The 71,598-nt window shown below is 40.8% G+C and overlaps 4 protein-coding genes across 4 annotated transcripts in view; 2 read left to right on the plus strand and 2 right to left on the minus strand.

Annotated features, from left to right (window-relative positions):
* Window positions 1-456, minus strand: part of LOC125146746 (putative olfactory receptor 10D4) — a 939-nt gene extending 483 nt beyond the window's left edge. Inside the window, exon 1 of the mRNA XM_047823521.1 lies at window positions 1-456. This exon is cut by the window's left edge and continues 483 nt beyond it. Coding sequence (XP_047679477.1) covers window positions 1-453 — 453 coding nt within the window. The 5' untranslated portion in view covers window positions 454-456.
* A 10,507-nt stretch (window positions 457-10,963) lies between these two features.
* LOC125177285 (olfactory receptor 148-like) lies at window positions 10,964-11,961 on the minus strand. The gene is given in 2 exon segments (XM_047879455.1): window positions 10,964-11,487; window positions 11,490-11,961. Coding segments are annotated over 2 exon segments (996 nt in total).
* A 4,458-nt stretch (window positions 11,962-16,419) lies between these two features.
* Window positions 16,420-53,849, plus strand: VWA5A (von Willebrand factor A domain containing 5A). The gene is made up of 19 exons (XM_047879449.1): window positions 16,420-16,468; window positions 17,434-17,478; window positions 19,648-19,705; window positions 19,825-20,027; window positions 20,331-20,553; window positions 20,676-20,851; window positions 21,131-21,245; window positions 24,929-25,098; window positions 25,350-25,438; window positions 25,643-25,787; window positions 26,250-26,329; window positions 33,168-33,282; window positions 33,975-34,139; window positions 34,418-34,518; window positions 34,784-35,037; window positions 46,345-46,500; window positions 47,791-47,921; window positions 51,656-51,782; window positions 52,331-53,849. The coding sequence occupies exons 3-19, from the start codon at window positions 19,663-19,665 to the stop codon at window positions 52,408-52,410; spliced, it is 2,373 nt and encodes a 790-aa protein (XP_047735405.1). The 5' UTR covers window positions 16,420-16,468; window positions 17,434-17,478; window positions 19,648-19,662; the 3' UTR covers window positions 52,411-53,849.
* A 9,790-nt stretch (window positions 53,850-63,639) lies between these two features.
* Window positions 63,640-64,593, plus strand: LOC125177286 (olfactory receptor 149-like). The gene has a single exon (XM_047879456.1). It carries the CDS (start codon window positions 63,640-63,642, stop codon window positions 64,591-64,593), a length of 954 nt encoding a protein of 317 aa, XP_047735412.1.
* The last annotated feature ends 7,005 nt before the right edge of the window (window positions 64,594-71,598 follow it).

A 71,598-nucleotide genomic window follows, 5' to 3' on the forward strand; every position in this document is an offset into this window, starting at 1 on the left:
ACAGCCACCCGTCCAGGTCCCTGTGGCCAAGATGGAGCAGACCCTGCGGTTCATGATGACCATGTATCTCAAAGGATAACATATGGCAACAAAGCGGTCATAGGCCATCACTGTGTACAGGAAACACTCAGTGCAGCCCAGGAAGTGGTAGAAGAAGACCTGGGACACACAGCCCTGAAAAGAGATACCCCGACTCTGCCCTGAAAGGTATAACAGCATCTTGGGAACAGTGGTTGAAGAGAAGCCCAGGTCAAACATGGAGAGATTTCCCAAGAAAAAATACATAGGAGTGTGAAGCCGAGAGGAGGAGATGATAGCTGTGAGGATGAGCACATTTCCCAAGAGAGTACACAAATATAATGACAAGAACAGGAAAAAAAGGACAGTCTCTAGGCCCTCTGTCTCCGGGATTCCAAGCAGGATGAATTCAGTTACCGTTGTGTGATTTCTCATTTTTATGGAAGAATCAACTCTTGGGTGTCTGTGGAAAGAAATCTGTGGTTAAATTTAATATGTATATAAATGAGCTGTGTGTAAGTCAGTGAACTGGAAAAGGAGCCCAATGGTCTAGAAGAGTAGTGCTAGAATTGTCTTCATCTGCTCGCTTCTCTCCAAACTGGGCATCTCTCTGCAGTGCAGTTTCTATTTAAAAGTGCCCCTTGGGGCGCCAGGGTGGCTCAGTCCGTTAAGCGTCCGACTTCAGCTCAGGTCACGATCTCGCGGTCTGTGAGTTCGAGCCCCGCGTCGGGCTCTGGGCTAATGGCTCAGAGCCTGGAGCCTGTTTCAGATTCTGTGTCTCCCTCTCTCTCTGCGCCTGCCCCGTTCATGCTCTGTCTCTCTGTGTCTCAAAAATAAATAAAACGTTTAAAAAAAAAAAAGGTGCCCCTTATTACAATATCACCAAGAAGCCTTACATGACCGGTCTCCTATCTTCCATTCTTTATGCACACTACTAAATTGCATTGATACTGGTGCTACTTTGCGATTCTTTTTTTTTTTTTTTAATTTTTTTTTCAACGTTTCTTTTTATTTTTGGGACAGAGAGAGACAGAGCATGAACGGGGGAGGGGCAGAGAGAGAGGGAGACACAGAATCGGAAACAGGCTCCAGGCTCTGAGCCATCAGCCCAGAGCCCAACGCGGGGCTTGAACTCACGGACCGCGAGATCGTGACCTGGCTGAAGTCGGACGCCTAACCGACTGCGCCACCCAGGCGCCCCTACTTTGCGATTCTAAAAGGACAAATATGAAGGCTCAATGTCTTTATGACAAACAAGGTCCAATTCAAGGTTCTTACATTGATCTAAGACAATCTGGTTACATTAACTCTCCCCAAAATCATTTATAAGCCATACATACAAAAGATACAGAGTCTTTCTTACATGGTCTCCCTAGGTATAAGGTCAACAATGGGAAACTCTCCAAAAGAAGAGTCTGAGATAGCTCTTAATGAACAAAAAATTATATTTAACAGGGTTCACATCCTCTGGATTTTAGAGCAATCGAGTAACTGGTAGCCTCCATTTCAGTCTCCAAAGTCTATCTCATCTAACCAGACCCAAGCTAAGCAATAGCCTGGTTTCATGGCAGTAGAAGACACAGGGGTAGTAGAGGTTCCTCTCCAACTTCCATGTTTAAAAAAAAAAAAAAAACAACTTATATCTTTTCAACTTGTTTTAACTTTTCCAATACAGTGATATCCTTAAATTATAGATCAATTCATGAATGCTATTCCCTAAGATCTTTATCTATCTATCTATCTATCTATCTATCACTTAAAAAATTTTTTTTGATGATTGTGAAGGGAAGGAGACAGTGAGATCTAAAATAAGAGAAGTGAAGGGCAAACTTTGGGCACTTACATGGCAAACAGGGAACAAAACTGTTCTATTGAATGCTGTTTTCCTTTCCTTCTCCAGCAGAAGGAAAGAGCCCTCCCCTGCTAAATTCCCATCTTTCTGTAGTCTGCAGGTGGTTATCCTGAATTCTTCTCTTTTCAGTCACTTTTTAATAGAATGTCACAAATCTAAATGCACTTTAACTCCCTCACAGAAATTTCCTCTCTGACTCCAGAAACTGCAATCATTCCCAAACGCAGGAGATTTTAAATACCTTTGTCTTCCTTTGGGTATTAGCCCCCCAAGTCAGGGATCCTATTGAGTAAGAGAGCAGTTAATTACTTGGTCTAATTGGACCTTAGAAATGAGAGAGAGGGGGTGGGGAGGGAAGAAAAGTGATTAAAGAGGAAATCTTTTATGATTTCTGTTTATACTTCAGTGGGATAATAATTAAATTCATTTGGTGCCAATATCACGTATTTGGTATGCATATTTATGTATTTACTACTCTTTTATATGTATGTGTTATTTTAATACACAAATTCTGTTATTTTACTGCACTGCCTGATAGGATTGACAGCAACAGGAACTGGGGTAGCCCAGAGAATTAAACAAATGAGTAAAAAATGTAGCTCACGGGAGGTTGGGAACTAGGGCAGCTCCGGGGCCCACGGCAGTAAGAATTTTGGAGCAGTCACGGGGCACCGCCACCAGATGACTCAGCCTCAGCTGCCTTTTGCTTCCACGTGCCTCAGCTCCAGATTCAAGTCTGATTTTCTTGGTTGGGTCACACGCCTAGCTCTGTGGTCACGGTACAGGGTACAGTGGAATTGGGCAGTTCTCCAAAGGGTAGTGGAAAAGCTTATTGCCAGGAAAAAGGGGGGAAGAAGAATGTAAGAGGCCAAGAGAAAGTTCAGCTATTACTGGAAGCATCTGTCTTACATCACTTGGCATCTGTTTAAGCTTCCAAGTTAAATTCCTTGTGTACTTAAGAGTATTTTTTTGGGGGGGGGGCGGGGGATGGCTTATCAAATTCTTTGCTAAATGCGCTCATTCATTTGCTTATTTGTGCATACGTGGATTCATTTGTTCCAACAAATACCAATTATGACAGGAAGGGGCATCCATTATTTGCCAGGAGAGCCAGAAAGGTCAGGGAAGGGGTGGCTAGACATAGCCCCTCTGCTCAAAATACTTAAGAGTCTGAGAGGCAAAGAGTCTTATTTTAACCTCATAAAACTCTGATGAAGTCTTCTATAGATGAAGAAAATGAAGATCCAAGAACAACTCATGGAGCTTACTCTGAAAGGAACTGGGGGGCACCGGGGTGGCTCAGTCAGTTAAGTGTCCGACTCTTGGTTTCAGCTCAAGTCACAATCTCATGGTTCATGAGATTTTTTTTTAAATTAATTAATTAATTTATTGAAATTTATTGTCAAATTGGTTTCCATAAAACACCCAGTGCTCATCCCAAAAGGTGCCCTCCTCAATACCCATCACCCACCCTCCCCTCCCTCCCACCCCCCATCAACCCTCAGTTTGTTCTCAGTTTTTAAGAGTCTCTTATGCTTTGGCTCTCTCCCACTCTAACCTCTTTTTTTATTCCCTTCCCCTCCCCCATGGGTTTCTGTTAAGTTTCTCAGGATCCACCTAAGAGTGAAACCATATGGTATCTGTCTTTCTCTGTATGGCTTATTTCACTTAGCATCACACTCTCCACTTCCATCCACATTGCTACAAAGGGCCATATTTCATTCTTTCTCGTTGCCACGTAGTACTCCATTGTGTATATAAACCACAATTTCTTTATCCATTCATCAGTTGATGGACATTTAGGCTCTTTCCATAATTTGGCTATTGTTGAGAGTGCTGCTATAAACATTGGGGTACAAGTGCCCCTATGCGTCATCACTCCTGTACCCCTTGGGTAAATTCCTAGCAGTGCTATTGCTGGGTCATAGGGTAGGTCTATTTTTAATTTTTTGAGGAACCTCCACACTGTTTTCCAGAATGGCTGTACCAATTTGCATTCCCACCAACAGTGCAAGAGTCTGTTGATGTGCAACAGTGAAGTGTCTGTTCATGTTTTCTGCCCATTTCTTCTGGATTATTTGTTTTTTGGGTGTGGAGTTTGGTGAGCTCTTTATAGATTTTGGATACTAGCCCTTCATGGTTCATGAGATTAAGCCCCACGTCAGGCTCTGTCTGCACTGACAGTGCAGAGCTTGCTTGGAATTCTCTCTCTCTCTCTCTCTCTCTCTCTGCCTCTCCTCTGCTCTCTCTTTCTGTCTCTCAAAATAAATACACAAATTTTGAAAGGAACTGGGATTTGGCCTATTCTCTAGGACTTTTGGCCATAGAAATTTCAGTGTTTAAGGAGTGTTTAGGTAGATCTACTACACCTCTGGAATTTTGATATAAAAAGTAAACTTAATGTTTTTGTTCCACATGATAAAAGGATGTAAAAGTTCATAATTCTACCATTTTATTTGTTCTTGTCTTTAATGTTTTGAAGACAAAATAGTCTGTACAAATAAAAAAGATGATAAATACACTTTTGAGTAGAAAGTGAAATACCGTTACATTTACCTTGGTCTGGTAACAATTTATTCAGGGAAGATACGTGTCATGGACCATCTTTAGTCCATGATTTAGAACTATCCAACCTGATTTACAATTAAGGTGACATGTGCTACATGTAATATCATGGTCACAGTGAAAATACAAATGGTCTACGTTCCCAAAAGGTCAGCCGTTTTCAGATATGATACTTATTACAGGACAGTGATGAGATCTCAGTAGGGTAGACTTTAATAAAATAACTCTGAAAATTTTCTTATTTTTGTTTACACTTTCCTCCAGAAACTGCAAAGATGTTCCAGAATTATCATAAGCAACAAAGGTACAATTGCAAGTTATTTTTATCTGCATTGTTAAGCAAATGGTTTGGTTTTTATAATAATAAATTGTCATTTAAGTCACTAAGTTTAGTGGTTGTATTTTGGGTAGCAATAAATAACGGAAACATTAATTTTTGGCATTGAGACTGAACTTGTAAAGGCAGCTTTCATTCAGTCTTTGTTTTGTTTTTTGTTTTTTAAATTTTTATTTGAATCCAGTTAGTTTCAGGTGTACAGTATAGTAATTCAGCACTTCTGTACATCACCCTGTGTTCATCGCAAGTGTCCTCTTTAATCCCCATTACCAATTTAACCCATCTCCCCACCCACCTCCCCTCTGGTAAACATCAGTGTGTTCTCTATAGTTAAGAGTCTGTTCCTTGATTTGTCTCTCTCTCTTATTTTTTCCCTTTTCTTGTTTATTTTTTTCTTAAATTCCACATATGAGTGAGATCATATGGTACTTGTATTTCTCTGACTGGCTTATTTCACTTAGCATTATATTCTCTAGCTCCATCCATGTCATTGCAAATAGCAAGATTTCACTCTTTTTTATGGCTGAGTAATATTCCATTTGTGTGTGTGTGTGTGTGTGTGTGTGTGTGTGTGTGCGTGTGCGTGCGTGTGTGTGTGTATCTCACATTTTCTTTACCCATTTATTTATTAATGGACACTTGGGTTGCTTCCATATCTTGGTTATTGTAAATAAAGCTGCTATGAACACAAGGGTCAGTCATTTTTTTTTTTAAATCTTCACTGAGCTGCAATCGACAAATAAAAATTGTATATATTTAAGTTGTATGATTGGATGTTTTGATGTACATATACATTGTAAAATGATCACCACAAAGCTAATCAACATATCCATCACCTCTCTCTTTCTTCCTTTCCTCTTTTCTCTCTCTCTTTTCTTTCTTTCTTTCTTTCTTTCTTTCTTTCTTTCTTTCTTTTCTCTTTCTTTCTGTTTGTGGCAAGAACATTTAAAACCTACATCTTAGCAAATTTCAAGTATTCAATACAGGATTGTTAATTATAGTCATTATGCTGTACAATACATTTCTAGAACTTCTTCATCTCATTGGGGCACCTTGGTGGCTCAGTCCAGTAAGCATTCAACTCTTGATTTTGGCTCAGGTCTTGATTTCATGGTTCTCAAGCCTGGTGCCCGCCTCTGCCCCGGCAGTGTGGAGTCTACTTGGGATTCTCTTTCTCTCTCTCTCTCTGCCTCTCCTCCACTTGTATGCTCTCTCTCTCTCAAAACAAACAAACAAACATTAAAATAAGAAAGACTCTCTCTCTCTCTCCCTTTGCCCCTCTCCACCACTTGTGTGCTCTTTCTCTACAATGAAAAAAAAAAGCAAGCAAAAATAATAGTAAAAAAAATCTAAACTAAACAAGAAGCTAAGACAAGAAAGGGTTGACAGAGGAAAGAAAGTCATGTAAAAAAATTAGAAGTTTCAGTGAAGTCATTTATTCACTCCTGAAAAATTAAGAAGCAGCTGCCATGATGTGCTAAAATCGCTATGCTCTGGTGAACAGGAATTGGCCTTGGTCTCTGCCCTCAAAGAGCTTACGGTCTAGTAAAAGAAGAAAGGCATTAATCAAACAATCATACATATAAGTTATAAATACTTAAGGTGGCAAATTCTAGGAAGAAAAGTTCAATGGGTTGAAAAGTTCTAAAGGAGAGTGTTTGTGTTCACCCATGTCCCTCCTTCCTGTCAGTAAATGGGTGTGCACGTCATGATTTGTAGCTAGGTGCTGTTCCCTGAAGGTCCAGATGGATGTCCCTAGGAAAATGTTATCTGATCTTCCACCTGAAGAGCGAGTAAGAGTGCAGGAAGGGGAAGGCACAGCATGGTGGAGGCCGGGATAGAGCATGTGCAAAAGCTTTGGAAGGGGGACACAGCCCATTTGAAGAACTCAAGGAAAGAGGAAAATAATTGTGAGGTAAAGCTTGAGAAGCCAAACAGCAATTACTCAGGGCCCAGCCGGTCACTGTAAAGGTAATGGTCTCTCTATGAGGACTTTAAGAAATGCTAAGATGGGGGCACCTGGGTGGTTCAGTCAGTTGAGAGTCAGACTTCAGCTGAGGTAGTGATCTCACGGTTCATGAGTTCGAGCCCCCAGTGGGGCTTGCTGCTGTCAGCCTGTCAGCATGGAGCCTGCTTCAGATCCTCTGCCCTCCTCTTTCTCTGCCTCCCCCACCTCACATTCTCTCTATCTCAAAAAATAAATAAAACATTAAAAACAAAAACCCAAAGAGGGTCTTCAGCAGCATTACATTTGAGTATATTATGGGAGAGAGGGAATAAGAAGAGATAGTTCTAGCTGTCAGAGGGAGCTAGAATACACCGAGGAAGATAAATAAGGAAGATCCTTGCACTACAGAATTTGAGATACTTGGTCAGAAAAAAAGGAGAAAAGCCAGTCACAAAGTCAGAGAGATGCTACTGAGAACGTATGTGGATTAATGCCCTGCTTTAGCCTAATCTGATGACGTTAGAACAGAACTTCATTTTTTGCCTGTACCTGAATGTACCCTGAGAACCAGACTTTGATTCTGATCATCATCAGGTAAAGCACCCCCCCCCCCCCGCCAGCCATAGGTATCTTCTGGGAACACTCAGAAGATTAGAATCAACAGAGGATAGTAACTAATGAGGATGAGAAAAATAGAACCACACTCTATGGGATTAGAACATTTTATTACAAATTAGTTGGGGCACAATTTATAAACAACATAATACATGTTACACCATTGGTTTTAGACATGAATGTCTAGTTTTTCCTCAAAAGTAATTGTTCTTTTTTTCCCCTTAAAATTTCTGGCTTGAATAATTAACCTCCCTTGATCCCATAATGAGGTCTTTTTTTTTTTTAATCTGTTTTCTCTTGAAAATAGCTCTTTTATTTTTATCATTTTTTTTTCAACGTTTATTTATTTTTGGGACAGAGAGAGACAGAGCATGAACGGGGGAGGGGCAGAGAGAGAGGGAGACACAGAATCGGAAACAAGCTCCAGGCTCTGGGCCATCAGCCCAGAGCCCGACGCGGGGCTCGAACTCACAGACCGTGAGATCCTGACATGGCTGAAGTCGGACGCTTAACCGACTGCGCCACCCAGGCGCCCCGAAAATAGCTCTTTTAAAAAATAAATGTCACAATCTCATTGAAAAATCTATGAGAGTGATGCAGAAGCATAAAGAAGAAAGTGGAAATAACTCAAAATTGGATTACCCATTTTTAATACTTGGGTGAACACTCTGTCATCCATTTACACACAGATAATTTATATGAAGGTAAAAAAATAAGGTGTAAGTATTCACAATCTGTTTGTTGCTTCCATCTGCTATATGGAAGCCTTTTTCATATTCCCCGAGCCTTTGTTTTATAAAACCAGTGTATTGGATAAGGGGAGGGCTAGAGAAGCTAGGAAGGAAAGATTCATGAAAGAAAAAGCACAGCGTGACTTATGGAAAATAAAAGGAAGAGTCACAGGTGGCTAAGAGAAGGGATTTTCGGGGGGCTTGAAGACAGGAATAAGAAATGATGTGGGGTAGCTCTCATACATCAGAAATATTAAAAGGAAAAAAGCAAGAGTAAGATTTTTGGGGGGATGTGTGTGTGTGTGTGTGTGTACAAGGTCAAACATTTATTTTCCCAGTTTCTGCAAAATTGCTAGATTGTGTACAGCTGTGTGAGGATGTGAGCTAGAATCCTAGTTTTATCCACAAGCAAACTGTGTGACTTAGGGAAACTTACTTGACATCCCTAAACCTTGTTTCATCTTCTGTGAAATGGTCTCCGCATTCTTCACGTAGATAAGGCAGAGAATGTATATAAAGCAATTGCATAGTGCTAGGTAAGGGTTAAGGACTCAGGGAATAGTGACTACAGGCACATCCCCTGAAGGACAACTTAGGCTACATGTCTTCTCTGCCCACACCAAACTGAGATGTTAAACAATCAGACTGTGATTTGAGAGGGTTCAGAAGTGTATGTAGTTACAAGACAAGGGAGAGAACTAGCAAACTCAAAAACCACAGGAAATGTGAAAAAAGGATAAGCAGATGAAGTTTTCAATTGTGGTAAACTACACACTGCATAAAATTTGCTATCTTTACCCTTTTTAAAATTTTTAAAATGTTTTATTTATTTTTGAGAGAGAGAGAGAGAGAGAGAGAGAGAGAGAGAGAACGAGTAGGGCAGGGGCAGAGAGAGAGGGAGACACAGAATCCAAAGGAGGCTCCAGGCTGTGAGCTGTCAGCACAGAGCCCAGCGTGGGGCTTGAACTCGTGAACCGTGAGATCATGACCTGAGCTGAAGTCGGACGCTTCACTGACTGAGATTCCCAGGCGCCCCATCTTTACCGTTTTTAAGTGCAGTTCAGTAGTGTTAAGTATTTTTGTACTGGTGCGCCATCAATCTCCAGAACTTTTTGCAAAACTTGTTGTCAACCTGAGACTCTATATCCATTAAACAACTACCCATTTTCCCCTCTCCCAGCCTTTGGAAACCACCATTCTCTTTTCTTTTTCTGTTGATTTGACTACTCTAAATACCTCGTGTAACTGGAATCACATGGTATTTGCCTTTCTGTGACTGGCATATTTCACTTAAAATAATGCTCTCAAAGTTTATCCAGGCTGTAGCACGTGTCAGAATTTCCTTGCTTGTTCAGTCTGAACAATATTCCATGTATGTATATATCACGTTGTGTTTATCCATTCACCATCGGAATCCTTACACTGCACCTTAAGTCATTTATCTACACTTAAATGGGCTTCATTTTGTCCTTTTTGTTTTATGCCTTTTGTAAGGGCAGTAATATATTTTTTTATTTAGGATTTTCACTTTTTTTTGCTTTGTTTTAAATGCTTTCAAGTAGGTTGGGAAGCTTTGTGAATAAGAATGGAATATAAAAACTACAAATCACCAAAATGTCATGAAAACTAAGGGCTGTTGTGTCTGTGAGATCTCCAGCAAATAACACCCTTCTTTCTCCTTAGATTCTGGAAAAAAAAAATTGAAAAATAATGATCAACTCCAGTATTATTGGAGACCAAGCTGGAAAATGGAACTTGGTGGGAGAACCAGATGATCTTGGTGGTTGAACCTCATAATTAGGCCTTCTTCTCCTCAAACAACACAGGACAGGAGGAAGGCTTTCCCCACCTTTTCATACTAAGGAGTAACATTGGCAGGATGGGGTAGAAGGAAAACCAGAACAATAGGAGTTAATAGTTAATAGGAGTTAATAGACCCAAGCCCGGCTTGGGTCTAGGCCTGGCTTTACCACGTAACTAGATGTGTTACAAAGGGCAAGACAACGATTGCGATTTCTCAGCATCACTATCTGCATACGGGAGAATGGATAGTGACAGAATAAAGAGAGATAATAGTAAAGTCAACATGTGAACATGACCTATGCCAGGGAATATTTTCCCAGTTATTTATCGAACATTTTCTATGCATCGTGAGCACTGGAGAGAGGTAATAAGGATGAGCAAATTGCCATGCAGGACTTTTAGGGAGTCATGTAAAAAAGGGATTAAGAGTAGGGGCTTTGAGTTACCCGGATCTGAGTTCGAGGTCTGCTTTACTGCTTATTGTGCAAACTTGAGTCCACTACTTGAGGTCTCTAATCCTCAAAACCTTTTTTTTTTCTTTCTATACAATGGGAAATTCACTGTATGGGGTAATGCGAAGATTAGATAAGATAATACTGTGAAATGCTCATCATGGTGCCTGCAGAGCAGATCATGCTCTATATGTGTCAATACTATTCTTAGCAACATGGAGGAACTGAAAATGTTTATAGGCAGAAAAGAGGAACGTTCCAAATGCAGCAAGAGAAATGAAGTGAAGGGTGATTTAGCCTGGAGATGGACTATTGAGGGGTGCTTCTTGGACCACCACCGATCCTCACTATCCTCAACAAGACAAACTTGGTTGCATTATGAAGATAAGAAGTCTGTCTCCAGCTGCTTGCTATGCCCCATGGATTCCTTACCCAGGAATAAGGCACTGAGGATAGTATCAGGGGGATAATTTTTGGGGCCCCAAGTGTTACAGAGACATGCATAGAAAATCTTATTAGGGAAACAAAATATAACACTTTCAAGGAAGCATTTTCTATTATCTTCTTATTTATTTAAGAGGAGAAAATAAGTAGATGATGTTGAGACAAAAATTTCCAAAATCCATTTAAGAAACCCATAGTTTATGCCAGAGAAATAAATACTACATTGTAGAACACTCTTTTCAGGGATCTTTTCACTTCCCTGTTTCTTAAGGAATAGATTAACGAGTTCAGCATGGGTGAGACAATATTATTTAATATTTGCACCACAGCACCAAGCAAGGGGTTGGGTGAGGGCTGCAGATAGATGATGATTACAGGTCCATAGGCACAGAGGATTGCAGTGAGGTGGGCACTGCAGGTAGAGAAAGCTTTCTGCCTGCCCTCTGCTGATCGGATTCTCAGAATGGCAATCCCAATGCGTGTGTAGGAGATACAGACACTGAACCAAAGCATTAAAGCCAGAAAACCAACATTAGTGGAGCCCACTTTCTGGGCCAGGGAGCTGTCAGTACAAGCCAGGGGTAAGACAGCAGGAATGTCACAGAAGAAGTACTCCACCCGGTTGGAGCCACAGTAGGTTAACCAAAAGGTGAAGGAGGTCAGAATGGTGGCGTGGAGACAACCCGCCAGCCAGGCTGCCATGACTAAGCTGACACAGACCTCAGTGGGTGACAGATGGCCACAAAGCGGTCATAGGCCATCACAGAATAGAGACAACCTTTGCTAGACCCCGGGAAATGGTAGAAGAAGAGCTGTGCAGCACAGCCCTTATAAGAAAGGGCTTTGCTTTGGCCAGAGAGATAAAATAGCATCCTGGGACAGGTTACAGTTGGGAACAACGTGTTGAAAATAGATAGGCATCCCAGAAAGAAATACATGGGGGTGTGAAGGGTAGAGGAAGAAACAATTGCTCTAAGGATGAGTAAATTGCCAAGCAGGGTGAAGAGGTAAGCAAATGAGAAGATGACAAATAGCACAGTCTCCAGTCCCTCTGTCTGAGGTATTCCCAGTAGAATAAACTCATGGAACTCTGTGTGATTCCTCAGGTTCCCGGAGCAGAGGTCTGGATAGAGATAGACGGTGAAAGCATGAATGTGGAGAATGACTCGAGGCAGACACGATACCAGGACATTCATCACCATCAATCTTTGTTTATTTAAAAATTTTTTTAAAGGATTTCATTTTTAAGTAATCTCTACACCTAATATGGGGCTCAAACTTACAACCCTGAGATCAAGACTCACATGCTTTACTGACTGAGCCAGCCAGGTGGCCCAGGCTTTGTTTCAACATAAATATGGTGCTGAAATTAAGAATTAGGCTTCTGCCAAAGACATTTAGAGGACAGTGAAGCAAATAGAGTGCATGCTTTTATGTCACGGGATGTCATCGTCCTTAATGAACATGGATACAATGCGATACGAAACATTACTATGGTGAAATACTGGATGGGCTAAGAGAACAAAGTGCTCAATATTGAACAGATGAACATAATTTAACTAACATCCACAGTCAATTGTACAATAATACATGCCCTAAAATAGACTAACCTGGAAGCCACTTCCTCCTGATTTCTTTTCAGAACATGTCTACAGTTAATCAAAGATACGGTCAAATACCCTAAATATTGGTCAAAGGTTAATGTGGGCACCCACACCTTTGACGACAATAATCGATTGCAATTCAGTACAATGTGCATTAGAATTTGAATTGTATTAGTATTATTCTAATTGAATACATTCCGTAGTTTGAGAATTTTCTTATTTAGCAATGTTCATTTGACTGAAAAGAAACTATCAGTGATAAATCTGGATGTGATCCTGGGGTTTTAAATTGTCTAAAGATTAGTAGCTAAGTTGTATTATGTAGAAGGTAGGTTTTAGTAAAGTTACATCACCCATAAAGATGTAGATACGGATGTTTAATCTTTGCTAACAACTGGAATTTTTGACTCCTTAGTGCAACAAAAGGATTTCAATAATGCAACTGTTTTGTGTTTTCTGCTTTTTAAAATTTTTAATTTTTTTTTCTGGTTAGAAAACTTACAATGGGATCTACTTTCTTAACAGATTTTTAAGTGTACAATACATTATTATTAGCTGTAAGCATGATGTTGTACAGCTAAGAGTTTATTCATTTTGCCTTACTGAAACTCTATACCCTTGGTTCTGTCCCCATTTTCTCTCTCATCCTTACCCCTGGCAACCACCATTCTGCACTCTGCTTCTATGTGTGTAACTATTTGTTTTATTTTAAAGGAAAAAGTCACAGAACAGAATATGTTGAGAATAGGAATTGCCACCAGGGTGTGCTGTGGTCAGCTGTCTGTTACAAGCCTAGGATTCAGAGGTGCTTGTGAATTGTCCATAAAGGCATGCATGATACTCTCACTTTCAGTTTTGACTTTCGTGATTCAATGGAGATCCGAAGTATATGAAAATTGTCTAATTATAATTTCCTGACTTCCAATTATAATTCCTGATTGATTTCTTCAATCCTCTTCCATAATTAGTAGTTACTAATTGATAATTTTATCTTCTAAAAAAATTGGAAGTGGTAAGATAGGTTAATACTATTCATATATACAAAAGAAATTCCAAAGGAACTGAATTTAGGTTCTATTAGACTGTAAATCCCCTGAGAGTAAGCATCATAATTTGTCATTAAATCCACAATACTTATCACAGTGCTAGTAAAGAGTTGGCATTTAAATATTTGTTAGATAAGTAACTGAATGAAAAGTTGGAAATTATTTTATAGACATACTTCGAGTATAAGTTCCATGAAGAGATTGTGTCTATTCTTGTTCAGCACTATATCTCTAGAACTTAGAAAATAGTAGCATCCAGGAAGTGTGTTTATTTGAATAGGATTTTAGAATGCTCTGAAATGATTCCTTTTGTTTTTAGACTACTTTAGGCCTTTTTTAATTAATCCTGGAAAGCAATGGCTATAGCGAGCCTTCTGTTAGCTTGAGAGTCCATGCCTAATGGAAGGAATTTAGGTGCACATCAAAATGTAGGGTATCTAATTCCTGAACTAGAAGAGATAAGATGAGCCTTGAATATCTTCATAATTGTTGGTGACTCATTATTGTCTCTTGTTGGGGGGAAAAGCATGTACTTGACAGGTGGAAGGGAGAGCTAAGGAAGAATGGACCTTCCTGAAGAGAAGGAAAAGGAATAAGATATGATTGGTGGTGCATTTCTATCAGTGAATAGGAAGAGGGGAAAGTGAGGAGGTGGCCATACTCTTTTCTTTGATTTTTTTTAATGTTTATTGTTTATTTTTGAGAGGAAGAGACAGAGAATGAGTGGGGTAGGGGCAGAGAGAGGGGGGGACACAGAATCCAAATCAGGCTCCAGGCTCTGAGCTGTCAGCACAGAGCCTGAGATGGGGCTGAAACCCACCAACCTGAGCCAAAGTCAGACACTTGACCAGCTGAGCCACCCAGGCGCCCCATACTCTTTGCTTTGAAAGGGAATGGTGTGATGTTACACACATCATTTTTTGTTTCCCATTGGCCAGAACTCGGTCATAATGTCATACCTAGCTTTAAGGGAGGCTAGGAAATGTCTTTATTCTGAAAGACCATAGACTTGATTAAACTTGGGCTAAACTTGAGAATTGATATTAGAGATTACTGAGCAACCTAAAGTCACAAGGACAGAATTTTGGGTGGAGACACCTAATCTAAGGTGGCTTGTATTTATTCTCTATTACACTACAAACGTGTTTTCCTTAAGCACTCACACTACCAGATATTTTCTTCTTTATTTACTTACGTATTTGTTTATTGACTATTTCCTCCCCCTGCAATGTAAGCTCCAGATAGGGAAGGGTCTTTGTGTCTTGGTATTGTCAAAATGCCAATGTCTAGAACAATGCCTTGCATACAGTAGAAGCCCAGTAATTATATGTTGACTAAAAGAGTGAACTACAAGGGGCGCCTGGGTGGCTCAGTCAGTTAAGCCTCCGACTTTGGCTCGGGTCATGATCTCACGGTTCTGTGCTGACAGCTCAGAGCCTGGAGACTGCTTTAGATTCTATGTCCCTCCCTCTCTCTGTACCTCCCTCACTCACGCTCTGTCTCTCTCTCTCTCTCAAAAATAAATAAACATTAAAAAAATTTTTTTAAAAAGAATGAATTGCATGTTCTCTTTCAAAATTTGATCATTGGATTTATTAAATTGCCTATATGCAAAGAGTGAATTATTCATCGGGCTTACACGAAGTATGAATAAACAGATCAATAAAATACATTCATATTTTTAACAGCTATTAAGGTCTACTTAATTATGTACGTTGTGCCACATTCAGAGGCTTTTCATATAAGTGTCCTTCCAATAACCAGCATCATCTCTATGTTTCTTGATTCAGTTCCTTCCAACCCAGCTGCCATATACGGTCTGTAGCAAACAATTTTTTTTTTTAACCTCTCTAGTCCAACCGGGTCAGAAGATGAACTCTGCCCATTCTTCCAGCCTCTTCCTTTTGTTGACCAGACACTTCGGCCAACAGAAGTTATAGCCAGGAGAAACAATACCAGATGTGATTTCTACCAAGAGAAAAGGATCATTCCCTCTCACAATTAGTTTGATACATGTAAAGAACATAGTCCTAGAGCCTAAAACTGATAAAATAGAATCTGTGCTCATATTGTGCTTTACCATACATGTGTATATACACACATCACATCACGTCAAGATCCACCGAATCTTTAAGAACAACCCAGGGAGGGAAGTGTGCCATTATTTCCATTTTACAGATAAGACAACAAACTCAGAGAAAGTAAAATGAATACATTGCAGAGACCAAAATGAACCTGAGTTTTCATATGTATTATGTTTCTTTACCCTCTACATATTCTCAATAGCAATACAATTCTTTTTTTAAGCCTCAGACTTAACAGATCATTTTGAAATAAAGAAGACATAGGAAACTTCATCGCTTCTAGTGTTCCTTAGCCAGCAAAATGAGCATAGATATTCTAACTTCTTACGTTGTTAGCCCCAGCACCAAAAAAAAAAAAAAAAGAAAAAAAACCCCAAAAAACCAAACAAACAAAAAAACAAAACAAAATCCACAATAACCCAAAAAACAAAACCCAAACACCTTAATTTTATGATCCTGATGAAAAATCCATAAGTGATCCATGACTGGAAGACTTGGTCCCTGTGAGCATTGTCCGGTCTCCGGGCCCTCCCCCCCTGTGCTGTTAGGAAGGATGCAGTCTTGGGACAAATAACTCAAACTAGAGATTAGAAATCAATGATAATGCCCATAAAGTTCAGGGCCTACCATACAGTATTATTAGTAGGGCCTAGTGCACAGTAAGTCCTGGGTAATTCAATCTGTTACAGGAATATGATGTGATTTGATGTGATTGTTGATGTTACTGTGAAAGCACTTCACTGGTAAAACAGTCTCTTCCCTTTGCCTGTCTTCTGATTGGTCCTTAGCAGAGACTAGGCGTTGGAAAAACAGCAAACGTTCGAGGGTTGAAGAATTTTCCATTGATCCCTTAATCAAGTAGTCGCCACTTTGTAACCGGTCCCTAGAAGGGGCGGGTCTTCCTGGAAATTTTGACTGCAGCTGTTTTCCCCCCGGCTGTGACTCAGAGCGCCCAGACTGCGGGAGAAGGTAGGGGATCCCGCAGCCCGCGCTGGGGCTGGATCACACCCCTTAACCCTGACGGCCAAGACGCGCCCTTTCCAGCTCCCTTTCCCCATCTCCAAACCCGCTGGGGCTTGTTTTAACTGCAAACCCAAGGGGTGGGGGAATTTAATCCTGGTGTTCGCTCCCCGGGGGTTTTCTGCAGGTTTGGCAGTTTAGGGGGATCTTGTGGGGGGTGGGGGTGGGGGTGAGGGCTGGAAAGGGGATTTAGGCATCTGCTGATTTTCTCAAGGTCCCTCTTCTTTTTACTTTCCTTCTCTTTAACTTTACTTATTTCTCTCTCTTTCTCTCTCTCTCTCTCTTTCTTGTAGAAGATTGATGTTTTCTCAATTTTATCGAATTTTCTGCTGTGGAAATGGAGTTTCAAACCTCCCCCCACCCCCGATCCCAGTAGGACTGCAGCCTCTAAACCCTTCCCTATAGAAATTTAAGAAAGCGACTCTGGTCGCTTCTGTTAATACTTGGAGGCTGCAAATCTAGGACTGAAATTTTAAAGATTAAATCACTTTCTGTTTCTATCTGAGCTCCACTCCCCTCTTGTCCCCTGCAACAGGCTGCAGGGGTGTGGCCTGCTGCGCCACGAGCGCGCTGGCTCCGCCCTCTCCTAGGTGGGTGGCTGAACCGCTAGGTGCCTGGACTCTTGGATTCCTGAGGGTCCACCTTAACACGCAGCCCTCCGGCTCAATTGGGACCCCCCCCCCCCCTCTATTTTCCCAGCCGCCTCAGATTCAACGCTTTGACCTTGGTCAGCTGCTGTGGTCAGTGTTGCCAGGTGCATTTCTGAAATGGCATCCTGGGGGGCAGAGAACTAGTTCTGAACCACCATAGTTTGTACGGAGAAGGGTGGGGGAGAAGGTGCAGAAAAGCAAATTCCCCTCAATGAAGGATTTGTTCTGGGGTTAGAATTGGGAAATAAGACTGTTTCTTTGTAGGAGATACCCCTCTGCTTCTGTCCCTTCACCTGGAAGCCATCCTTGGTGAGTATTGCCAAGCCTCAGAGATTGGGTTACTTGACACATTTCTTCAGTTGTCGACGGTCCTGGGTCTTCCTCCTGTTGTAAGCTTCCTACTGATATTTTTAGAAATTTTTCCTTCCCCTAACCCCAGCCCGTCCTACCTCAGTCAAGCATCTGCATGGAAGTCCTTTTCCTGACCATTCTTTCCTCTCCCCACAGCTGCTACTGCCCTCTGTGTTTCTATCAAATGGGAGCCATTTTGCCACACTCAGTTTTTTTTAAATTGTTTAATGTTTATTTATTTTTGAGAAAGAGAGAGAGAGAGAGAGAGAGAGAGAGAGAGAGAGAGAGAGATCATGAGTGGGGGAGGGGCAGGGAAAGGGAGACAGATTCCTAAGCAGGCTCCAGGCTCTGAGCTGTCAGCACAGAGCCTGATGTGGGGCTTGAACCCATGAATGGTGAGATCATGACCTGAGCTGAAGTTGGATACTTAACCGACTAAGCCCCCCAGGCACCCCACCACACTCAGTTTTTATCCAGTTCTTCGAAATACCAAACACAGAATGAAGACCCTGATTTATTGGCGCTGATCTGTGGACATGGGGCATGGTGTACAAGATGCACCATTGCCATCAGATGGATGAGCGACGTGGACATTGCTCTGGATGGGAGTAGGGTGAGGTTTTAAATGGTGATTGGGATGAGCATAGAGGGCCTAGAAGTAGTCCTCCAGAAGCTTCAGAATCCTTGAGGGGGATGTTGTTCTAGGAAGGAAAGTTGCCTTTCTCATGAGCCTGCATGTTTTTCTGGCCTGTGGGTTCCTCAGTGAAGGTTGGGCTTCCCAGAGCCTCGTCTGCTTCTGGGACTCTGGATAAGTACATAAGTTTCTGTTTTTTTCGGCATTCTCTGTACACCAGACACTTCTATTTTAGCTGCTTAAGTTGTGTTTTCAGTGAAAGGCCCCCTAACTGGTGCTGGAGATTGTAGCTCATGTCACCCTTTGACAGAGCAGGGAGAGGCAAGGTGACCAGTGATTCTGTTCAGAATGGTCAGAGGGCAGCTTCCAGGGGTACTAGGGCCAATGACTAGGACCAGACCCACCCACTGATTCTCTGGATAAAAGAATCATAGTGTAAATCATAATCTAGATATGTAAATGTATCTTCTTGTTACCATATCACACGAAATAGGTGTCTAAGATTATAATAAAATTTGGAATATGTGGTTAGGATGGCATGATTTAAAATAGAGGTCATGTTGGGGCACCTGGGTGGTTCAGTCGGTTGAGCATCTGACTTTGGCTCAGGTCATAATCTCACAGCTTGTGAGTTCGAGCCCTGCGTCAGGCTCTGTGCTGACAGCTGGGAGCCTGGAGCCTGCTTCGGATTCTGTATCTCCCTCTGTCTCTGCCCCTAACTCACTTGCATTCTGTCTCTGTCTCTTTCAAAAATAAATAAACATTTAAAAAAATAAAAAATAAAATAAAATGGAGGTCATGTTGCATATGTGATATTTATATATATATATATATCTTAGAATACTTTGGATGGAGGAAACAGTGGTTTCAATTGTGAGTCCCAAAAGAAAAGTCACAAGGTAAGTGATCTTAGTTGCAGGGGACCATTATGGATCAAGACGCTACTTCAGTGCAGGTCTCTGTTTAGCATGATCCAAAGTAACAGGCAAGGTCTATTTAACAACTGTAACAATTACAGCAGGAGCAATACAAGTCTATTATCATTGATTAAACGCTTCCTGTAGGCCAGGCACTATTCTAAGGACTTCATATATATAAATCCATATATGCATATATGACAAATAGTATATGGTTTTCATTGTGGAAAGAGAATACTGAGGTTCAAAGGGGTTAAGATAATTTTAGTTATTCCACATACAGTATCTAAGGAATGGTATATTTGAAAAAGTGGAACTGGTATTTGAACCAGCTTCAGGGTGTTTCAGAGACTTCCTGTTTATTGGGTACGTAGTGAATCTTACAGTTTACCACTTGGGTCTGACATTTAGAAGGAGTGTTACTATTGGCATCTGCGTCCCCTTCTTCACAGCTTCTTTCTCCTTCCCATTAATCCTCTGAATGTATTCTCGTGCCAGACAGGAGCACATGAGGTCTGGTCTTTGAATAAATAATCCCCAACATATCACTGTATTTATGATGTGTCTTTTCCACAGTAACCCTGCATCACCATGGTGCGCCCTTCTGGCCTACTAACCCGCCAAGAGGAACCAGGTAGGCATGATTCATGACCCTAACTTGCCATTGTATCTTTGGCATCTAGCCCAATGCCTGGCATGCAGGAGGCCTTCTGGTAAAGTTTGTTCACCACTTGAACTCTGGTCTATCTCTAGTGCCATTGAAGAGCATCTGTGTGACCTTGTCCATTCGTGAGTTTGTGGCTGGTGTGGCTGCTACCTTAAACTATGAAAATGAAGAGAAATTTCCTTTGGAGACCTTCTTTGTGTTCCCCATGGATGAAGATTCAGCTGTCTACAGCTTTGAGGCCATGGTGGATGGGAAGACAATTAAAGCAGAATTAAAGGATAAGAAGAAGGTACTGGGGATGAGTAGATTATCTCCTCCCTTCTTATTTCCTTAATGCGTACTCTTAGGATCTCTAGCATATGCAACTTCACAAAAAATGCTGATGTTGAATGCTCTTTCTGCTATTCCCCTCTAGCTGCTATTTTCCTAAAATCATCTGGGGGGAATAGTCCATCAGGCATTCACAGTAGAGCTGTGACCTTGGCAAGACCAATCACAGGGCTTCTCCATCAGTCTCTGTTTTCCGTACCGCTCGTCTCTTCATTTAGCCATGCCACCTTTGGTATCACCTTCCTTTCCCTGTTATCCGTAGGCCCACATCATCTATGAGAGTGCCATCAGCCACCGCCACCAAGCTTTCCTCCTGGAAGAGGACAAGTGCTCCAGGGACGTCTTCTGTTGCAATGTGGGGAACTTGCAACCTGGGTCAAAGGTGGCACTCACCCTGAAGTACGTGCAGGAGCTGCCCCTGGAAGCGGATGGGGCCCTGCGCTATGTGCTCCCAGCTGTCTTGAATCCTCGATACCGTTGCTCTGGTGAGTATCCTTTCCTTTTGAATACTGGTGGTGGGTTATATAATTTGGGAAACCCCCTCAAGTGTCGTAGGGGTGCTAAGAAATATGAGAAGGGAAAACAGAACTAAGGTAACTTCTTGTAGGATCGCCTGAGGACAGTTGCCTTGATTTGAAGACTCCCATAGTCCCTTTGGATGACTTGCCCTATGCGTTCAGCATGACTGCCACTGTCAGTTCCCAGCATGGCATTGAGACGATCCAGTCCAACTGCCCCTTGAGTCCTATTGAGTACCTTGGAGATAAGAAGACTTCTGCCCAGGTAATTCATAAGAAAGTAATGTTGTTGCCAGCACCCCTGTTCTTTGGGTTCTGACCTTGTTCCTCACTCAGTCTTTCCAAAATGTTCCTTACTTTTCCCTACTAAGTAGAGGGAATCCTACTTTGTTCCTTCTTTATCCAGAGCCTTCTCTCCATTCTTGCCCCTGCCGCTGATCATGCTCACTCAAGGAAGAAGCCTGTAGCCCGCAGCTCTGACCTCAGCCCCAGGCAGCGAGCAGTGATAGTTCTAACATGGCTCTTTTGCTTGTTCCCAACTCAGATTTCCTTGGCTGATGGACACAAATTTGATCGAGATGTGGAACTCCTGATTTACTACAGGGAAGTGCATACCCCCAGTGTAGCTGTGGAGTTGGGGAATCCTAAAAACAACCCAGGTATTTTCTTTCTCCCTTTGTAGTTACCTCCTAAAGGGTAACTCTTGTCTTGGAATTTCCCTCAAATTACCCTCACTTTACTTTTCTTCTGTCCAGTAGTAGGTAAAACATTCAAAGAGCTTATATTACGGTTAGATACAATGAGTATCATGTGGTTGTGTCTTAGAGACAAATTTAAGTGAATCAGTAGATAACGAGATCAAGGACATGGACAAATAATTCACAAGAGGAAACACAACTAGTTTACAAACATAGATGGCAATGATCAATCTCTACAAGTGCAAATAAAAATAAAATAAAATAAAATAAAATAAAATAAAATAAAATAAAATAAAATAAAATAAAAATAACTGGAAATGTGTACCTCCGAATCCCTTTTATCTATTTCTAGTCTATTTTATTTCTTTTATATATCCTCTTATCTATTATCTATGGTACTAAGAGGTACAAACTTTCAGTTTCCAAATAAGTACGTCACAGTGATGAAAAGTAGAGCACAGGAAATATAGTCAATAAGATTGTAATAACGTTTGGTGGCAGATGGCAAATAGACTTATTGTAGTGAGCACTGAGTAATGTATAGAATTGTTGAATCATTATGTCGGGTACCTGAAACTAATATAACATGGCGTGTTAATTATACTTCAATGAAAAAGTAAATATTCATTTGTGGGGAAAAAATAAAATGAAAATAATGATGTGACATTTTCACTTTTCAAATTATCAAAGATTTCCAAATCCGATAATGCCTGATCATTCATCTCCAGAGATTTTTCATCTCACCCTGGGATCTTAATTTCTAAGTATGTTAAAAACTGGATATAGTCTCTTAATAGTTTTTTAATTTCTTTAATTTCCCTTATTTTCTAAATTTTCCTTACCATGTGTGTACTGTTCCTTATAACTATAACTGGTATAACCCATAGGAGTCTATTGCTGTCTTGGGCCTTCCTGGGCAGCCATGTCCCTGGATTGCAGGGACCAAAGTCTAACTGGAGGTACTGCCACCTCTGAAGCTTTTTTCACATTGGTGGAATGGAAGGATGTTTGGGGACAGTCATAGTCACAATGCTATAGCTTGGGTTAGGTTCTTACTTCTGTAACTACACTGCTATGAAGACAGTTTCCTGTAGTTGGTCCTCCAGAGGCCATCCTTCTCTCCCATTGTTAATGTTTGGCCAAGGTCGATTTAGAGCTCCTTAGTTTGCCCTCACTTGTTCAACCATTTTTTCTCTGGGCCAGTTGTCCATGCTAAAGCCGGTAGAGGGGCTCCCAGCCTCAACCAGATTTGCTCCAGCTCTTCTTCCAGTAAGCTCCATGCCCTGTCTTTGTAAATTAGTTTTGTCCTTTTGTACTGTTTTTGTCCTTTCCCTTTGGTGCCTCCCCCTTGGGTGCCCATGAAATACGCCCACAGTAGCGACCTGGTCTTCAGTCAGGATTATTCTAATCCACCAGAGAAAGTGGTGGATTATATATATGGTGGATTATTATATATATATATATATATTATATATATATATATATATATATATTTATAGTGCTGAATCTTAAAAGGTATGGATTAGGATCTCAGTTCCTTTCCTTCCAAGAAGTTCCCTTGGCCCCTAGGCGGAATTCCTCATCTGTTCTCTATGACGGGCTCTGCGGGCCAGAGCGGGATATCAGGGGAAGCCTTTATGATCTTGTGAATCCCCTTCTAGCAGGGCTGCTCATATCTCACTTTCTAGATCATATATCTGGTCAAGATGACTTTCTGTTCCCATTCATCCAAGGAAGAAAATGACAACCGGCAGCTTGGCTCACTAAACCCACTGACAGTTCTACAAAATGAAGCATATTACTACATGATGAAAGTACTTTACATACATATGTACAGATGTATACACATATTTTAAAGTGTATTTATTTTGAGAAAGAGAGACGCATGATCTGGGGACAGGCAGAGAGAGAGGGAGAGAGAGAACCCCCAGCTGCACTGTCAGTGCTAAGTCCAGCGTGGGGCTCGAACCCAGCAACTGTGAGTTTATGACCTGAACTGAAATCACGAGTCGGATGCTCAACTGACTGAGCCACCCAGGCACCCCCCAATATATATATATATATATATATATATATATATATATATATATATATTTAAACTTAGAACATACTTGACCATATTAAGAACATTATTTTTAAAATGTTATATGTATAATTTAATAAAAATAGCATAAAAAGTTGGTAAATAATTTTCCAAAATTGTTATTAAGAGCTTAACCTGAGTTAAGGCCTCAATTCAGTTCCTTAAACATGTATCACTGAACCCTTAACATGATCTTGAGTCAGGTATTACTACTTGGATTGTTCAGATGAAGAAACTGAGGCCAGCAAGCAGAAGAGCTAGGGCTTGCTTGAAATGTCTTATTTAAAAATGAGGAAGCAGAGACTCATAAAGGTGAAAATAATTTGAGCCAAGCCAAAGGAATTATAGTAGAAATACCTAGATAGTGCATACTGTATATCTGGCATTGTTCTAAACACATTAAACATACGCACCTGTTTCATTGTCATGGTAGATTGTCTGATTTACCAGTCCAATGCCAATCCCACTACAATAAGCTGCCTCTTTAAATAGAATGGAATTTACCTTGCCCATTAAAAAAAAAAAAAAAAGCTACCCTTCCATTCTGTATGCAGCGATTTGGATTTTTTAGAAGTTATTCTTGAACTAGCATTCAAGCAAATATTTGATGAGCTGCGACCATTTCATTTGGAAGCCAGTTTGGTCATTGGGGTATCCCAAGGGTAAGAGATTAAAACAAACCACATCCTGTAGTCGTATTGAATCCCAAGGCTACTGAGTATTTAAACCTATAAATCCTGGAATCACTTTATAACAGTCAGGTATGGGAATTTAATTCTTTGTCCTCTTATATTCTCTGAACTGTAAAACTGGAGTGGATCTAATCACCCAGCCATTCTCACTTCATCTCTGTCTCAATACTAACATTTCAATTCTTGCATCAGTTTTCACTTGTTCCTCAAAATAAAACCAAAGCTTTGACAGCCTGGTAACATGGGTCAGACTCCCATGGTTTCCTTCACAGTGTTGCTTGGATGATGCTGTTAGAGTCTAACACACATCCCACTTCCGGAGAGTATCATTAAATGTTTCATCCCCAAAGCAGAGGACTTTCCTTGGTGTGTATGACACTTATACTGTCAGCTCTTGCAAACTGCCAACATAGGAGTTGCCCATGAGCCTTCATTATTTCAAAAGTATAATTAAAGACCTAAACAAGGACCCACATAATACATTTCCTATTGATTTGATCTGAAGAGAAGGTGTCCCTGCCAATAAATTAGCTCGATTCTTCTGGCAGATTCCAGAACATTTTAACTTCAGGCATTTCACTCAGTTACCTCCCTGCTAGGAAACTAGCATCCAATTATATATTTTAATTATTGGTTGTACCTGTGACCTCTACCTTCTTTTTTTCTTCCATATCTTTTCTGCTTCTCTATCTTTTATATGTTTATAACTCACCCCAAACCCTCTACCAGGATATACAGTATGAAGAGCAAATAGCATTTTAGATTTGGATTTTCTCAGCTCCCTATGTAACTGACTACACCGATTCTTGGGGTCTTCGGTATTCTTGGGTTCCTTTTCATGTTCTGGTGTCCTTATCTTTTCAAATTAGATGGTTTGATGAAAGATCCATCTGCGATGGTGTGTTTCTACCCAAATATCCCAGAAGTTGAGCCATCAGCTATCTGTGGAGAATTCGTCTTCCTCATGGACTGCTCAGGGAGTATGCAGTGCCCCATAAGTAAACAGGATAAATCACAGTTGCGCATAGAGGCAGCCAAGGTAAAGCTAGTTACTTTCTTTTTTGGTCACGTGCACAAAGGAGGATGAATCGCAAGAATTAAATTGGGGTCCATCTGGAACTTTCCCCTTCTGAGCTACGTCTAACATGACCACTCTGAGAATAGCCTTGGGATATAAGGGCCTGGAGTCATGAAATGTGGGAAGGCCCACCCCTGTAAGAATTACACTGGGAGGGTCTGTGTGTCTGGGAGGAGCCTCTCTCACTGTCTCCTTGTACTCTCTTCCTTCAGGAAACACTGATTTTGCTGCTGAAGAGTTTGCCTGTAAACTGTTATTTCAATATCTATGCATTTGGATCTTCCTTCGAGGCATTCTTTCCGTAAGTTTCTAGAAAGCCTACAGAGGGTCCAAAAGGAAACTTCAAAGACAGAAGTAGATTGTTAGAGGGGTTCCTTGCACAGTTGACTTTGGCATTGGGTGTTTCAGGTGAGGTTGTTTATAGTGGGGGTATCTCAGTTCAGGGACTTGATACTGGGTGGTGTTGAGCAGCTATCGTATCACTGGGCGTGTTTGTTTTTCTCAGGAATAGTGTGAAATACACTCAGGATACCATGGAAGAGGCACTGAGGAGAGTTAAACTTATGCGGGCGGACCTAGGGGGCACGGAAATCTTGACACCGCTCCAGGTCATTTACAGAGAACCTTCCACCCCGGGCCACCCCCTACAGGTAGGAACACCTGGAACAGAGCCAGCAGAAGGCAACAGAGAGAATGAAATCTCTGTTCAAGAATCCATCCCCCTGAGCTTGGTTGTAGGTTTGTTAAAATAGGACATAAAATTCAGAGTCTTCTATCATACAGTGAAGAGAATAAGACAAGAGACAAGAAGCGTTTAATAGAATTCCTTTCCTTAGCTCCGTGCTGTGGGCGGTGGGTAGTGGAAGTTGTTTTGTGAAGTCCCACAAAAGTTTTAGATGAGACGAGAAGGGGGAGGTGATGAAAATCCCAGGTCCCAAACAAGCCGTGTGAGAATGTGGTGCAAGTGACCATGGAACGTTAGGGACCTCACACCCGTCTGAAGGGGCTGTAGTCTCTGGAATGAAACAGTTGATTTTTCCCAAGGGCAAATTCTGGCATCTTAAAAAATGATCTTCACAGAGATATGATGAATGTCTTCTTTCTATCTACAGCTTTTTGTCTTCACAGATGGAGAAGTTACTGACACGTTCAGTATAATTAAAGAAGTTCGGAACCACAGACTGAGGCACAGGTAGGAAGAGAATGTGAGTTCTGGGTGACTGACCCGGGTAGTGGCACATGTAGTTTACTGCCAATTGCTACGAGGGTTGACATTCCTTTCAGAGGAGAGAGCGATTCAAGAATTTTAGTTTTACTAGCTAAAAAGCTTTTTCTATATCATTTTCCCCTCTCTAGTAAAAGATAAAAGTCATTTTCTAAATAATGTCTAAACCATATGGAAACAAAAATTGAATAGTAAGACAGTTTAAAAAATTTTTTTAGTGTTTTATTCATATTTGAGAGAGAAAGAGACAGAGAGTGAGTGGGGAAGGGGCAGAGAGATGAAGACAGAATCTGAAGCAGGCTCCAGGCTCTGAGCTGTTAGCACAGAGCCTGATGTAGGGCTCGAACTCACGAGCAGTGAGATCATGACCTGAGCCGAAGCTGGACACTTAACCAACTGAGCCACCCAGGTGACCCAAGACAGTTTTTTTAAAACTATAACCATTTTTATCAAAGTAAAACATACACAAATCATAAGTATACAGCTGGGTGAATCACAGAGTTGATCACTACCAACTTTTACCTCTCCAAAGGAAATAGCTTTCCTGACCTGTAACACCATGAATTATTTTTACTTGTTTTCAAATAAAAATAAGTGGGTTATACAATATGTTTTTGTTTCTGTGTATTTTACTTCTTGCCCTCAGTAGTATGTTGATATTCGTACCTATTTTGCATGGAGCCATGGTTAATTTTCATTGGTGTGTAGTATTCCATAGAATAATAGATAGTTATATGTGTATGTATGTATATATATATATATATAGAGAGAGAGAGAGAGAGAGAGAGAGGGAGAGATCTGTAGTTCACATGGATTTTGTGTGTGTGTGTTGTGTGAAGTAGGGGCCAATTTTCATTATCTTCTCATGTTGATATCATATTGACCCTGTACCATTTATTGAAAAGTTCTCACTGATGTACAGTGTCATTTTTGTCACAGATAAGCATCTACACATGTAGTAATTGTTCTTGGATCCTTTGTTCCATCCCATCTATTTATCTAGACATGTGCCAGTACTATACCAGATAAATTTATGCAGCTCTCTGATAAATATTGATTTCCAATAGAGTAAGTCTTCAACTTTGGTTTTTTTTTTTCAAGATTGTCTCAGCTGTTCATGACTCTTTATATTTGTATTTTAGAATTCGTTTGTCAGTTTTTACCAAAAAAAGGAGACTGTTGAGATACTCAGCTGCTCATGACTCTTTATATTTGTATTTTAGAATTCATTTGTCAGTTTTCACCAAAAAAAGGAGACTGTTGAGATACTGATTAGAATTACATTGACTTTAGGGGTGCCTGGCTGGCTCAGTCAGTAGAGCATGTGACTCTTGATCTCGGGGTTATGAGTTCAAGCCCCATCTTGGGCATAGAGATTACTTAAAAAAAAGGAGAGAGAATTGCACTGATTTTATAGATCAGTTTTGGGACAAGTTAGTGTTTGTTATATTGAGTAGTCTAATCTATTTAGATGGTGTGTCCATCCATTTATTTAGGTCTTTCTTGATTCTTCTGAATGTGTGTTTCCAATATTTTATTTAAAAATTGAAACTGTAGAGAAGTTGGAAGAATAGAACAATAGACACTCATATACCCTTCTACCAGAGGTCCGTGTTTAAGCACATTTGCCTCACCTATTTTTTGTCTGAAATATTTGAGAGCAAACCACAGATACTGTAATTCTTCATATGCAAATAATAACGCACCTTATCTTCTAAGAACAGGGACATCCTGATGAATAACCACAATGAAACTATTAAACTCAGGATATCTAATGTTGAGATGATACTATCTAAATACAGGCCATATTTGCCAAGCTTCCTAATACTGTCCTTTACAGATTTTTCTTTGTCTTTGCTTTTGTTCCCAGAGGAAATCTAAGACCAAACATTTTATTTCATTGTTATGTTTCCTTAATCTTCTTTACTCCGGGAGAGATCCTCAGCCTTTCATTATTTTTCATGACACGGATATTTTTAAAGAGGACTATCTAGTTATTTTTGTAGAGACTCAATTTATGTTTGTGTTTGATTACTTAAATTCACGCTTAGGTTAATATTAAATATTTTGGGAAGAAATATTCCAAAAGTAACATTGAGTCTGCTGATAGGCTTGACCACTTCGTTAAAAGGTGGTATCTGACAGAAAACTTGGAAATTTTGTTAAACATCTTGTTCTCAACAGATGTTTACTCTGTAGATCCAGCATTCATTGATGATTATTACCCAAATGTTATTACTGTCAGTGGTTGCAAATGGTGATTTTTAAGTTCTGTCAACTTTTCCAGATTAGTTGGCATCTTACTGTAAAGAAGAGTTTCTTGGGGTGCCTGGGTGGCTCAATCGGTTGAGCATCCGGCTTCAGCTCAGGTCATGATCTTGCGGTTCATGAGTTTGAGCCCCACGTCAGACTTACTGCTCTCAGTGCAGAGGCTGCTTCGGATCCTCTGTTGCCCTCTCTCTGCCCCTCCCCTTCTTGTGCTCTCTCAAAAATAAATAAACATAAAAAAAAAAAAAAGATGTTCCTTCCCCCTCCCTCCCTCCCTTCCTTTTGTTGTGCGAATATATACTTTGGGATTCTTCCAAAATTTTGGATTGTTTTTCAATTTTTTAAGGTTCGTTATTTTCAGTTTTCATTTAGATTTTCAAAAATTCCAGTTTTGGCCAGTGGGAGCTGTGTTTCACTTGTTCCTATGTCTTTTTCATGTGTCTCTTTGGTGTTTGAATATTTCCTTTCTTTCTTATAAAAGAGTACAGACTCATCTATACTTTTCCATCCCTATCGCCAGTTATTTCTACAAGAAGCCTAGTTTCTTTCAGTGAAATGACAAATAGAGGTCAATATTGGAGTATTAGGCATAACTCTGTTACGGGGCTGTTCTTGATTGTAGCCATTTTTGGCAGACTGAACTAGCAACTATTAAAAGAATTTGTTTTAACTGATACCCCTACTTCCAAGGTAATAGCATAACATTCTTTCTCTTTTTTCTTCTATTCCATATTTGTGCCTTTTTTCCTCTATGGTGACAAACCTGGTTTCCCATAAAATTAGTAAATGTGCTCATTTCCTTAATCCAACAATACATACAAAATCTCTCTGTAATGTTTTATAATTCTCTGTGCAGAGGTCTTCATGCGTTTGTTATTAGATTTTTCCCTAGGTGTTTGATACTCTTTTGATTTTTAAATGTTTACTTATTTATTTTGAGGGGAGGGCAGGGGCAGAGAGAGAGAAGGGGAGAGAGAATCCCAAGCAGGCCCCACATGGCCAGCAAAGATCCAGACATGGGCCTTGATCCCACAAACTGTGAGATCATGACCTAAGCCGAAATCCAGAGTTGAACACTTAACTGACTGAACCACCCAGGTGCCCTAGATACTATCTTAAATAGTATTTTTAAAATCATTTTATTTACTGGGCATTTATTTCTAAATAGAAATTGATTATAATAGCTTTTAAAATTTACATGGACCTTTTATTCAGTGACTTTGCCTTATTTAAATATTAATTCTAATAGTATATTTGCAGATTCTTATAGATTTTATTTTTCTTCCCTTCCCTTTTGCCATGGAAAAGAACTTTAGTATAAACCTGAATAGATGTGGTCAGAGCTGGCATTCTTTCCTTGTTTTGGACTTCAGAGGGAACATGTTCAACACTGCATCAATAAGTATGATTGTTGGCTATAGGTTTTTTTGTACATATCATCAGATTAAGGAAATTTTATTTATTTTGAGAGTTATTTTTTCTTTCTTTTTTTTCTAACAAAAACCGTGAATGATTGTTGAATTACATCAAATGCATTTTATGTATCTGTTGAGATGAGTGTTTGATTTTATCCTTTTTTTCTTTTCATGTGTGACTTATAATGACTAGTATTAGGCCAACCTTGCCTTTCTGAAATAAACCCAAATTAGTTGTGATCTATTAACTTTTTTTAATGTATTTTTGGATTCAGTTGTCTGGTAACTTCAGGATTTTTTTTCAACTTTAGGATTTTTACATATATTTTCATGAGAAACGTCAACATATATTTTCTTATACTATTCTTGTCAGGTTTTGATGTCACTGTTATTCTGGCATCAGAAAATGAGCTAAAATTGTCTATTTTTCTATTATCTGAAAGATTTTCTTTTTTAAATGTTTTTAAAAAACAATTTTTTAAGTTTATTTATTTGCTTTGGCAGAGAGAGAGGGAGAGAGAAGGAGAATCCCAAGCAGGCGCCATACTGTCAGTGCAAAGCCCAATGCGGGGCTCAAACCCATGAACCATGAGATCATGACTGACCTAAAATCAAGAGTCAGATGCTTAACCGACTGTACCACCCAGGCACCCCTCTTTATTAAATGTTTACTAGAAGTTGTCAGGAGGCCTTTTTTAAATATCTTTTTTTTGAAATGCACTATTCCTACTTTTATACATTTTTGCTTTTTATGGGAATTTGTATATTTTATCTGAATTTTAAATGTCTTTGGATAAAATTCTCTTATGCTATATTGCCTTATGCTGTTGTTAAATTTTGTAGAATCTGTGATATATTACCTTTTCATTCCTGATGTTGGGTATTTGTGTCTTCTTTGTTTTTTTTCCTTGCCCTAAATGTTTGTCAATTTTAATAATCCTTTCAGAGCACTTTTGAGGTGTTTTTTTTTTTAACCCTCTCTATTGTGCGGTAGTTTTTTCTATCAATAATGTCACTCCAATCTTTATTATTTTCATTTCCCTTTAAATTCTTTGGGTTTATTAGCCGTTCTTTTTCTAACATCTGGGGATGGATGCTCAGGCAGTTGAGTTTTAGACTTTTCTTTTCTAATGCATGCATTTAGATGTATACATTTAAACATATATATCTGAATCCTAATTGGGATCTGTCATTTTCCATTGGCATCCACCTAAGAGTAGTATCAGTGCAACTTTTTAAAGCCTAAATTATTCAGAAGTATCGTGTAATTCCCCAATATTTGGGGATTTTCTATTCTTTTGTTAGGTGTCAGATATTCTATATGAAAAGTTCTAGAACTCCTCTGAGCCTCTAGATGATGTTCTCTTCCCTCTGCGAGGATTGACTCTTTCCTTCTGACAGGTTGGGAGACTAGAAGCAGAGCATCCTAGTCCAATTAGAGCCAAATGAGCTTCAGACATTTGACGGCTGGTTCCTTTCAGATTCATCTCTACCTCTGGGGAGTAGTTCTGCAGGGTTGTGTTAAAAAAAAGCCCTGAGGTGTCTGTAAGGGCAACTTCTCTTTGGAAAGTCCAAGTCTGAAACCGCTTAGTTTTTCAGTCTTTCGAGCCATCTGTTTTGTACTTGGCACTATCTTCAAGGGTAACAGGTAACCAGATACCAGTCCCATCTCTCTTGGCCTCTCTCCTCTCCCAGGTCATGGCCCATACATTCCTATTGTCTTTGAAGCCATTTGATGTTTTCAAAAAGATGGTTAAGAATATTGTATACAGCTTTTCCAGTTCTCTACTGGCTGAAACAACTTTGGCTTTGCTGCAAGCAGAACTGTCCTATGGTGTTCTCCTTTAGGTCCATATCATATATTTAAGTTCCATTTCACCTGCTTGCCAGCTGTTTGGATAAATCAGCTAAGCTCCCTATCTCACTTTCCTCATTTGAAAATAAAGACAATAGCAGTATTTTTCTTATGGGTTTGCTGTGAGGGTTAAAAGGGTATACCTAAGTAAAGCATTAGGAACTGTGCTTCACATACAACATGTGCTAGATAAATTGTCGCCATTATTGTAATTACTATCCTTATTATTGTCATCCATAGGAAGCACTTAAGTAAGTCCTAGGCATGTTGTTAGCCATCCATAACTATTGTTTAGCTTTAGTTTTACACATACAACACTTAAACATGCACATAAAAGCCCTTCATAAGCCATAAGGAATGTAGGCTACTGTTGCAATGCCACATTGGAAATTTAAAGATGATAATATCAAGATGCTGGCAGGCTGTGGTCTCTAGGGGCATTGTCACAGGTCGGTCACTCTAATTAGAAGTCTGGTTCTTAGCCCTACAAGTTCAGAATGTTATGATGTCACTAGAATTGGGGATGATGACTCACACTAACCCCATTCAAAAGAGACTGATGCATAAGCCAAAATTTCAGTGCATTAATTTACAATGAGACGTCTCCTTGTCATGCCTTCTAAAAATGCTTCTATTAGTGTTGCCACTAATAGGCAGTTTAGTTGGGAAGCCAAATTGTAAGCTATTTAGTGCACATGGATTATTTCAGGGAGAGAACTCTCCAGCTAGAAGAGCAGGAGGTACCCTTTCCCACCCTAGGACTGGTCTTGCCAGGGCAGATATGGCTCTAGTACAATGTTAGCAAGGCGTTGATGATAGTGTCTCTTTGATCTTACCTCTCCCACTTTCTCCTACCGTTCTTTGGATTTATTATTAAAATACTTGATGAGGATATGGTCCGAAGATTTTTTTTTTTTCTCCTTCTAGGATCAGCGTAATATATATTGTTTTGCCAGGGGGATCTTATGGTCACATAGACCAGTGCTCAAATGTCATCTCTACCATTTGGTAGGTGTGTGATCTTGGGCATATTTCTTCAATTTGTTGGCCCTCAGTTTCTTATCTGCAAAATGAAGCATAAGCCTGCCTCTTAGGAGTCTTGTGATGATTAAATTGCATCATTAATTTAAGGCATTTGGTCTCCTGATTTGGGTCAAGGAACTAGACTAGCTATTTATCTCTTTATGTATTTTTGACTATTATGTGTTAATTTATAATTTCCCTCTGTAGTGTCTGTCTCTAACCTCTCATCCTTGTACAATTGCAGATGTTTCTCCTTTGGGATTGGAGAAGGAGCCTCCACCAGCCTCATAAAAGGCATTGCCCGGGTAGGAGGTGGCACTTCAGAATTTATCACAGGCAAGGACAGGATGCAGGCCAAGGTGAGGACAGGCCTTGTATTCAGAGGGCCTTGTGATCCAGAGGGAGTGTGGAGCGGGGGTCGGGGGGAGACACTGCCGCAAGGGCAGAGGCAACATCTTGACGCCAGAATTCATTTTCTTATATCCGTAACGCCTTGGGCTATAATACATAGTGGGGCTCCTTTTGACCTGATGTAAATGGGGCCTACTGCAGTTTCTGGAGAAATGGCATCTGGTCCTAGTAGTTGGAAGCCCAGAGACAAGATGCCAGAGGAGTTCAGGGCTTTGCGTTTAAGACCAGAAAGAAACCAAGGATTGTGACCGTCATGATCCGGATTCTAGATGCGTGCTCAAGGAACACTTTGGTGCTCTATCCTATCCTCCATGCAAATGAGACGAAGAGAACAAGAAGGACGAAACGTAGTATGTCTGGTAGATTGGCAGAGGCAGTCAATTCATATTCCCATTTGATCAGTGCACACAAGGGAAGGCATCTTCTTCCTCTGCTTATGTTTGTAAGTTCCTCTTTCCGGGGTGCTGCCATCCTTTACTTTATCCTCCCTTACCCCTACCGCCTCCTAGGACGATATTACGGAACAGGCATAACATATACAGTGTTGCATAGCACCTGGTGCATAATAAGTATTCAGCTGATAGTAGTTATTATTGCCGTTATTATTTTTTTGCTTAGTCTGTTCTCTGTCTTCCACCAGGCACTTAGGGCCCTGAAACACGCTCTACAGCCCGCAGTAGAGGATGTTTCTGTGAACTGGGATTTGCCTCGTGGTCTGTCTGCTAAAACGCTTTCACCAGAACAGACTGTCCTCTATAAGGGTCAGAGGTTAATTGTCTATGCCCAGTTGACTGGGACCATGCCGGTGAGTTCCAATTCTTGTTTGTTCCTCTAGTCAGGGTAGTTACGGCCCCGACCTCTGCTCTAGACAATTTTCTTAAAACTGGTGGAGTCTCATCAAATGATCACACTTGTCGGGTGGAGCCCACCTACCCCCTTCTCCATGATTTCAGTTTCTGATTTCCTGAGCTACCTGGGTCCTAGTCAGAAATTTTAATGTGTTGGGTTGGGAGGGGCCCCAGTTGTGACCTTTCTCTTGGTGACCTCTCCCTTCCATCACGTCTACTCTTCTCTACTTTGCAGCCAGAAGAGGGAACAGGAGAAGTTTGCCTCAACTACACACTCCAGGGCAAGAGTTGTGAGAATAAGGTGACATTTTCCCTACAACCCAAGCTTGATGACAAGTGAGAATCCAGTTTTCCTTCACTGTTTTATTTTGTTTTTTGTTTTTTTTGGGGGGGGGGTGTCTCTGCCATCCTTGAGGGTTGACTTCTCTTAATTTGGGCCTCAATTGTGTCCCTACAAACACTTCTCCTTTCCGACCCATTCAAGTCTTCTCTCTCCCTTTATCTGGCTTTCTCGTCCCTTTGCCAAGGCTAACTTTTGAGGGCCCTGAGGAACTGGTATGTGTGTGCTCTTCCCTAAGTCACAGGGGTTCTTTTCTTCTAGCTTCACTATTCACCGCCTTGCTGCCAAGGCCTTTCTCCAGAGCATGGACATAGGCTTCGGGGAGACTCCAGCAAAAACTAAAAAAGATGTGCTGAAAGTCAGCATTGACTGTGGAGTCATAAGCTCCCACACAGCTTTCATTGCCATCAACAAGGATGTCAACAAGCCAGTTCAGGGGCCCCTGGCTTGTAGGGACATTCCAAGGCCGGTTCTGCTGGGTGCTGCTGCGCAGATGCCACAATGCAAAAGAGTTGGTGAGTGGGTTTTACCCCATTTGAACTCATGTGACACAAGGGGCCCTAGATACGTAAACACGTCATTTGAAGTAAAAGCTTGTGAACTTGAATTTTTTTTCCTTGCCTCTCCACATCTAGGATTTCTGGGTGCTGTGGTCCCTTTCTAGGGGACTAGAAAATATCCCACCGGCAAGGAGATTTTAAATAATCCAAGGGGGAAAAAAAACAAGAAAAATGAAAACAAAGTACACATACACATTGAGTATTCACACAGTCTAAATCTGAGGCTGATGTAGCCTATGGAGAATTAGATGGGTAATGATTATACAGGTGGCTGATGGTAGTGATTTGGTAGTATTAGGGAATGGGTGTCTCAAGCATCAGTCAGGTGGGCTTGAGTACAGATATTAGGGGCTTGAGGATTAGGGTCAGGTAGAGAAATTCCCTGGGCAGGATTCTGTGGCCAGAGGGGAATGTGTGATGTTGGTTGTAGAGGCAGGCTTCAAGCTGCGCCCAGATTTTTGTTTTAGTGGTACCATTTATTTAAATAGAGTAACTAAAAGAACAGGAGCCAGTGTAGAGGGTAGTATGTTGAATTGTTTTTGAGTACTTTGAACTTGAGATCCCTATGGCATATTCATATGAAGATGTCCAGTAGAAAGATAGATAGATGGTTCTGCCATTCAGAGGAAAGCTCAGGGATGAAGATACACATTTGGCAATATTTAACATGTAAGTAATAACTAAAGTCATGAGAAGAGATGAGATTATCAGAAGGCATGTACAGAGTGAGACGAAAGGGGGATGAAATGGAAACACCAAAGAAAACCCAGTATCTAGGATTCCCCACACCAGAATGAAAAGGAATGAAGTAGGATGAGAAGAAGTGAGTGCACATCCAAAACAAATGAAATATGATTTAAAAACGTGGAATTATCAAAGTGTAAGATACTGCAGACAAGTCAAAGTAGAAACTGAAGGGGGACTATTGGGTTACTATCAGAGAAGTTCTTGCTGCTGTAATCAAAGGCGATTTCATTGGCTTCGGTCAGGAAAGAATCCATATTACAGGACGTTAAAGAGTAAAGAGAGGTAGGAAATGAATGTAACGACGCTTTTGATAAACATGAAGCTGGAAAGGGAATGGAATAGAGAGTGGTGTCTACAGAAGTTGTAGAGTTGAGGTGGAATTTTGTGTGTTATTATCTCTTTAAAGTTTCAGAATGGGGGAGATTTGAGGATGCTGTAATGCCCAAGTCAGAGTGTCAGCAGGGAGGGCTGACACTTTTGGGGCGGGGGGAATGGGGTAGCTAACTGAGACGGGTGTCTGAGGAAGTGGGAGACGATGACTTCTAGAGCAGCAGTGAAATCCAGGAAGGACAAGTATTAGGACACTCGCCCACTGTTGCCAGGAAGGAGAGGAAAGGTGGTGGAATTTGATTCCAGTTCACAAACTGAGAGGCAAGTGCTTAGAGTTTCCGTCTGATAGGTTTTCTGTAGTTTTAGTGAAAGAGACAGCAAGACTAGCTACTGAGTCTGAGACAAAAAGAGGTAGAAGAGAGAGTTTGAGGAAAGGGTTTCAAGTAGCTCTGTGGACAATTAGTGCAATTCCCAGGGAAAAATAAAGCCTTTGCCCAGGAGTGTTGAGGGTCCAGTTTAGTTTTGATTCTTTGCCTTTTTTAGTGGCACCAAACTAGCAGAGAGGAGCACAGTCCATGTGATTCATTTTGGCAGGACTCAGCAGCTTTGGTGTAAGAACAAAGGGAGCAGAGTGTTGATGTACTTTCAAGGTTGGGGTATTACCGGATGGGTGTCATGAAAAGGAAATCAGGGACATGGAGTTGAAGAGAGTGGTTAGGTGTTGGACCTGGAACTGAAGCTAAATAGGAGAAAGACTGAAGATAAAAGGAAGGGGACTATAGGGAAAAAGCAGAGGCGACACAGATATAGAGGTCCAGATGAAGTCAAAGACCAGGCAAAATAGAGATCTCTGAGTTAGAAGGCTCCAAAGATTGGATACTGTATTTAAAAAGTGGGATTTTTTTTTTTCAATTTGCGGTTTTTTTTTTTTTTTTTTTTTTGTACAGGTGGAACAATTCTGCTGGATAACAAGATTCTGGCTTGGGAGGGAGTGGCTGAGGTTGCAGCCATTTGATTTGAGAAAGTTAAGACGCTTTGAATGAGGCTGCTGGATAGGTTATCTACAAGGGTACTGAAATCTCAAGATGATGCCAGGCTGTGCAATGAAGTGGGAGTCTAGAAACTAGCATTCAGATGCTTTTGTGAATAATGGGAAGTGACAGAGAAGGTTGGAGGTTGACAGCAGGAAGAGTATGAGGAAGGTAATCCAGGTGAGGGTGGAGGAGTAATGAGCTGGAAGTCACCTTTGTGACTAACGAGGTTGCCAGTCCCACCTCCCCAACCTGGGTACTTAGACTATGGTACCTCAGGAGAGCGCCATGTGAGAGGGACAGAGAGAAAACAGTTCTGGGAAGAAGAAGATTAAAGTTAAGTAGTTGGAAGAAGCCTCCTGTAATGAAATGAAAGATGCAGGAAAGATCATTGTCGGGCATCGAGTGTTCAGAGGACACAGCAGGAAGGGCTCAGGAGGTAAGGGTGTGTGCAGGATGTGGGCTCACAGGAGAAGGAGAAAAGATGGTGGCTGAGGCAGACATGCATAGGAGGACATGTGTCCCACTTTCTCAGTGCCCTTTGCCTATATAGCAGAGAGCAGACGGTGCCTCAGTCTCAATGTCTATACTGGTGGTTTTCAGCTCATTTTAAAGGCCTCGTCCTCCTACCCACCTCATGCATCTTGGCCCACACGGACCAATCAGTACTTGAGCATGTCATGTCAGCTGAATGTTTACAAAAGTCTCTGTAAGCCCATGGTTAACGAGGGCCTGTGCTCTCCAGGTGAGCATGTTTCCAGGGACTTTTCCTCACCCATGTTTGTCTATCACATGTATAAGACTAGACACACTCAGCCCTCTGGGTCATAGATCAGAGAAGAAATGCATGTTTCTCAAAGAGACTTCTCCTGAGATGGAAAGAGCTCATTGTCCCACCAATAGGACCAACTTGGAGACTCACCCTACAGGTGAGATGGGACTCATTGCTCTGCTCTGATCTATGGGGACCAAAGAACTAATCTTCAACGCTTCTGCTTCCCTGGCTTTCTCTAGCCGGAAGGTAATCTGTTTGAAAAGTGGCAGGCAGAGGATGAGATCTGTCCAGTCCCCATGCTTGCTAGGGTCAGCCCACCTTCACTACTCTACAATACAGGACCCTGAAACTACCCAGCAGAGTGTGGGTTAAGGCCTGGTTGAACGCACCCCCTTTGCCATCTCAGCTCATCCAGCTTGCCTGCAGAACTCTCCCGCCCTCCCGCTGCAAAACTCTGCTGCCACCCTGTTTGGGTCCCCGCTGCACTGGTCAGTCTTCTGCAAGTTGGATTTGAGAGTAGATCTTCCTGAAGCTGGCCACTCACTTTCTTTCTGTCACCAAAGGGTGTTCCTCAGAACACCAGCTGTGGTCCAAGCAGCTGGACTTCTCACGTACAGGACAAACTGAGTCAAAGTACATTTTGCCACTAAGACGTGTCTTTTCTAGTAAAATAGGCTTAAAGGCAACTTCTTTCTAGTCTCTGATTCTTGTAGCAAGAATTTGTGGTATACAGTTGTTTAATTGTTGAAACATCTTCATTGCCATTTACCCTCTACTTATTCATTCCCTTTAGGCTGCTAGTTAAGGAGAGGACTTTATGGTCTCAGGTGGAGTCAGATCCCCGTCCTCCCAACTACTGTGGGGTTTTAGGCAAATTAAATTCACTTCCCAGAGCCTTAGTTCCTTCAGCTGCACAACTACTGACCTCACAGGGTTGTCATGAGAAAATTCTTTTATTTATTTGTTTATTTATTTATTTACATCCAAGTTAGCAGATAGTGCAACAATGATTTCAAGAGTAGATTCCTTAATGCCCCTTACCCATTTAGCCCATCCCCCCCCCACAACCCCTCTAAGCAACCCTCAGTTTGTTCTCCATATGTTCTCTGTATGTCTCTTATGTTTTGTCCCCCTTCGTTTTTATATTATTTTTGTTTCCCTTCATGTATGTTCATCTGTTTTGTATCTTAAATCTCTCACATGAGTGGAGTCGTATGATATCTGTCTTTATCTGACGAATTTCGCTTTGCATAATACCCTCCAGTTCCATCCAGGTAGTTGCAAATGGCAAGATTTCATTCTTTTTGATTGCCGAGTAATACTCCATTGTATATATACACCACATCTTCTTTATCCATTCATCCATCAATGGACATTTGGGCTCTTTCCGTACTTTGGCTATTGTCAATAGTGCTGCTATAAACATTGGGATGCATGTGCCCCTTCAAAATAACACACCTGTGTCCCTTGGATAAATACCTGGTAGTTGAACTTCTGGGTTATAGGGTAGTTCTATTTTTAATTTTTTGAGGAACCTCCATACTGTTTTCCAGAGCGGCTGCATCAGTTTGCATTCCCACCAGCAGCGCAAAAGAGATCCTCTTTCTCCGCATCCTCGCCAACATCGATTGTTGCCTGAGTTGTCAATATTAGCCATTCTGACAGGTGTGAGGTAGTAGGTATCTCATTGTGGTTTTGGTTTGTATTTCCCTGAGGATGAGTGATGTGGAGCATTTTTTCATGTGTCGGTTGGCCATCTGGATGTCTTCTTTGGAGAAGTGTCTATTCATGTCCTTTGCCCATTTCTTCACTAGATTTTGATAAGTTCTTTATAGATTTTGGATACTAACCCTTTATCTGATATGTCGGTTGCAAATATCTACTCCCATTCCATCGGTTGCCTTTTAGTTTTGCAGATTGTTTCCTTCACTGTGCAGAAACTTTTTATTTTGATGAGGTCCCAATAGTTCCTTTCTGCTTTGGTTTCCCTTGCCTCCAGAGACATGTTGATAAGAAGTTGCTGCAGCTGAGATCAAAGAGGTTTTTGCTTGCTTTCTGCTCTAGGATTTTGATAGATTCCTGTCTTACATTTAGGTCTTTCATCCATTTTGAGTTTATTTTTGTGTACAGTATAAGAAAGTGGTCCAGGTTCATTTTTCTGCATGTCGCTGTCCAGTTTTCCCAGCACCACTTGCTGAAGAGACTGTCTTTTTTTTTTCAATATATGAAATTTATTGTCAGATTGGTTTCCATACAACACCCAGTGCTCATCCCAAAAGGTGCCCTCCTCAATACCCATCACCCACCCCCCCTTCCTCCCACCCCCCATCAACCCTCAGTTTGTTCTCAGTTTTTAAGAGTCTCTTATGCTTTAGCTCTCTCCCACTCTAACCTCTTTTTTTTTTTCCTTCCCCTCCCCCATGGGTTTCTGTTAAGTTTCTCAGGATCCACATAAGAGTGAAAACGTATGGTATCTGGGCGCGTGGGTGGCTCAGTCGGTTAAGCAGCCGACTTGGCTCAGGTCGTGATTTCACGGTCCGTGAGTTCGAGCCCCGCGTCGGGCTCTGTGCTGACAGCTCAGAGCCTGGAGTCGGTTTCAGATTCTGTGTCTCCCTCTCTCTGCACTCCCCACCCCCCCGTTCATGCTCTGTCTCTCTCTGTCTCAAAAATAAATAAACGTTAAAAAAATTAAAAAAGAAAACATATGGTATCTGTCTTTCTCTGTATAGCTTATTTCACTTAGCATAACACTCTCCACTTCCATCCACGTTGCTACAAAAGGCCAGATTTCATTCTTTCTCATTGCCACGTAGTACTCCATTTTGTATATAAACCACAATTTCTTTATCCATTCCTCAGTTGATGGACATTTAGGCTCTTTCCATAATTTGGCTATTGTTGAGAGTGCTGCTATAAATATTGGGGTACAAGTGCCCCTATGCATCAGAACTCCTGTATCCCTTGGGTAAATTCCTAGCAGTGCTATTGCTGGGTTGTAGGGTAGGTCTATTTTTAATTTAAAAAAAAAAAATTTTTTTTAACGTTTTATTTATTTTTGAGACAGAGACAGAGCATGAATGGGGGAGGGTCAGAGAGAGGGAGACACAGAATCTGAAACAGGCTCCAGGCTCTGAGCTGTCAGCACAGAGCCCAATGCGGGGCTTGAACTCACGGACCACGAGATCATGACCTGAGCCAAAGTCAGCCGCTTAACCGACTGAGCCACCCAGGCGCCCCTATTTTTAATTTTTTGAGCAACCTCCACACTGTTTTCCAGAGTGGCTGCACCAGTTTGCATTCCCACCAACAGTGCAAGAGGGTTCCCGTTTCTCCACATCCTCTCCAGCATCTATAGTCTCCTGATTTGTTCATTTTGGCCACTCTGACTAGCGTGAGGTGATATCTGAGTGTGGTTTTGATTTGTATTTCCCTGATGAGGAGCGACATTGAGCATCTTTTCATGTGCCTGTTGGCCATCCGGATGTGAAGAGACTGTCTTTATTCCATTGGATATCCTTTCCTGCTTTGTCAAAGATTAGTTGGCCATACATTTGTGGTTCTCTTTCTGGATTCTCTATTCTGTTCCATTGATCTGAGTTTCTGTTTTGGGGCTGGTACCATACTGTCTTTATGGTTACAGCTTTGTAATATAGCTTGAAGTCTCGGATTATGATGCCTCCAGCTTTGGTTTTCTTTTTCAAGATTGCTTTGGCTATTTGGGGTCTTTTCTGGTTCCATTCAAATTTTAGGATTGTTTGTTCTCGCTCTGTGAAGAATGCTGGTGTTATTTTGATAGGTAATGCATTGGATATGTAGATTGCTTTGGATAGTATTGACATTTTAACAATATTTGTTCTTCCTATTCAGGAGCATGGAATATTTTTTCCATTATTTTGTGTCTTCACTTTCTTTCATAAGCTTTCTGTAGTTTTCGGTGTATAGATTTTTCACCTCTTTGGTTAGATTTATTCCGAGGTATTTTATGGTTTTTGATGCAATTGTACATGGGATTGGTTCCTTGATTTTCTGTTGCTTCATTGGTGTATAGGAATGCAACCGATTTCTGTGCATTGATTTTATACCCAGTGACTTTGCTGAATTAATGGATCGGTTCTAGCAGTTTTTTGGTGGAATCTTTTGGGTTTTCCATATAGAGTATCATGTCATCTGTGAAGAGTGAAGGTTTGACTTCCTCTTGGCTGATTTGGATACCTTTAATCCTTTGTATTGTGTGATTGCTGGGGCTAAGACTTCTAATAGTATGTTGAATAACAGTGGTGAGAGTGGACATCCCTGTCTTGTTCCTGACCTTAGGGGGAAAGATCTAAGTTTTTCCCCATTGACAATGATATTAGCAGTTGTTCTTTCATATGTGGTTTTAATGATCTCGAGATATGATCCTTCTATCCCTACTTTTTTGAGGGTTTTTATCAAGAAAGGATGCTGTATTTTGTCAAATGCTTTCTCTGCATCTATTGAGAGGATCATGTGGTTTCTGTCCTTTCTTTGATTGATGTGATGTATCACATTGATTGTTTTGTGAATATTGAACCAGCCCTGCATCACAGGTATAAATCCAGCTTGGTCGTGGTGAATAATTCTTTTAATGTATTGTTGGATCCAGTTGGCTAGTATCTTGTTGAGGATTTTTGCATCCATGTTCATCAGGGAAATTAGTCTGTAGTTCTCCTTTTTAGGGAGGTCTTTGGTTTTAGAATCAAGGTAATGCTGGCTTCGTAGAAAGAGTGGAAGTTTTCCTTCCATTTCTATTTTTTGGAACAGCTTCAAGAGAATAGGTGTTAACTCTTCCTTAAATGTTTGGTAGAATTCCCCTGGAAAGCCATCCGGCCCTCGACTCTTGTTTTTGGGAGATTTTTGATTACTGATTTGATTTCTTTACTGGTTGTGGGTCTGTTCAAATTTTCTATTTCTTCCTGTTTCAGTTTTGGTAGTTTATATGTCTCCAGGAATTTGTTCATTTCTTCATATTGCCCATCTTATTGGCTTATAATTGCTCATAATATTCTCTTATTATTTTTGTATTTCTGCTGTGTTGGTTGTAATCTCTCCTCTTTCATTCTTGATTTTATTTATTTGGGTCCTTTCCTTTTTATTTTTGATCAAACTGGCTAGGGGTTTATCAATTTTGTTAGTCCTTTCAAAAAACCAGCTTATGGTTTCATTGATCTGTTCTACTGTTTTCTTTTTTTGTTTGTTTTTTGTTTTTTTGGTTTTGATAGCATTGGTTTCTGCTACAATCTTCATTATTTCCTGTCTTCTGCTGGTTTTGGGTTTTATTTGGTGTTCTTTTTCCAGCTCTTTAAGATGTAAGGTTAGGTTATGTATCTGAGACCATCTTCCTACTTCAGGAAGGCCTGAAGTATTGCTATATACTTCCCTCCTATGACTGCCTTTGCTGTGTCCCAGAGGTTTGGGGCTGTGGCGTTATCATTTTCATTGGCTTCCATGTACTTTTTAATTTATTCTTTAACTTCTTGGTTAGCCCATTCATTTTTTAGTTGGATGGTCTTTAGTCTCCAAGTATCTGTTATCTTTCCATATTTTTTTTCTTGTGGTTGATTTCGAGTTTCATAGCATTGTGGTCTGAAAATATGCACAGTGTGATCTTGATCTTTGTTGAAATTGTTGAGGGCTGATTTGTGTCCCCGTACGTGATCTATTCTGGAGAATGTTCCAAGTGCACTGGAGAAGAATGTGTATTCCACTGCTTTAGGATAAAATGTTCTTAATATATCTGTTAAGTCCATCTGGTCCAGTGTCATTCAAAGCCATTGTTTCCTTGTTGATCTTCTGTTTAGATGATCTGTCCATTGTTGTAAGTGGGGTGTTGAAGTCCCCTACTATGGTGTTATTATCAAAGAGTTTCTTTATGTTTGTGTTAATTGATTTATATATTTGGGTGCCTCATGTTTGGAGTATACATGTTTACAATTGTTAGATATTCTTGGTGGATGGACCCCTTACTTATGATATAATGCCCTTCTTCATCTCTTGTTATGGTCTTTATTTTAAAATCTAGATTGTCTGATATAAGTATGGCTACTCTGGCTTTCTTTTGGTGACCATTAGCATGATAGATGGTTCTCCATACCTTTACTTTCTATCAGAAGGTGTCTTTAGGTCTAAAATGGGTCTCTTGTAAACAGCATATAGATGGATATTGTTTTCTTATCCATTCTGTTACCCTATGTCTTTTGATTGCAGCATTTAGTCCACTGATATTTAGAGTGAGTACTGAAAGGTATGAATTTATTGCCTTATGTTGTCTGTAGAGTTGGAATTTCTGGTGGTGTTCTCTGGTCCTTTCTAGTCTTTGTCACTTTTGGTCTTTTTTTTTTTTTTTTGGTTGTTTATTTATTTGTTTTCATCTTTTCTCCCCTCAGAGAGTCCCCCTTAAAATTTCTTGCAGGGCTGGTTTAGTGGTCACAAACTAATTTTTATTTGTCTTGGAAACTCTTTATTTCTGCTTCTGTTTTTGAATGGCAGCCTTTCTGGATAAATAATTCTTTGCTGCATATTTTTCTGATTGAGCACATTGAATATATCCTGCCACTCCTTTCTGACCTGCCAAGTTTCTTGTGGATAGGTCTGTTGCGAACCTGCTCTGTCTTCCCTTGTACGTTAAAGACTTTTTTTCCCCTTGCTGCTTTCATGATTCTTTCCTTGCCTAGGTATTTTGTGAATTTGACAATGATATGTCTTGTTGAGGGTTGGTTTTTGTTGAATCTAACGGGAGTCCTCTGTGCTTCCTGGATTTTGATGTCTGTGTCCTTCCCAAGGTTAGGAAAGTTTTCTGCTGTGATTTGCTCACATAAACCTTCTACCCCTTTTTCTCTCTCTTTATCTTCTGGGACTCCTATGATTCTGATGTTACTCCTTTTTAATGAGTCACTGAGTTCTCTAATTCTTAAATCGTGCTCTTTTGCCTTAGTCTCCGTCTTTCTGCTTCATTGTTCTCCATAAGTTTGTCCTCTATATCGCCGATTCACTGTTCTGCTTTATCTACTCTTCCATTCTTGCTGCCGTGGCAACCATTCGAGATTGCAGCTCAGTTACAGCATTTTTTATTTCATCCTGACTAGCTTTTACTTCTTTTATCTCCACAGAAAGGGATTCTAATCTATTTTCAACCCCAGCTAATATTATTATTGTGATTCTAAATTCTTGTCCAGACATCTTGCTTGTATCTGTGTTGATTAAACCCATGGCTGTCATTTCTTCCTGTTGTTCCTTTTGAGGTGAATTACTTCGTTTTGTCATTTTGAAGGAAGAAAAGGAATTAATAAACTAAAAAAAAAGTACAATTAAAAACAACACAAAGAAATCAAATAAAGGATGCTAGAAATTAGGTGTGTTTTGGTCTGGTTGTTGAAAGGAGCTTGATAAATTAGAGAAAAAAGGGAAATATAAGAAAAAAAAGAAAAAAGGAAAATGTTTGAAAATTTGAGAAAATGAATACAATAAAATAGAATAAAACGAGATGATGGAAGTAATAATTTTAAGAATTTACAAAAAAGTTAAAAATTTAGAAAAAAATTAAAGATATATTTTTAATAATGGAAAATAAAAATAATGTTTTTCTCTTTCTGTATTCAAGAAAAGAAAAGAAAAAGAAAAAAAATTGAATAGATTGACCAGCAAACAGACTGAAATATGATTGAAATTACATCAGTCTCCCCTAGAAGTCGAACTGTGAATCACTTTATAGTCTATAGACTAAGCACATGGAGAGACTCTTGGTGTTCCTCAAGAGCTCTGTTGGCCCAGTTGGGCGGGGCTTAGTATAACAGCTCCATTCTCCAGTAGATGGCACTGCTTACCTCACAGGGGTGGATTGTTGTGGCACATAGAGGTGTTTATGCCCATGTGCGGGAGGGATGAAAATGGCGTTGCCCAGCTACCTAGTCTCTAGTATTGGAGCTCTGTGCTCTCCCCGACTAGCAATCAAGCACCCCTCCTTTGTCTCTGGCTTCTGTTCACGTCTCGCTTTTACACTGTCTGTGATGAAGCTGTCAGGCTGCCAGGTGGCACCTCCCTCCTGAGTTTTATTTCAGATGGGGCTGTGTTTCCCAGCCCCTCATTTCTGAGGGACTGTGGCTTTGACCCATTCTGGCCTTCTGGAGGAGGGTCTGGCTGAGCAATGGCCTGGTGCCAGCCCTCCTCAAGGAATGTTCATGAGACTCTGCTGCTGCTGATGCTCAGAGACTGTGACTAGGCACCAGTCCACCCATGAAAAATTTCATGCAGTTGTGTAGCAGCAGCATTTCAGGGATTATGGCAAATTACAACACACATCTGGCACCAGGCTTCCCTCTTAACATCCTTGTTCCAACACCAGTGAATGTGGTTGTTCTCCAGGGTCTGCTAGGATCTTTGGCTGTAGGCATGGTTCACAGCCTCCACCAAATATCTTCCAAGCAATGAAACTGCCTGTCCAAGACATAACGCCCCAGGAATTGAAGGACCTTGATGCTGGCTCCTGGGGATTTGACCTTCCCACCAGAGCACCGCCAGGTATCGAGCTGTAGAGTTTCAGACTCTATGCTTCCCTGTTTATAGTGTCTTAATGGAATTTAAACACTCTCCTTTCTCCTTCCTCCTTTCTCCCTTTTTTGTTCAGTCCCTTGCATACTCTTCCTTTTCTCTCCAGCCGCTTTTGGTGGGGGGTGCTTTCCCATACTCTCCCCACCCCCCATCTCCATCTTCTCTCTGCAAGCAAAAACAGCTCTCTGCCCTCCACAGCTTCTCTCTCCACCAGTTCACCTCTCTGCACTGCGTACCTGCCAAGTTCTGTGGTTCAGGTTGTGCAGATTATTGTATTAGTCCTCAAGTCAGTTTTCTAGGTGTGCAAGATGGTTTAGTGTTGATCTGGCTGCATTTCAGGGATGAGAGATGCAAAAGAACTTCCATGCTGTTCTGCCATCTTGGCCACTTTGAGAAAATTCTTCATGGTAGCCACAGAGTAGCTTTACTTTGTGTTGGTTTCCTAGGCCTTCCTCACTTAGAATATTCCAGCTCTGACCATCCTCTTAGCAAAGATGAAAGAAAAGTTACCTAGCAGTGGTGAGCTTCTGGTTTTTGTGAGCTATTTAGCAACTACTTTTTGTATGGAACCAAGGAAGGGCCTTCCATACTTTTTGTACATTTTGAGTGTTAGCAAAGCTGAGGTTCAAACTAAGACTGTTGAAATTCAGAGATTTTTTTCCCCCATTAGAGTAGAATTGTTTTCTAGTTATAGTTTTTCTCACCTGCTAATTTCCAAGTTGCTGTAAGTACACCATCACATATGATAGATAACCAGATGTGAGATACTTTCTGTGTGGTCTTTAAGCAACTGTTGTAGCACCCAGATAAGACACTAGACTACCCTTTGAGGTACGTTGCTAGGTGCTTCCTTTATATCTGCTTTCTTTTGAAAATTTTTATAATTAAAATTCAAGCTACATTGGTGTAGATTTTTTTTTAATATACATCAAGTTTTAAGGCCCATTTAAATAGGACTGGATAAAACTTTAAGCAGCATTATCATGTGGGTTCTTTAGTTCCTCGTATCTTTTCCTTGTTGCTAAATTTTTAAGTGTAGCTCCCCTAGATTTAGTATATCATTCAGGTGGCCTACATTGTCACAGAGAAAATACCTGCCTCCCAGGGGAAGGACTATGACAGGTATCTTGGTAGGATCTGCTTAGCTCTGTGCTGTCACTATAGCCTGTCTTTCTCAGGTATGCTAAGACCTGTCTTTCTCAGGTATACTAAGGGATCGTAGCTCTATAATTTCTCACGCTCTTTTTTTGTTCCCCAAAGTCTTTGGAGAGACTTATCTGGTGCAGCTGATATCCCTCCAAAATGCAGATGGTTCCTGGGATCTAGATGAAGATCTGGCCAGGATCCTAGGTATAAGTTTGAAAGACCTATGGTCTGCACTCCCTGTCAAGGTAAGATTCAGAGAAGAAAAAGGAGTATGTATGTTTTTGAAGGGTTGGGGTCGGTCATGAGATTGGGGTGATTCATGACTCATCTGAGAAAGGAGACTATAGGAGGCCATAGACTAAATTGATTTCTAATAAATAGATGTTGAAGATTTTTCTTGGTATGTTAGAGAAGAACGAACAAGGAACTAAGAGCCTAGTTGGTGGGAGTTGATGGATGACAAAGGGAAAGCAAACATCTTCTTTCACTTCTTATTCCCCATCAGTCATCTTAGTTAGAATAACTAACATTTTTTGAGCAATTACTCTCTGCCAGGCACCATGCTAAGCACTTAACATCCACTGACTTATTCATCATAATAATTAAACTAAATCCTATTCACATTATTGCTATTTTATATAGAACCATAATACTGTGTCTGAGTTTTCCCAGCCAGTCAGTGGCAGAGCTGGATTCAGTTCTAGAACTGTCTTCAGAATCTACATTGCTACTAATTTGTGCATGTGGCCCACAAATCAGCAAAATTTCACTGAAGTCAGGACAGGTATTAATAGGGAATCACCTAGTTATTTCAAATGTGTCTAAGTCTGCTAATGAGGACAAATTTCAGTCCAGAATTTCAAGGCAACTTACCAAATCTTCTGAGAAATTGTTAAATATGGACAAAGACCAAAAGCCTGAAGGACAGGTGTTGTTCTGAATTTTCAAAATGTGAAAGGTGGTTAAATAAACCTCAGGGACACCTGGGTGGCTCAGTTGGTTGAGCATTGGGCTCTTGACTTTGGCTCAGGTCATGATCTCATGGTTCATGAGTTCAAGCCCCACACGGGTCTCTGCACTAACAGCGTAGAGCCTGCTTGGCATTCTCTCTCCCCTCTCTTTCTGTCCATACCCCACTCGTGCTCTCTCTCTCTCAAAATAAGCTTAAAAGAAATTTTTTAAATGATTAAAAAAAAACCCTCAAAAATCCTATACCTGCATCAACTAATACAGTATCCACTTGTCCAATGGCTATTGAGCAATTGAAATATGGCTAATGCAAATGAGGACAAATTCTTAAGTGAATTAAAATGGGATGTAATTGTGAAACACATGCTGATTTTAAGACTTACTGTAAAAAATGCAAATATTCATTAATAATTATTTTTATATTGATGTTAAAATGATATTTTTAATGTGTTAGGTTAAATAAAACATATTAGTAAAATAATTGTACCTGTTTATTTTTATATTTTTACATATGGCTACTAGGACATTTAGGATTATATGTGTGTGTGACATTATATTTCTACTAAAAACAACTGTTCTAGAACAAATAATTAAAAGGATAATTTATAAACCATTGGAAAAAGATATAAGAATCATGATGTTCTAACTCGGTTTTATTGGGAAACCAATGACATGTCAGACTAACATTTCCTTCTTCGACATGGTAACTGGGCCAACCAATCCAGGGAGTCAGGAACCCTGGGGTATCTGAATTTCATTAAGGAATTTGAATTTTTTAAACGATGAGTATATGGACTGAGAACAAACTCACTGAAAATTCATTGCACTGAATAATGAATTTTTTCAAACTTACAACAGGTTTTTGGAGCCACCAAGCTCTGCATTCTCTGGAGGTTTATATTTTCAATGAAAATTTAGATCCAGTGCTAAATTTCTGAATTTGCCAAAACTGGGAGATAGAACAGTAACAAAATTGAGATCCCAAAAGACCTTGAACAATGAATGACTTGTAACTTTCCTGAGGGGGGGAAAAATTACTAGGAATCAAAATACTCTTTTTGCTTCTAAATCTTCAATTTTGTAAGCAGAGAATAGAAGCAAAATGACTTAAGACCTGTTGCAACATGGAGACTTGGGGTGACTGCAAACTTCATGTGAACCAACGCATGTGATATGTGATCAGTGGAAGGCACAGGGTTTTCAGAAGAGCTGTGTGTGTTATGTTTTTGGGGCTGTGGTCATAGAATTTCATAAGTTCACTGACCTCCATATGTGACCACTTAAGGAAGTGTATTTTAGTTTTTATTTTTATTTTTTAAGTTGATTTATTTTGAGAGAGAGAGAGCAGCGAAGGGGCAGAGAGAGAGGGAGACAGAGAGAATCCCAAGTAGGCTTTACACTGTCAGTGCACAAAGCCGGATGCAGGCCTCGAACCTATGAACCGCGACTTCATGACCTGAGTCAAAATCAAGAGTAGGATGCTTAACCAACTGAGCCACCCAAGTGCCCCTAAGGAGGTATATTTTAAACATCACTGTGATGTTTCTAGACTAGATCAAGCATGGGGATTCTTATTGCTCTGACATTAGCAGTTCTTTTAAAGAAGAATGAAAGGAATTGAGAATTTTGATTGACAGGACTCCTCACAGAGGACCTGATAGCTGTTTCCAAATTTTAAAGGTCATGATCTAAAAGAACAGTTTTTCTTGATCTGTTGTGTCTATAAACTGAAGGTGGGACCCTGGGTGAAAACTCATTTTCTTTCTTTTTTAAAAAAAGATTTTTTTAATGTTTATTTATTTTTGAGAGAGACACAGAGTGTGAGCAGGGGAGGGGAAGAGAGAGAGAGGGAGGAAGAATCCGAAGCAGGCTCCAGGATCTGAGCTGTCAGCACAGAGCCCGACGTGGGGCTTGACCTCACTGTTGGTGAGGTCATGATCTGAGCCAAAGTCAGACCCTTAACCGACTGAGTCACCCAGGCATCCCTAAAACTCATTTTCTGTTCTCTGCCTGAGACTCTCTCTTGAGTGAACAGTGTGACTCCAGTCCCAGCTGTGTCATTTGCTAGAAGGCCAACTTTGGGCAAATCATTTCACTTTCTTATGAATCAGTTTTCTGTCTCAAAAATGTCATTATTGGTGGGGCGCTTGGGTGGCTCAATGGTTAAGTGGCTGACTCTTGGTGTTGGCTCAGGTCATAATCTCATGGTTTTGTGAGTTCAAGCCCCACATGGGGCTTTGCACTGGCAGCCCAGAGACTGCTTGGGATTCCCTCTCTCTCTTTTTGTCTCTCTCTCTAGCTCTCTGCCCCTCCCCCACTCATGCTATCTCTGTCTCTCAAAATAAATAAATAAACTTAAAATTGTTTTTTTTAATTGAAAAATGTCATTATGGGGCACCTGGGTGGCGCAGTCGGTTAAGCGTCCGACTTCAGCCAGGTCACGATCTCGCGGTCCGTGAGTTCGAGCCCCGCGTCAGGCTCTGGGCTGATGGCTCAGAGCCTGGAGCCTGTTTCCCATTCTGTGTCTCCCTCTCTCTCTGCCCCTCCCCCGTTCATGCTCTGTCTCTCTCTGTCCCAAAAATAAATAAATGTTGAAAAAAAAATTAAAAAAAAATGTCATTATGGGTAATTCCTCTTTTTTTTCTTTTGGTTTGGCAAATATTCAAATAAAACATTCAATACTTTATAAAAATATAAAGAAATTATGCACGTATTCTCTTATCATAGCTTGGGAATGCTTGTTGGGGATTTTGTAGGAGTTTTCAGCACCGCCCTGGTGGTTCTGCTGGATTGAAAACTTAAGACTTTTCTACTCTAAGACTCACAATTTTTGCCCTGAGGCTCAGGGCCTGGCTTTACGCCTTGCAAGTAGCAGATGAGGTTCCGAGAGAGCAGGTCGTCACATTTAACAGCAGTTTGGAGCAAAGTGAGTGAGGAGGTGTTTGTGTCCCCTCGAGGGGCCTCCTGCTCCAACTTGGAGGTTTCAGGGAAGTCTCTGTGTGTTGTACAGGATGCAGATTCCTCAAGCTGGGCCACAGTCCTGGCGGTGGTTTGGCTACATGCCAAGGCTAAGCACCAGAAGTGTGAGTGGGAACTTCTGGAAAAGAAGGCCAGAACCTGGATTAACAGTAATGCAGGTAGGAGTTCAGTCCTAAGACCCCCATCTCCTTCCCTCCGTTGGAAGCTGGCCATCTTGCCAGGTGCTGAGCCTCCAAGCCTGCTAGCAGATGACTGAGAGGGAGGCCCCGTGGTCCTCTCCCAGTTCAGACCTTTTCTGGACTCCCCCATAGTTCTTTCCTTGGGGGAGGGGGCTGAGAGTGCAGTCTTAAATGGGGGAAGGGGAGGTAAGTAAAGAGGGAAAGGGACAAGGATGGGGACTGTGAATTGTGAGAAGGAGATGACGTGGTGTTTATTCTCCTCACCATCTCGGTACTGTACCGAGTGTAAGGCTGGACTGGAGCTCTCACCCCTCGGGGGTTTATTAGCTCACTGCTGCTCAGTATTTCCGGGGTCTGAGAAGATGAAAGGGAATCTGGGCAGTAGGAAGAGAAAAGTCAGGGGTGTTAAAGAAAGACAGGAGCCAGACTCCGGGGAGATGAGCAGGCCAGTTTAGGGGAGACTCGGGGAAGAGTGTTCACTCTCATTGTGATTCCTCAGCCTAATTCTTGTTTTCTCCTCCTAACAGGCTCCATCAAGAAAAAGCTTGTGAAAGCTGCTATTGCTTTTACCAAGTCCTCCGTGGACCCTGCTGTCTTTGGGATCTGAGGAGACTGTCCAGAGAAACAAGTGCCTCTCCCCTGCTGCTGCCCTTTCCTTTACGCTCTCCTGCTGTGGTGTGTTTTTCCTTTTACACCTGGCCTGTCAGTTTCTTGACATACAAGTGAAGGATGCCCATCCCACCTTGCCTCTCTGTTCCCGGTTCCCTTTGGGTAGGGCGATCCGCTGCCCCCCCCCCCCCAACATGTACCCTCAGCCAAGTGCCAATGGCCCCAGAACCTGTTCCCTTTCTTGGAGGAATTTAAAGCATTTAGATATTTAGATATTTACATTCCTTCCGGGTTTTCCAGAATGACCACATGAAAAGCAGGTGACACAGACTCCAGACTAACGGGTACAGCACTGATGTAGGAGATCCCTAAATAAGAGAATTCAGTGCATTATATTCGCCTGTTCCCTTTGGTCTTTTTTTTTTTTTTTTTTTTTTTTTTGAGAGAGAGAGACATGGTGCAACTGAGCAAGGGGCAGAGAGAGAGAATCCCACAAGGGGAAAAGGGCAGGGGAGAGAGAGAGAGAGAAGTGGGGCTCACCCAGTGTGGGACTCCCAGTGTAGGAACTGTGAGATCATGATCTGAGCCGAAGTCAGATGCTTAACGACTGAGCCACCCAGGCACCCCTATTCCCTTCGATCTTATATACTCATCACGATCAGACTGCTGAGCTATCCAATTTTCTATTCTAAGATAGGACAAAGAGTTGGAAGGGAGGTTGAAAGCCAGCATCGGGATCAGTATAACCTCAAGATCACAAAGAGAGAGACTCCACGGGTCCTCTGTGAGAGGCGGCACTGCTGGTGGCCTTCCCGGTTGATTCCACTTGGATTTTGCTAACCAGTAGCACATGCCTTCCCTCCCACTGCCTAAGAGACGGGACTGAATCATACCTTTTGGGGACAGATGTTTCTCCTTAATTGTTAAACTTTTTTTTTTTTTTTTAAGTTTCTTTATTTTGAAAGAGAGAGGGTGAGAGGGTGAGCTAGGGAAGGCCAGAGAGAGAGGGAGAGAGAGATCCACGCAGGCTCTATGCTATCACTGTGGGGCCTGACACAGGACTTGATCTCATGAGCCATGAGATCCTGAGCCAAAATAAAGAGTCAGATGCTTCACTGACTGAGCCACCCAGGCACCCCTTAATTGTTAAACATCTTAGTAAGAAGCTAATAATGGAATCTTTCATCTTGGCCTGAACCCACGAGGCCTCAAAGTCAGGCTCTATAATCTATAATAAAGGAAAAAGTGGGTTTAAAGGTAGCTTTGCCTGAGACCTGAGACTGGATCATTCAGCCCATGAGGAAGAAAGGGGCTCCCCATGCTTGTTTCTGACCTTCATGTCCCACATACTCTGTCCTAGTGGGAATGACCCTATTTGACGTGGTGTCCCCTACGATACTATTGTACCAATATTAAAATGTCTGTCTCTACACTGCACTTTCTTGGGTCTGATCTTTTGTGGACTTATTTTTTGAACCTGCATTGGTTTTATTATCCCTTATTTTCCCTCCCAACGTTGCTGATGCCTGCACGGTTTACACTGGGTCCTGTCCCCTCATCTTCCGTTGTAGGCTGATTTCCTGACTCACATGAGGCAAGGAAAGGACACTGATCAGAAAACCACTAGTAGAATCCTGACAATACACTTAAATAGTTATGTGATAATGGACAAATGATTTAACCCCCAGGAGCTCAGTATCCCTATATGCAAAACTGGGATTACACTCGAATTCCATTGTCACTTTCATCTTGAATATTCAAGAATACTGAGGAGGACCTCAGTATCTGTTCACTTACGTAGAGAATGGCCTAGACCTGAGTTCTGTTGAGCTGTTGAGTGAACCTCAGGAATATTAGCCTGACTTCATAGTGGAGACCGATCTCCCAGGATTTTCTCACAAGTCTGCTTATGGCTGAGTGTCACCTGTGGAATAGGGCTGTGGCATCACCTGAAAGCTTGCTAGAAATGCAGAGTTTTAGGCAACCCCAAGAACTACTGTATTAAAGTCTGCCTTTTAGCAAGGTCTCCAGGTAATTCATGTGAACATTCGAGTTTCAGAAGTGAGGGCTTGGTCTTTATAAAATAGCTTGTTTATATCCATGGCTGCCATCTAGATAGGTCCTATTGATGTTGTGACAAGAGACAGCTTCCTAAAGACCATGCAACTTGTAGAACTACCCTGTGCTCATAAAAATATGGCCCTTTACATTTATTGTACAGATCATTTTTTTTTTTTTATTACATGTATTATTCCCTTCCCTTTTTCTTACCCTTCAGCTTGTGGACTAGGCTAGAGCTTGGGAACTTCTAGAGCAAAAAACAAAACAAAACAATAACAACAAAAGCAATCTTCCATGTGTCTTCTTTAACATACAGAACTGACTATAGTTTTAAAGTAGGATGGTTTTATTTTTCCATTCGAGCTCATGCAGTAACATGTTGTGCCAACTGTAAATTCCTCAAATTTAAACAAGTGTCGGTCTTCATAATCAACAAGTATGTTTTGGCACATTTATCGAAGCCCACTTTCAAGGCTGGTGCTTCATGTTTTTGGAAAATAGAAAGCACCATCTGTACTTTCAGGAACTGATGATCTGGGCAAGGAGCCCAGGAGAGAAACTGAGCTCAACTCCCATTGGGCGTCCTCACCCTGCAGCTCTTTCCTGGCTGCAGAGACTTGGCCACAGGAGGATGGCAGATAGCACTACCTCGAGATTCTTCCACTCACACTGAGCCCAGTACCTTCCAGAGCAGGGTACCCGACTGCGCATAGACTTAATGAAACCCAGTGCCTCTTTTCCCCAGTTGCAGCATAGTCACGCTGGGATCATGTAGCGTGTGCCGTTCCTCTCCCAATTGAGCCGTTGCTTCCTCAAAAACAGTCCATGTGCTTCTAGTATCTGATTGACTAGAAGAAAACCAAGAAAAATCTCATGCAATGAACTAAGCGCATGTACTGTTTCTCCTACCAGCTTCATCAGTTTTTGCCTCAGGTATTTCGATGATCTCTTGTTAGATTGTGTACACATTTAAGATTATTGCATCTTCTTGGAGAATTCACCCTTTCGTCATTATGTAACACCTATATCCCTGATGGGTTTCCTGGTTCTGAAATCTGCTTTGTTTGAAATGAGTATAGCCACATCAGGTTTCTTTCTTTCTTTTAAAATTTTTTTGTAATGTTTATTTTTGAGAGAGAGAGAAAGAGAGAGAGTGAGCTGGGTAGGGGTAGAGAGAGAGGGAAAGAGATAATGCCAAGCAGGCTCTGTGCTGTCAGCACAGAGCCCGACGTGGGGCTTGATCTCACAAAGCCGTGAGATCATGACCTCAGCTGAAACCAAGAGTCAGATGCTTAACTGACTGATCTCATGAACCTGTGAGATCATGACCTGAGCTGAAACGAAGAGTTGGACGCTTAACTGAGCCACCCAGGCACCCTGTGCCAGCTTTCTTTTGATTAGCATTAGCATGGTGTGTGTTTCTTCACCCCTTTACGTTTAATCTATGTACATCTTTATGTTCAAAGTAGGTTTCCTGTAGACAGCATATATACTTGGGGCTCATTTTTTAAAAATTTTCTCTGACAATATCTTTTAATTGACAAACTTACCATATTTAAAGTAATTATTAATATAATTGGATTTATATCTATCGTGTTGAACTGTTTTCTATATGTTGCATTCTCCCCTCCCCCTTTTTATTTTGCCTTCTCTGGTTTGAATTAAGCATTTTATGTGACTTCCTTTTATCTCTACTCTTAACATCAATTATATTTCTTAATTTTTAAAATTGTTGCCCTGGAACTTGCAATATACATTTGAAACTAACTTAAGTTCATCTTCAAATAGCACTATACCACTTTCTGTGTAGTGTAGGCACCTTATAACAGAGTTTTCTTAACCTCCACTCCCACCACTATGGTATAGCTGCTATTCATTTCTCTTACCCATATATATAATGATTACCCGGGACGCCTGGGTGGCTCAGTGGGTTGGGTGACTGACTTCTGCTCGGGTCATGATTTCACGGTTCATGGGTTCAAGCCCCGCATCGGGCTCTGTGCTGACAGCTTAGAGTCTAGAGCCTTCTTCTGATTCTGTGTCTCTCTCTCTGCACCTCCCCTGCTCGTGCTCTGTCTCTCTCTGACTCTCAAAAAATAAATAAATGTTAATGATTACCCAATGCTTTGTTATTGTTATTGCTTTAAAATTGACCTTCTAAATCAATTAAGAGAAAACATTTATTCCACTTTTATTTATTTATTCTCCAACACTCTTTTTTTTTATGTTGATCTAAATTTCTGACCTAGATCATTTTCCTTCTTCCTGAAGGATCCCTTGTAACATTTCTTGCAGAACAGGTGTGCCAGAAATGGGTTCCTTCAATTTTTGTTTGGGAAAATTTTTATTTCTTCACTTTTGAAGGGAAATTTTACTGGAAGAATTTTATATCCTATACCTTATTTTTTAATTTAAATTTTAGTTAGTTTACAGTGCAATATTGGTTTCAGTATATCCTATGCTCTTCAAACATTTTAACACTTTAAATATTTCACCCCACTCTTGTCTTGCTTGTGTAGTTTTTGATAAGAAATCTACTATAATTCTTCTTCTTCTTTTTTTTAATGGGTAAGGTGTTTCTCCCCCACTCAGGCTTCTTTCAAGTTTTTTCTTCATCTTTGGGTTTTCTTTATATATATAATATATATTTATTTATATTTATATATTAAAATATATGTATTTTAATATATATATATAATTTTTTCTTTATTCCCCCTTTTGTAAGGATGCTATACTGTCTCTTCTAGGATATATGTTGTTTACTAGAAAGTTTACTTTTCTTGAACCTTGACCTACTTATATGCTTATCCCATGGAAATTGAATACTGTAGTTTGCTTGGCAGATGGGGCTATATCTCAGACCCTGCTAGATTAGTGATAATTCCACTAATATCTGCCTGCTATCTCTGATCCAGAAGCTGTTTCAGTATTCTAGCCTGATGTGGCTACCTGAACCATGTCCCAGGAGTTCATAGGCTTTGATAATGGGAGTGGGGACCAGATACAAGCATGTGAAATCACTTAGGAATTGGTAATGACTGAGGACACCAAATCATTCAAGAAAGTTCCATGTATTCAACTCCCTGATATTTCTATCATTCCCATCTCTCCACCATCAAAGATGTAGAAACTATGAGTTTTATTCCCACATTTATTACTTTAACTCCTCTATTAGGTGGATCACATCTCTTTCATAGAAACCATTAAATTGTCAAGAGGTCAAACAAAGAAACTGAGCACTTTCCTACTAGAAGAAAAAAGAGAAGGAAAGAAAAGAAAGAATGAAAGAAAGAAAGAAAGAAAGAAAAAGAAAGAAAAGGAAAAAATATCAGCCTTAAGAAATTTATCACCCTTTAGCCATCATCCTACTCTTTTCCATTTTTGGCTCATAGTTCAATTCTTCCCCAGAGTTTTTGCAGTAAGGGAAGAAATTTTCATTTGGCCATTTCCCCCAGACCCCAGTCCTGCCAACAAACAATAAAGCACCTGTCACTGGACCAAGAATGCCTAGACTTAGCCTTGCTATTTATAATCAGAACGTTCTGCTGAATGATTAGTTGAGAAACCAGTTGTTTCTGGAATATGCCAGTGACTTACTTAAATTCCTGGAGTAGAGGAAAAAGGAGTTGAACAAGGTTTTCTCTGATTAAAACAAGGATGCTTTCAATATAAGGGAAATTTCCCTGTAAATATACCATAGCAAGACATCTCTCTTGTGGAATATCTACTGAACTTTCTGGGACTCCTACCCTATGAAATAGGACATGAGCTGAACAAGCTGCTCTCTGTCACTCTCTCACTTTCTCCCATAGTGTACGGCCATAATCTTGTCAGAAAACACTACACAAAAACAGTAATGACTGTGAGGGTATACATAAGCCTCCTCTAAATCTCGAGAATGAATCTACTATTAACTCTCCTCTTACACAGGGACAGCTGCTGTCTGTATGGAGTCATTTTTGGAAGCAGTAATGATGTAGTGGAAAGAGGGCTCAGCCTGGGAATGCCTGGGTTCCTTTGTGGTCTAACTTTAGGAAAGTCACAGATGCTCTGAGTTCCAACCTCCTCATTTGTAAAACAGGGCTCATAAGGGCCACCTTACAAAGTTCTTGAGAGAATTAATTAAAATGACATAAAAGTGCACCAGAAAACTGAAACAATCACACAAGGAAAGTGATATTAGTTATGAATAAGTATTTGAAAGTCAGAATTAGTTCTGAACATTTTTCTTGATAACTGAAAGGAAAGAGTCATGTTATCTTGGATTTGAGATGCAGCTCTACCACTGACCAACTTTATTACCTTGATTAAATTGCTTAAACCCGTTGAGGCTAAATCTCCTACTAGAAATGGGGGAAATAATACTACGTGCCTAATAGAGTTCTAGTGAGAACTGAAAGAGATAATACATGTAGACCAGTCAACACAATTCTAGCACATACGCACAATAAATGTTAGCTTTATTAAAACTGTAGTCTAGGGGCGCCTGGGTGGCGCAGTCGGTTAGGCGTCCGACTTCAGCCAGGTCACGATCTCGCGGTCCGTGAGTTCGAGCCCCGCGTCGGGCTCTGGGCTGATGGCTCAGAGCCTGGAGCCTGTTTCCGATTCTGTGTCTCCCTCTCTCTCTGCCCCTCCCCCGTTCATGCTCTGTCTCTCTCTGTCCCAAAAATAAATAAACGTTGAAAAAAAAAAAAAACAAAAAAAACCTGTAGTCTAAAAATAAAAAAATCTGTGGTCTGTTCACTATGACATCTCAACAGGCCACTCTCATCTTGTGAGACCCTGCCTGAGTAGCATCTGGACTCGCTCCATGACCTATGTTTCTCCTTTCAAAAAAATGTTTTCACAGCAGTCTCGGTATTACAATAGTTACTTTTGTAACCACTATGGGCATATTTGTCATTTCTTTTGTATAGGGGTTAGTAGAATTACCATCATTAAATAAACATTCCACTTTTATTGTGTTAGGTCAGTATCATTGAAAAGTTTTACAGTATAAACAAAACCAAATGATTTCATAATTAGTAAGAACATTGATTCAAGTTATTCATCCAAATTGACTATATATATTTTTTTTTTAACATTTATTTATTTTTGACAGAGAGAGAGAGCATGAACAGGGGAGGGTCAGAGAAAGAGGGAGACACAGAATCTGAAACAGGCTCCAGGCTCTGAGCCGTCAGCACAGAGCCCGACGTGGGGCTCGAACTCACAGACCGCGAGATCACGACCTGAGCCGAAGTCGGACACTTAGCCGACTGAATCACCCAGGCGCCCCCAAATTGACAATATTCTTAATGGCACACCTACAAGATGATTCTCTCCACACCTTGGATATTTCTAGCGACAAGGAGCTAATCATCTCATAAACTTGCGTATTTCACCTATGTACATTTTCTAATAAACACTTTCTATTCTGAAAATAAATCTTTCTACCATATCTGCCTGTGATTCCTGAGTCATCACATGGAACAGCGTATATCAAGACTACCAGCCATGCAAGCACTTGAAGACCACATTATATCTCTGTTTCTGTTTCAGTACAAAACTCAGATCTCTGGCATTCATCAAAGCATAAGGCTTGAAAGCATTGGCTTTGCAATTAGAATCTCAATTCAGTTTCTTTCTAGCTGTGTAATCTTCAAGATATTTCATCTACTTTTCAGTTTCTTTGTCAAATGCCACCTACTTTATAAGGTTTCTATTGGAGATTAAAAGTAATAAAAAATGTAAAATTTAGCATAACACTTAGCTTGAGGTAAATGTTTACTATGGATTAACTGAATATTAGCTATTCAATCATTTTTCTCAATCATTTTGAGAAGGTTTATATCCTGCTCCTTTATTTAAAAACTTTTTAATGTTTATTAATTTTTGAGAGAAAGAGAGAATATGACTGAGCAAGGGGCAGAGAGACAGAGAGAAGGAGACATAGAATTCAACGTAGGCTCTAGGCTCTGAGCTGTCAGCACGTAGTCCCATGTGGGGCTTGAATTCATGAATGGTGAGATCATGACCTGAGCCAAAGTCAGACGCTTGACCGACTGAGCCACCCAGGTGCTCTATAGCCAACCCCTTTATTTATACGGGTCCTCTGCTATGGATACATCTAGTATGTAAATATTTCTCTTTAGGAGTACTGACCTGAAGGACACATCATGATAGGAGATGCATAATACATAATCATTAACTGATGAGGTTTCTGTCTTTAATAGTGATGTTTATTAGAGATAACTGTATAGTCACATGAATGTACAGATAACCTCAAAAGCAACTGACAGGTAATATAATAAAGCCTTGGGAGTGTAAAAGACAACCAAAAAAATGATAGAATTGAAGCTCATTCTACCATGTAAGTGATCTTGAAGGAACATTGTTATTTCCCACTTTACAGCATCTCTTTCTGATGATTTTATTGCTATTATTTCATAGCTGGATGATAAATAAGGTTAAAAAACTAATTGCTCCCTCAGAGCTATCTCTATACCTCAAGTACGACATAAGGGAATCTAAAAAAATTTCCAAGGAAGCAATCCAGGGAGAATGAGTGAGTGTAGATCTTGATTGTACAAACCCTATGAGACTCGGTTCTTTATAAGTAGGAGAATTGAAGCTCCTTTGGTTAGAGCACTCTGTGTTCTGCTCTGAGACAGTAAAGGTGAGGTCTTGTTATGACACTTTGGCAAACTTGACTGTTTTCTCAGGTGGACGATGTGAATATCCAGACTGCTGCCGTATCTGACTGCTCGCCTCTGCCCCTCACACATGAGCAGGTCCACACACAGGAGCTTTTCTGGTCCCTGGGCACATCTTTTTCCTAAAATAGACTTATAAATCAAACAGGAGTATAGAATTATAGAATATCCAACTATAAGTAAGGACCAAAGACTTCTGAGAGCCTTTTTTTTGACCAAGAAGAGGTGATCCAGAACTCATAAAAATTCGGCATTGCTAGGAGACACTCTTCAGGTATGACTAGAATTTGTAATAAGAAGCAGGTTGTCAACAGCCTCTCTCCCCCAGGATGTCACTGTTTCACTCTCTGCTATCTTCAATTTTGTCTCAGTTGCAGGGTGGTATATGAATGACTCATTTTGGCTTGGTCATTCTCTTTGGCGTGTTTTTCAGTGTCACTTGCCACAGTCTATGATTGGAATCCCCATGTTGCATGTGACTCTATCACTTGAAAGCTCTTTTTTTTCAATATATGAAGTTTATTGTCAAATTGGTTTCCATACAACACCCACTGCTCATCCCAAAAGCTGCCCCCCTCAATACCAATCACCCACCCTCCCCTCCCTCCCACCCCCCATCAACCCTCAGTTTGTTCTCAGTTTTTAAGAGTCTCTTATGCTTTGGCTCTCTCCCACTCTAACCTCTTTTTTTTTTTTTTCCTTCCCCTCCCCCATGGGTTTCTGTTAAGTTTCTCAGGTTGAAAGCTCTTGTAGTGGGGCTGATATTAAGTTCTAGTGTCAAAAGGATAGAAAAAGTCTGTTGCCTGATCTCTAAAACGGAATTCTATTTTAACTAGGTGTGCTGTAAAGTCAAGACTGGAAATAACCAGGAAGAAGTAAGACAAGAAGTCTTGCCCTATCTTACTATAAAATGATGTGAACCCATCTAGAAGAGTGTCATTGCTTGCAGTGGATGGCTGTCTTAAAAGCAGAGGCAGAAGGCAGTTTTCTTAGTGATTAGGAGTACGAAGCAGCCTGAATGAAATGAAACCTGTCTGGGTCTCAGCTCTGTCACATATTAGCTTAGTAACCTTCGGCCACTTGCTGAACTTTTCCAAGCTTCAGTTCCTTGATTTGTAGATGAGGACAGTAGTAATAGCTTCTTCTTATACGTTTACTTAAATGAGTCACATTTGGAAAGTGTTGGGCACAGTCCTTGGAGCACAGTAAATATTCATTAAATGGTATGTATGTATATGCACGTGTCTGTGTATTATTATTGTTGTTGTTATTAAATGAGTAGTGGGAGGAAGAGGTCTCTGTGTCTTCCAGGCACCATACCCTGCTCTTGAATTGTTTGAGCTGTTCTTTGACTTTCCACTATAAGGGTCCCTGTATTTCTTCATCACGGTAACATGAAATTGATGCTTTCTTGCTGCTACTATTTCTTTTGCTTAGTATTTCAGAGTTGCCTCAAGTCTCCTGAGGAAAAGTTAAAAGCACCAGAAGAACCAGAGCAGTGTCACCCAAAAGATATGGGGCTATAAGACCTTTCAAGTCAGGAGGGATGTAATCTGAAGAGGATATGGTCTAAGTCTTTTCAATAATTTGTTTCATAAAACATTTATTTACAAATAGTTACAGAATGCCATCACCAAAGGAAAGCACTTAAAGAAGGAAGTTTAAGATACATACGGGGCGCCTGGGTGGCTCAGTCGGTTGGGCGTCAGCTCAGCTTCAGTTCAGGTCACGATCTCGTGGTTTGTGGGTTTGAGTCCCACGTAAGGCTCTGTGCCGGCAGCTCAGACCCTGGAGCCTGCTTCGGATTCTCTGTCTCCCCCTCTGTCTGCCTCTCCCCTGCTCACATTCTGTGTCTCTCTGTCTCTCAATAATAAACAAATGTTAAAAAATTTTATTAAAAATAAAAAAGATACATAAAATGAGCACTTATTATTAGGGTTTATGTTTTTGCCAGATGCCCTCACAGACATCTCATAAACTTTACTAAGACAGCCAGGATTTAAATGAAATGCTCTGATTTCTAACACATTTCCCCCTCCCCCTCCCCACCTGCTGATTTTTCTAAAGGATAATGAACAGTGAAAGTTTGTTACTCAAAGATATCATGAGAGTATAAAAACACAAAGACGCCTAAGGAGAGGAAATACTAACGAGAGAACTGAACAAACTGAAAAAGGTTTCTCAGCAGGAGAATATTTTGTATATGCTCTAAACCTCTGATCTCATCATAGAGAACAGCCATCAGCCTCTCTAACACACTCCTTCCAGGAGTGGGATGGAGTGTGGTGCTGAAATTGGCATTTCTTACTACCTGATATTTTGATATACACCTTGCCATTCATAAGAAGGCCGGTGTTGCCTGTTAAAAACAACAATCAAAGCATTCATCAGTGAAAAGCTTGATAATTTGATGTTGGTGTTCAGACTTAGGTGTTGTGGGTTCCGTTCAGAGGTCTGCCTTTCTCACAGCTATGAAGAATCTCTCAGCAGTGACTGAGTTCATCCTGCTGGGCATCCCACACACGGAGGACCTGGAGACCATGCTCTTTGTCCTGTTTTTGGGCTGCTACGTCTTCACTCTTATGGGGAACCTGCTCATCCTACTGGCGATTGTCTCCTCCACTCGGCTTCACACCCCCATGTACTTCTTCCTGTGTCAACTGTCTGTGTGTGACATATTTTTCCCTTCTGTGAGCTCCCCCAAGATGCTCTTCTACCTCTCGGGGAACAGCCGGGCCATCTCCTATGCGGGCTGCGTGTCCCAGCTCTTCTTCTACCACTTCCTGGGCTGTACCGAGTGCTTCCTGTACACGGTGATGGCCTACGACCGCTTTGTCGCCATCTGCTACCCTCTCCGCTACACGGTAATCATGAGCCACAGGGTGTGTGCCATCCTGGCCGTGGGGACCTCTTTTTTTGGCTGCATTCAGGCCACCTTCCTAACCACTCTCACCTTCCAGTTGCCCTATTGTGGCCCCAATGAGGTGGATTACTTCTTCTGTGATATCCCGGTGATGCTGAAGCTGGCTTGTGCTGACACCTCAGCCCTGGAGATGGTGGGGTTCGTCAGCGTGGGCCTCATGCCCCTCAGCTGCTTCCTTCTCATCCTCACCTCCTACAGCCGCATTGTCTGCTCCATCCTGCAGATCCGCTCTACTGAAGGCAGACGCCGTGCCTTCTCCACCTGCAGTGCCCACCTCACCGCCATCCTGCTTTTCTACATGCCGGTGGTCCTCATCTACCTCAGGCCCACCCCAAGCCCCTGGCTGGATGCAACTGTTCAGATCCTGAATAACCTGGTCACCCCCATGCTGAACCCCTTGATTTACAGCCTCAGGAACAAGGAAGTAAAATCCTCTCTGGGGAAGGTGCTACATCACTTGGGCTTCCTTGCTGACCAATTGTACAGAGAGAACGCTAGTTAAGGCTTCAGCTGAACTTTGTAGCATATATAACAATTCTATGTAGTTGTCACACATATTTTTGAATCTGAAAGGACAGGCATTATACCATTTATATAAAATGGATTGTCTCCATTTTACCATGTGGGGACTAAGATTCTGAGGCCTTAAAGTGGCTTCTCGAAGGACCCATAAAGACTGAATGGCAGAATGAAGACTCTAGGGCTGGTTTCCTGACCCTGGGACTTTTACTGTCTTGAGGAGTTCATACTGCTGATGAAGGAAGGAGGCAGCTCTCCCCAGGAGGCTGAACAACCTGGACCTTCTGCTTCCCAGTATTTATCTTCTGCCTCCTCCTACACTCCCTCCTCCTCTTCTTTCCCCCTCACCTTGGCACTTCTTCCTCCTGGCTGCGGTGATTGTCTCCTCAAATTCCACATTGGTTAAGCCCTTGCTTTATTGGTCTAGGAGTTGTTGAAACAAAATGGGAGGGGTGCATGCCCAAGGCTTCAAGTAACACCGTAAGAAAACGTAAACATGTTGTGCAAAGAGAAAGTCTTCCAGCTGGGGACTGAGGCAGGTCTCTGTGCAAAGCAGAGGTACTTACTGGTGTACCGTCCCCTACAAACCCTATCTGTCAGGCTTAGACCTGGAGTAGCATTTTGATGGGATGAGGATTTGGAAAAGACAGGGAATCCATGGAGGGGTGACTGGGCTGTGATTCCCTTTGAACTTGGCTTTGTATTGCTCACTACCACCAGGGGGCCATGCTGGGTCCACGCTGTCATTGTGTGGTGACTTTGACTTTTCTGTTTACCAAAAAGTTTGGACTTTGGTCCCCAGTCCTATAATTCTTCATTTGGTGGCTGAAATATGCTAAGAATGAAAAATGCGCTATTTCAATATAGTAGACTATTGTTTGTATGACTGGATGCAATGAGAACAGGATTCCACTTGGGGAATACAGTTGCTATGATGTTTATTCTAACGGTGATGTAGAGAGAGAAGACCACTGGGCGGAGGGCAATGGAAGAGGAGGGACAGAGGCAGAGACCAGTTCTCTTCTCCCATCTGTACTTCTCAGAATCAGAGAGCAGCCACGGAACTTGCTAGACCAGACCAGTGCCACTGGGTCTGTGTGCCCTCTACCTGTGGCTGAGCCAGTACAAGCTCCCGTGGCAGAGTAAACTCTTGCCTACTCTCTTCTCGTAGGCTGCTAAAATCCCTCTCAGTGCTGTTTTCTCCCTTGTTTCTCAGCAAACAAGAGCTTAAAAGGGAAGGCGGAAATACATCTGAAGTAATTTCAAATCTAGTGTATCCCAAAGCCTTTTCAAGCCTCTCTGAGTCCATTTGAAGATCTCTTCCCTTTCCTCAGTTTCCTGGTTGTAGCTGCTCAGATCATCAAAGTAGAATAATTTGTAAGAATAAAAGATGAGACACAATGCCGTTTCGTTTTCACTCATTCAGATGTCATTCGAGGACTAACTCTGTGCCAGGGGTGGGGAATGCAGAGCTGAACAAGACACGATTCTACCTGAAAGAAGTCAGAGTCCACCAGAGAAAATAAACAGATTTATAACTAATTAGAACATCCCCTGATAATGCTGGCAGCTCTTGTGTCTCTAGGTAATGTCTAACACCTTTCCTCCTAAGCAGGGCCCAGCCTGGGGTGTGGAGGCCCAGGGAGGGTTTGATGGTGGAATGAGACTTTTCTGTATTCTATGATTAAAGGGACAATGTAAGGAGAACTTGAGAAAAAATATCAATTTGAGAAACCCCAAATCAGGTAGGCCACTTAGCAAAATATTTAATCCACAGGGGCCAAGACAGAGAATCAAGATCCAAGAGCAGCAAGGCCAGAGAAGAACAAGAATTTTAAAGCAGAGGTCCAGAGAATGTTTTGAGCAGAGTGGGCTGCAGCAGCAAGGTCATGTGAAACACTGGACCCAAGCATGGGCCAGGAGTGGCATCCAAGACCTGACTCCGGGTGGATTCTAGATTCTTGAAAGGTGTCCCTGTTCATCCCAACCCTTTTTGCAACACACCATTATAGTCTCCAGTCACTTTTGGCTCCTTTCTAAATTTGTTTTACATATAACCAATGCCCGTTGTGAATTTCACTTACGTATTTTGTTTTACCTACAGTTCCTGGAGAGAGAAACTACGATGTGGGCATCACAAGTGGACACCTATGATATGGACATTAACAGTGGAGCTGAGCTGATGGCTCTTACCCAGCACTGGGGGGATGTGAAGACAGGTGTTCAAGGGCATGTTCACAGGAGTAGTCCTGTTCTGTGTGTTCCTTGCTCTCCCTGGGACCCTGCTGATTTGTTGTAAATCAAATTGATTGAAATAAAAAAAAAGTCAGAAATTAATGCTTTCAATACTTGACTTGCAATTTTTGGTATGTCAAAAACACTGGTTTTACCTTTACAAAAATAATTATTCAAGCTAAAAGAGTATTTATGTTTTGCTGGTTTATCTGGGGTAAGAAGAACATTAGTGCCTGTGGTTATTGGACTTCTAAATTGGTGAGAAATAACCTAGTGACATCAAAAGACATCATCATCAATGACAACATCAAAAAGACATCATCATCTCGTTGGAAGTATTTTTGACGTGTTTTTATTAAATAGTAAGCATTTAGAAAATAATTAAAAATAGGTAAAGTATAAGGAACTCTGATACAATGAACACCTGGGTCCTACTACCTAGTTTAAGGCAGAGAGCAGTGTCAGTGCCTTGAATGTTCTCAGTAGACCCCAGCCTGATTCCTTACCCTCACTCCCTCTAGAAGTCATCACTCTCTTGAGTTTTGTGGTTATTATTCCTTTGTTTTTCTTTAGGTTTCACCCCTATATTTGTGTCTCTCAACAGCCTATGGCAATATTTGAACTTTATATTAACTTAATTCCACTGAAATTTGCTATTTTTCATTTAAATGTCACTCTTTTGACATTAATGTTTTTGCATGGGAAGTTAACTCATTACTGCCAAGGTGCAGAATTCCATTGTATGAATATATCCACATTTATTCTCTGTTGTTATTTTTTACTTATAACTTAAATGTGAATTTCCAGAATATAAGAATGCTTTTCTTTTAAACCGCCACAATGTTTGGTGAGTTCTTTATACGTTTCAGTACATATAGATATGACACAAAGATACCATCACCAGCCTCCCTTTATGATTTCCTTCTATCAGGGAAAAGAGAAAATGAAAAATTTTATTTAGTTGGGATTTTCCCAATAACGGACCCTGAAACAAAGGTTTGAAGATTAACAATTTATCTGGAAGATGATTCCAGAAAACATGATAAAAGAGAGGGAAAGTGACACAGGGAAAGGACAGTCAATCAAGCAAGTGTCAATGAATGGGTTACCACTGTGAGGAACTGTGGCTCAATAGCACAAGGGATCCTCTGAAAAATGGTGTATAGCAACCTCTGAATTGTCCTACTGAGTTGCAAAGGAATCTGGAGTATTTTTATATCAATTCCTGCCCCACTTTTGTTGGTGGATTAATTATCGCACGTGTCTGGTCCGCCCCATGTATGTTGACTGAATAAAGTTCCTTGGCCAGAGACTATTCCCAGGGAGAAGGCACGGGGAGTCCACAAAACCTAAGGGCACTATCTGAAGGTGGCCTCTGGAGTGGGGTGAGGGAATGTGGACCAAGGTGCTAGAAATGTTATGGTCATAATTATTTCACTTCTAAACTAGCATCTTTCCAAAATGCAAACCACACAATACTACCCTGCTTTTTTTTTTTTTTAAATAATGTTTATATTTGAGTGAGAGAGGGAGAAAGAAGAGAGGAAGGAAGGGATGGAGGGTCCAAAGTGTCAACTGTGCCCACAGCCTGATGCAGGGCTCAAACTCACGGACCGTGAGATCATGACCTGAACAGGTCAGACACTTAACTGACTGAACCACCCTGGTGCCCCAATATTACTATGCTTCTGTTAGGACCTCCAACAATTGTTTATTGCTTATAGGTTAAGTTTTAATAACTTAGTAAAGTATCTGTAGAATTAACGATCAGATCCAACCCACCTCTTTAGTCTCCTCAAAGCCATACATTCACCCAGTAACATATACATCTCTCTCTCTCATACACACTATTTTCTAGCTAAACTTTCCTTGTCACCCCCTAAAGGTACTTCTTTACATTATTTATTTATTGTCTTGTTCATTTAAACGTATATGTATTGAGTAATTACTATGCTAAGCACTGGAATTATAAATATCTCTAAGTCATATTCTTAAGAAGCTCATAGCTAAACATGGGAGGTAGATATACACATGATTAAATATAGAGAACAAACTGAGGGTTGATGGAAGGGGGGAGGTGGGGTATGGGTTAGATGGGTGATGGGTACTAAGGAGGGCACTTGTTATGATGAGCTCTGGGTGTTGTATGTACGTGGTGAACCACTGAATTCTACTCCCGAAACCCATATTGCACTGTAATGTAAACTGATGAATTTAAATGAAAAATTGAAAAAATATATAATAGATATTTAATGAAAAATATAAACTAGACTACTAAAATGAAAACAGAAATGATTAATCTTGTACAGATGTTGAAGAAGCTTCCAAAAAAACATTTCAAATATACTCATTCATAATTTTGTGCCTTCATAAATATATTCTCCCATCTTGGGATGCCCTTCCCTGATTCCTCTGCTAAAAAAAACTTCTACTCATCCTTCATAGCCCAAGCTGAATAATCACTTTCTTTGTGAAATTTCTTTATCTTAGACACAATTAAGTTCCTATTTCTCTGTGTTTCAATTTTAGATTATGACATAAAGTATCACTTCATCATGTGGAAAAAAAAGATTGGCAACGTGACCCTAAAGGGTTAACAGCTAACGACATGGAGAGAGGTGAAGAAAGGGAGACAGATGGCTACTTACAGTTCAGAACTATTCAACCCCTCATTTGTTGCATTAATAAATCAAAGTGTGAAGTCTAGATGACATTTTGTTATTGGCTAGGACCTCAGTCTATGTATGTTGTTAGATGTTATTAAGCATCTGCTAGGAACAGACTCACGTTCTACTTTGAGAAAAATGGCAACAGTTTATGCCAACAGAAGTAAGGGAATCAGATATGGTTTAAATTTTATCTTACCATGTAGGCACTTCATGTCTTTTAAGTTACTTAACTAACTTAAATTGTTAGATTCTAATTGGTAAGTGGAGATACTTAAGCCTACTTCACTGAATTGTAAAGATTGACTTGGATGTGTCTTTAAATCACCTAACACTGTATCTGGAACATGATAAATATGTTACCTTCTCCTTTTTGTCTCTTAAAAAATGCATTTCTTTAAAAGAGCAGGGTTCACACCTTTTGGGATGAGCACTGGGTGTTGTATGGAAACCAATTTGACAATAAATTTCATATATTGAAAAAAAATTTTTTTTAATAAAAATAGGAAAAAAATAAAATAAAAGAGCAGGGTTCAGTGTACGGTTTTTCTTTGGAAACAATTCTTCAAGACTATTAATGGCAGAGAGCAGTGTTTAAGAACAGTGTTTGAGAGTGTGCTGGGCTTTGTAGCCAGGCAGATCAGGGTTTAATTTCCCTGCTGGCCACTTGTCATTTGTGTGGTGTCAGGCAAGCCCTCTTCAAATGTAATGTGAGAAAGATATAAGTACCCAACTCAGAAGGTCACTGTAAAGATTCAATTGTGTCATCCATGCAAAGGGCTTAGTGTAGGGCTTAGCATATAATAAGTTCATGGTAAAAGCCAATACTGTGCATAATATGGCATTTTAATTTAATGTAATACACTCGTTTCATACATTAATTTTCAGTTATGTAATATTTTGGATTGAGGCAACATTGATGAGGTTTTTGTTTCCAATTCTGGTTCTCACAATTATTTTTTGTTCATTTGAAGTCACTGAACTGTTGACCCTTGAGTATATGATCTCAAAAAAGCTGTAGATAATGGAATTAATATCAGAATTACACAGTTTATCTCAATCTAATAGCTATTTGGGCTTTGGCTATAGCTAACAAATTGTAGGCAGATATAAACAAAAGACTTAGGAAGGAAGACAAAACAAAACGAAACAAAACATCCTGTTCCCAATTTGCCAAAAAAGTAAACAAGATACAAAGCACTCAGGAAATATCAGCAATGCCGCTGCTGCTTCTAAATACTACCCAGAAATTGAGAATCTGTGGAAGCAATTTAAAAGAACCAAAAATATAGCATCAAAGGTTATATTAGCTTAATTTTTTTTAATGTTTTTATTTATTTTTGAGACAGAGAGAGACAAAGTGTGAGCAGGGGAGGGGCAGAGAAAGAGGGAGACACAGAATCCAAAGCAGGATCTGGGCTCTGAGCTGTCAACACAGAGCCTGACACGGGGCTCAAACCCATGAACCACGAGATCATGATCTGAGCTGAAGTCGAGGCTCCACCAACTGAGCCACCCAGGTGCCCCAATGGATTAAATGGGACTTAGATTAAAGAAGAAAGCTGATAGACTTACTACATTATAACTATACAATGGAAAGGATGAACTGAAACTTCCATCAGGAAATGTTTGAGATACCAAGAAGACGTAAAAGCTTGCTGTGATTAGCTGAGATTTATAGAGCCTTTGTGGTGAGCTAAGCACTGGGCTGGGTCCTCTGCATGCCCAACTCATTTCATTTGTACAGTAACCTATGAAGTGACAGCTCGTTATTATCCCTATTCTACGGTTCAGAAAAATGAGACGGAGAGCTTGAGCAGCCCGGTCAAAATCATATGTGTCGTGTATGCATACTCCAGCTAGCTAACTGTGCCTCCTCTCCGTTATGGGCTCAATTGTCTTCTCCCAAAGTTCAATATGTTGCAGTGCTAACCCCCCCAGTACCTCAAAATGTGACTGTGTTTGGAGTTAGGACCTCTACAGAGGTGTCTCAGTTTAATGAGGCTGTTAGGGTCAGCCCTAATCCAATGTGACTGGTGTCTTTAGGACACAAGAAAAGCTGGAGACACAGAGACACCCAGGGATAT

Source organism: Prionailurus viverrinus, chromosome D1, assembly GCF_022837055.1.
Source record: "Prionailurus viverrinus isolate Anna chromosome D1, UM_Priviv_1.0, whole genome shotgun sequence".
NCBI classification, from domain to species: Eukaryota; Metazoa; Chordata; class Mammalia; order Carnivora; family Felidae; genus Prionailurus; species Prionailurus viverrinus.

Coding starts and splice junctions, on each gene's coding strand:
- VWA5A (XM_047879449.1), top strand. CDS start 19,663: ATGGTGCGCCCTTCTGGCCTACTAACCCGCCAAGAGGAACCAG. Junction 20,852..21,130: donor ATAAGAAGACTTCTGCCCAG/GTAATTCATAAG, acceptor TTCCCAACTCAG/ATTTCCTTGGCTGATGGACA. Junction 34,140..34,417: donor AGTTGACTGGGACCATGCCG/GTGAGTTCCAAT, acceptor TCTACTTTGCAG/CCAGAAGAGGGAACAGGAGA.
- LOC125177286 (XM_047879456.1), top strand. CDS start 63,640: ATGAAGAATCTCTCAGCAGTGACTGAGTTCATCCTGCTGGGCATCCCA.